We start from the raw sequence: 72089 nt of genomic DNA on the forward strand, positions 1-72089 counted from the left end.
AAGCCAGAACAGCTTAATAGAGCAAAACAAGAACAACCCATGTTTTCTCTTTAACACTGTAGCCAGGCTGACAAAGAGTCACAGCTCTGTTGAGTCTTGTATTCCTGCAGCTCTTAGTAGTGAAGACTTCATGAGTTTCTTCAACAATAAAATCACTAACATCAATAAAGATCTCCCCACAATAGCCAGCATAGTGCCAGAAACCTCTTTTAGTCCTACTCCATCTTTAGACAGCTTCCTGCCCATAGACCTCCCTGAGCTGACCTCCAGCATTAATAAATCTAACCCAACTACGTGTCTCTTAGACCCCATCCCAACTAAGCTCCTCAAGGACATCTTTCCCTTGACTGGCGGGGAAAGACGTCCTTCTCCATCTTAGATCAGATCAACTCGTTCTACCGGATTTCAGTGCTGCTTTTGACACTATAGATCACAGTATTTTATTACACAGATTAGAACATGAGACTAGGATCACAGGGACAGCACTAGGCTGGTTTAAATCATATTTATCAGATAGATTTCACTTTGTTCAGGTTAATAATGTTTCCTCTTCACATTTAAGGGTTAACCTCGGTGTTCCACAGTGTTCAGTGCTTGGGCCGATCCTGTTCACCTTATACATGCTCCCTCTAGGAAATATTATAATTAAAGCATCTAGAGACAATTTTGATTGTTTCCTTCTCCTCCCAGGGGTTCGGTGGCGTCCTCTTCATCAGGTCTGGCCAAGACAGGTAAGTTTCTATCCATGTTTTCTCTCCTTTTTTCTTCACTCTCTTCAGGTGACAGGATAGGATTTGGTAAATATTCCGGTAATTGCTCTTGGTGTACAAGAGATCTTTCCTCTGTTCTTTCAGCAGGTGTCCTTAGCCAGTATCCACAGTTACTATCATCATCATCTGAATCATTGTCAGTGTTGTCACTTATGTTTTCTTGTCTTTCCGTGTCTGACACTCTTTCCACTCTTTCTTGTTTTTGTCTGTTATTTGCTTTCTTTGGGGTAGGTCGTTCACCAGCAACAGGAGATTGCGATGCAACGTTCTGGTTTTCTGCAGGTCTCCGTGCTCAGGGTAGACACTGTATACTGGACTCTCAAGGAGTTGGCTTTTGACCACGTAGATAGCTTTCTCCCAGTAACTTGCATGGTCCTCCACGCTGACTGAAGTTTCTTACCAGGACTCTGTCTCCTGGCTGTAATGCGATTCTTTTTGTTTTCTTGTCGTAGGTCACTTTCCCCCTTGCACTGGATTTCATACTATTTTCACAAGCAATACGGTATTCCCTCAGGCCATTTCTCGGCATATCCCCTAGGTGAGTATGATTCCCTTTTCTCTGAGGCCATAGGGGACGAAAAAGGGTGAGTGGCCAGTCGATTCCTGTTTAGTACAGTTATAAACATGTACTACATACGGGAGGTGATCCTTCAACCACAGTTTCTCACTTTCAGTCAAGGTCCTCAACATCTGGAGTATGGTTCTATTGAACCTCTCAGCTGGGTTGCTCTGTGGATGGTAGGGTGATGTTCTAGAGTGGCCGATCCCAGACAGCTGTTGCAGTGTTTGGAACAGTTTGTTCTCAAATTCACTGGCCTGATCGTGATGCAATTTAGACATATGTCCGAACTTGGGTATAAAGTCATTAATGATGCGCTCTGCAGCTGTTTTTCCGCTCTTGTTCTTTGTGGGGTATGCCTGAGCGAATCTAGTGAAATGATCGATCACCACTAGAATATATTCATACCCCTCAATAACAATACACATGAGCTCTAAGGGGAAGTTAGAAGTGATGATGCCCATGGGAGCCCTTACATATGTGACAGGCTTTTTGGACTTACAGGGACATTTGCGGATCAATCTCTCTACCCTGCAAGGGTAGAATCTCTCCCTTGCAAGGTAGAGCACTCTTTCCATCCCAACATGACCCATCTCATCATGTAGATGTTTCAGGCCGAGTGTTCTGTATCTTACAGGGAGGACTAAGTGCCTGTTTTGATTGGTCTTTCTGTAAAGGAGGTCATTGTCCATGTATAGTCTGTTCCACTCATGAAGCAGCTTCCGGGTTGCTCCATTTGCAGTTTTCCGTACTTCATCTGTCAACTTTGTGTTTGACTCTTTCAATTCTATGATGGTATTTATGGCTTGATCCCCTCTTTGGGCTTTTACTAGCTCGTCGTGGCTAATGGTTTGCAGAGGGGGAAGAGACTGCTTGTTAGCGTCTGGGGAAGAGGCGTTAAGTGCAGCCACCCATGCCACATCTTTCCTATCTGCTGCCGGAGAACTCCTCTGTACAGGTCTTTTCATACTTCCATATCCTACTCCATATCCAGGGGGAGGCGAGATAGGGTGTCAGGGTCAATATTGGACTTTCCAGACCTGTATTTGACATTGAAACGGAAATCTGCCAAGTCCCCAACCCACCGATGACCTACGGCATTGAGCTTGGCTATACTCATGACATAGGTCAAGGTATTGTTGTCAGTGTATACAGTGAAGTGCGGTGCATAGTACAGGTAGTCACGGAACTTTTCACACACAGCCCATTTCAACGTGAGGAACTCCAATTTCCCACTGTGCAGGTGGTAATTGCATTTGGCTGGCGACAATGTCCTTGACCCATATCCAATGACTCTCAACTTTCCATTTTGGTACTGATACAGAACAGCTCCAAGGCCGTGGTCTGAGGCATCAGTATGCAGCCTAAAGGGTGGTTAAAATCAGGATACACCAAAACAGGGGGGTTTGTGAGGAGGCTGACCAGTTGTTCAAGGGCTCTTGAACTGCCGACACCAAACGACACATGTATCTGATTTCTGGTTTGAAGAGGTCACATTTCTCAGGTCTCAATTACACTCCGTGACATTGAAGGGCCTGGAGCACTTTACGGATGGTCTCGACATGTTCTTCAAACGTTTTTGCGTAACAGAGTACATTGTCAATATATGGGATGCAGCATCATTTCTGAGGTGGCCTATGCTAGGGGCATTTGAGAGTCCAAATGGGATACGGACTCACTCATAGAGACCCCATGGAGTAATGAAGGCAGTGACGGGGCGCAAAATTTCTGCGATGAAGCCCTGATGATAGCCTTTCCCTTGATCTAAAATACTGAACCAAATGTAGCCCCCAAGAGCGTCTGTCAGGTCTTATCCTAGACAACGGCTAACGGACAGTCTTTCTATTCAGGAGGTGATAGTCAATGCGCAGCTGCAGGCTGCCGTCCTTCCTGACGCAGACAAATTGGGCAGAATAGGGGGACTTGGACCTGACTATCCATCAATAGTTCCTGTATGTACTCCTTCACCTTCTTAAATAGTGGCTTTGGGACTGAGGAGTATGTTTTCTGGACAAGGATTGCATCCTGGAGGGTGATCATCATCTGAAGGCTCGGAATACAACCAATGTCATTACTGTCACGTGCAAAAGCCCCAGCCTCTTCACAGATCATCTTGTTGACAATTGCCTGCTGTTGCTCATCGAGGTGGCTGAGGTCGACAGGGGGTTGGAATGGAGTGGGACTGGGGTCAACAGACTTCGAAGCAGTACTGTTGAGGGACACTGTAGGCTTGGGGATTTCAGGTAAGTCTGTTGTAATTACCTTTTCAATACAGCGAATACTACCAAGGGCTGTCCTTCTTGGGAGGGTGACTGCATGTTTTGTGTTCAAGGATTCAAGGATTCAAGGATTCAAGGAGCTTTATTGTCATTTCACACACGTAGAACATGAGTGGAACGAAATTAGTTTCCCTGGTCCCAGTATAAGCCCTAATTGCCTAACAAATAAATATAAATATAAACAATGCTATGTAATATAAAAACAGTAGAATATAAAAAAATACAGTAGGTGATGTAAACATCAGTGTAAACAGTATAAGTAGTGCAAATGACTGACAGGGTAGTGCAAAAGACAGTAGTGCAATGAGAGAACATGAGTAGTTTAAGAGTTTGTGCAAATGGCTGCATTGTGCAATGTTCCGTGGGTGTTTGTTGGTGTGTGTGTGTGTGTGGGGGGGGGGGGGGGGGGGTTGGCAGCAGGGGCTACAGAAGGCCTCCAGAGTTCAACAGTCTCACAGCTTCTGGGAAGAAGCTGTTCCTCAGTCTGGTGGTCCTGCTCTTGATGCTCCGCAGCCTCCTGCCTGAGGGGAGAGGGGCAAACAGTTTGTGTGAGGGGTGGGTGGGGTCCTTCATGATGCAGGAGGCCCTTTTCCTGCACCTGGCGGTGTAAATGTCTGTGGTGGTGGATAGGCTGTGTCCCACAGTCTTCTGTGCAGCTTTCACCACCCTCTGCAGAGACTTTTTCTCTGCTGCAGAGCAGCTGCCGTGCCACACAGTGATGCAGGAGCACAGGACGCTCTCCACCACACATCTATAAAAAGATGTCAGGACTGAGCTCCCCAGTCCGGCACGCCTCAGCCTCCTGAGGAAGTAGAGGCGCTGGTGTGCCTTCCTGATGAGACAGGAAGTGTTGTTGCTCCAGGTGAGGTGGTCCGTTATGTGGACGCCCAGGTACCTGAAACTGGAGACCACTTCCACCGCTGTCCCTCCGATGTACAGGGGAGGAAGGGGGAGATGTCTGCCCCTTCTGAAGTCCACGATCATCTCCTTGGTCTTTTTCACGTTGATGCAGAGGTTGTTCTCTCTGCACCAACCCTCCAGGCGTTCCACCTCCTGCCTGTAGTCGGCCTCGTCACTGTTGGCGATGCGTCCAACCACAGCTGTATCATCCGCAAACTTCACGATGAAAAATTACAGCTCGGATGTTGCGCTGAGCAGTCGTGTGTTAGCAGGGTGAACAGGAGGGGGCTCAGCACACAGCCCTGGGGAGAGCCGGTGCTGAGGGTGATGGAGGAGGAGGAGATATCATGGATCTTCACTGTTTGCGGCCTGTCCGTCAGGAAGTCCAGGACCCAATTGCAGAGGGTGGAGCTCAAACCGAGAGCACTGAGCTTGTGGATCAGTGTTTGCGGAATGATTGTGTTAAACGCAGATGTGAAATCCACAAAGAGAAGGCGGGCATAGGAGTCTTTATTCTCTAGGTGGGTGAGAGTTGTGTGGACCACAGAAGATATGGCATCCTCTGTGGATCGGTTCTTCCTGTATGCATATTGGTGTGGGTCCACAGTGACGTCGATACAGTCTTTGATGCGGGCCATGACCAGTCTCTCAAAGCACTTCATGACTATCGGAGTGAGGGCTACTGGCCGATAGTCATTCAGGCTCGTCACTGTGGAGGTCTTGGGAATGGGGATGATTGTAGCGGTCTTCAGACAGGTGGGGACCGTCGCTTGTTGGAGAGAGGTGTTGAAGATGTCCGTCAGTACCTCTGTGAGCTGATGTGCACAGCCCTTCAGCACCCGCCCCGGGATATTATCGGGACCTGCAGCTTTGTGTGGGTTTATCCTCTGGAGGGTCCTCCTCACTTCTGCTGAGGTCACGCTGAGGGGCTCTTCACCAGGTGGGGGGGTGAGTCTGGTGCTGAGGGGGGTGTCCGGGTCCTCAAAGCGGGCAAAGAAGTTGTTGAGAGCTTAAGGCAGAGAGGGGTCCCTGGGGCATTGTGCATCTTTGGTGTTATAGTCTGTGATGCACTTAATGCCCCTCCACATGCTCCTTGGATCGTTGGATTCAAAGTGTCCCTGGATCCTCTGGGCGTATGCGGTTTTGGCCCTCTTCACTCCTGCCGTCAGCTCTCTTCTTGCCGCCCTGAGTGCCATTCTATCACCTGACCTAAACGCAGCATCCCTGGCTTTCAGCAGAGACCGGACCTCCGTGTTCAGCCAGGGTTTTTGGTTTGGGTAGGTTGTTACTGTCCTGGTACTGGTAACATCCTCTGCACACTTGTAGATGTAACTGAGGACAGCAGATGTGTAGTCCTCCAGGTCCACCTCTCCCTCACAGACAGCTGCTTCCCTGAAGACCTGCCAGTCTGTGCGCTGGAAACAGTCCTGTAGTGCAGGGACTGCATCGCTGGGCCACACGGTGATGGTCCTCTGTGTCGGTGTGTGGCGTCTCAGCAGCGGACGGTAGGCAGGAACTAGCACGATGGAGATGTGGTCGGAGAAGCCGAGGTGGGGGTGGGGGACAGCTCTGTATGCGTCTCGTTTGTTTGTGTAAACACGGTCTAGCGTGTTATTTCCCCGTGTCGGGATGGTGACATGCTGGTAGAACTTAGGCAGAGTGTCTGTCAGGTTTACGTGGTTGAAGTCTCCCGCAACCACGTAGAAAGCCTCCGGGTGCTTGTGCTGAAGCGAGCTGATGTTATTGTGTAGCTCCCTTAGCGCTTCGCTAGCATTAGCACCCGGCGCGATGTAAACAGCCATAACAAACACCGCCGTAAACTCCCGAGGCAGATAGTGTGGCCGACATTTCACAGTCATATACTCTATCGCCTCAGAGCAGTGGCTGTTAACTTTTGTACAGTTTGTACACCAACCTTTGTTAACGTAGACGCATAGTCCGCCCCCCCGAGCTTTCCCCTACAGCTGGTTGCGGTCCGCTCGGAAGAGAAGCCGGCCATCGATCTGGAAGGCTGGGTCAGGCATGTTCTCGTTTAGCCATGTTTCTGTCAGACAAAGCACTGCACAGTTCCTCATCTCACGTGAAACCCCCAGCCTCAGTCGAAGTAGGTCCATTTTGTTGTCCAGAGAACGAACATTGGACAGGAACAGGGACGGGATCGGTGGTCTCCCGGCGTTAGCCTTTAGCCTAGCTAACAGGCCGCCCCGTTTGCCCCTCTTCTGCTTCCTCGCACACCGCTTCCTCTTGCCCCCCATCCGGTGTAGCCTGCTACGCCAATCCGGTGTTCTTAGCAGCTGCAGTCTGCCCAGCGAAGCTCTGAGTTGATGTGAGGCCGTTGTTGTTGTTGTCGTAGTGGTCATGGTGTTCGAACCGTCCCTTATTTTAAAAAGTTCGGCTCGGCTGTACCTTATGCGTTTATTTAGACAACCGAAACAAGTAGAGTTAGCCTTTAGACCAACACAAAAACTACAAAAAAGGGCTTAAACCCGGGAGCGTGAGAAGCCGCTGCACTACTGTGCGCCGCCATCTTGTACCCCATAGTTAAAGCAAGGCATCTGGACTTGAAGATTTGACTTGAAGACGTTTCACTGCTCATCCAAGCAGCTTCATCAGTTCTGAAAAAACTGTCTGGTGGGGAACAAATATATACCTCAGTGGGTGTGACGAAGTGAAACTAAAACTAAAACAAAGGATCTGATAGTCCTGCAAATTTGTCTATGTAGTTTGACTGCCAGTGATGGCCCTCTGTGTCTAATGACTGGCTATCTGAGTCTAACAACTAGCTAATGGCTGTGAGAGTGTTAATGAGTTCGGATATGACCGGTTAACGACGATTGTTGAACGATTGTTCTTATGCCTTTCATGTGAATTGGAGTGAAACCTCCTGGGTATGGATGGGAGGACAGCATTGTAGGTGCAAGAGAGATGATGTCTAAGTCCACCAGCGACAAGTGACTCAGCGGTCCACTTACATCTTAAGGAAATGGGACATTCCTTTGATGACAACGACGTCCACATTCTTGACAGAAAGTGAATGAATGAATGAATATGACCTGGATGACTGAGAATCTCCACAGATTTGTTCCCCATAGGTACTGTTAAATAGGGCCTTCTGGAGTTTTGCAGCTTGTACAGACATTCTCCAATATCCAGTTCTGCCAGTGGTAGGCTGTTGTCATTGGGCTTGAACAGAACGACTGGGTCAGGCAGTTCCATATTGGGCAGGACTTGGCATTTGACCCAGGCCAGTTGACCTGCTGGAATAATAGTGCCTTGTCTTCTTGTTCGTAGGCAGCCACTTTGCCCAGGGGGTTTGTCAGCCTGGATGAAGTTCACCAGGAGCTCTGCTTTCTCTTTCCTTTGGTATCTGGTGTATTCCTTCGTAGTGACATGGACTGAACTTTTGTCTGTGTCTGGGGAGCATTTTGCGGGGTATGTGTGGGCATGTACTGCAAAATTTGTTTACCTAGATCCTCATAACTAGTGAGCATCTGTTGTAGTGTTGCATCAGGAGTGATCCCATTTTCTACAGCCATACTAACTTCGTCGACATCATTAATTAACTCAACATCGGCACCAACAACTCGACTTTTAGAAAATAATGAGAATATCAATCGCATCTTTCATCTGTAATAAATATCCCATTCCATCATCCTCCAACTCTAGTAAGGCCTTACCGTACATGCAATCGTTGATTTAATCGAAACACCCCTCCTCATCCAGTGAGATGAGGCAGACAAGACTGGTCCATCCCTGGCAATTGAATCAGTGCCTTTGCGACCTGAAACAGTTCAACAGCAGGAAGAGTGAGCAGGCTCTTTTTGATGGCCCACACCAAACTTTTCCTCTCACCGCCTTCCATGGCTGTTTTCCAAATCCTTGCACTTGGTAACACAGTTCAAGATCACTTAACAGTCTCTACCTATGATGGGTGGTTCTTTCTACACACTATACAGCACAGTCCTTACTCTTCATCAGACGTGGCAACTGGCACAACACAGTTCATCGTCTTCAGGGACAGCTTCTTCTCCAGAGCTGTAAAAGCAATAACCCCCCTGCAGTGAAACACTCACATCCCACCCCCCTACAGGACTTCTCACATACACCCTCCCCCATCTAGCCACATACACACACACAGCATACCATAGACTGGCACTAAGTGCACTTTATTTACCTCACTTGTATTTTGTATTTTATATTTTTCTTAAGTGTGCAATTTTAATTTTCTGCTGCTATTTATAAGTGTAAGTAATCCGAGAATCTGCACAAAATTTCATTATGATTGTGTGGCAGGACGCCATTGGTGGTCCTTATGAGTTTCAGCTGTGATGGGATCTTAGCCAATCACTGCGGGAGAATACCACATAAAAGCAGGTAGAGAGCACATGTCTTCGTTTTGGCTTGCCGGAGGCGGGGTCGCGGCATTTCCTGGCGTCCTCCAGTTCCGCCTCTGTGGTGGTAGAGACATTTTAGAGCATTGCAGACAAACCCTTGTCTCACACACACATATAGAGTTCCGCCACCACTAACCAAGAAAACAAAACAAACGAAAGGAAAAAAAGAAATTATATATATACACACACACACACACACACACACACACACACACACACACACAACAGAATAATCTCCCGCTACTCACTCTTCGCCATGCACACACACACGCACACATTAGTGCACGCAGACATATATGTGGCAGAGTTCAGGAGGGAAGTCAAAATAAATGACAGTTGCTGACAACGCCACCTGGAGGAGAGGTGCCTCAACCCCAGGAAATGCACACAGGTCCAGGTCACACACAGGGCAAGGGACGGGTAGAAAGAACAATTTTTATTAAATCACAAAAGAAAAAAAACAAGCACACAATAAAAGTTGATCATAAGCACTAACGTGTTGCCTATTACAAACAAGGTACGTTGGGGCCCTGCAGAATCAAACCCAAAAGCGAACAGGGCTGTGGTGTACTGAAGGTGGGAAGAAAAAAAGAAAAGGGAGCAACCTACACACCGTGACACTGCAATCTAATAAAATAAGGATGTGAAGACAAAACCCAGCACCAGGAAATGGGGACCACCGCCACCACCAGGCCACAGCTCCTGTACAGCAACACAAAAAGAAAGAAATTAATCACAGGGACCCAACAACATGGCAACTTAAAATACAGACACTCACACACTCCAACAAACAAAACGAGGAAGAAAAATAATAAAAGGAAAGGAAAAACTCAGTAACTACTAACTAAACTAATTAATTTTAACCCAAAAACAATACACAGAAATATAGATACACACATACAAAAGTTGAACCTAAATTTACACAATAAATCAAAATAATAATCCAGAGAAACAAAACCAAGAATAAAACACCAACCGCCACCAACGCATTCAATTCACTCTTTAAACAGTCCCTCGGAAGCAAACGCTCCGCGTCCCGAGCGACTTCGCGTCCAGAACAGCAGCGCAACCAGAACAGCAGCACCTACCCGGTGCACCGATAAAAAGGGGAGGGAAGGGAGGCCACGCTAACGGTGGGTGAGCCACTCCCGTCACAACCACCGCTGCAGATCAAAAAGAAAACAGCGTCACCACAGAGAGATCCAGCTAGCACAATATTGCAACAACCTACCGGACCCAGGCAACAGGACACGACAGCCCCACCGCCACAACGCACGCTGCAAAACTAATCACAGCCGCTATGACTGCAACGTACCTTGGCGCACAGACAGAACAGACAAAACACATACCTGGATACCAGAGCACCACGGCACCCATGTTCACCTCAGCTACTGTCAAAGTGGTCAATCTCTGTCACCAACAACGATCTCCGGTATGAAGCAGAGCAGTTAGTCGCTGTTACAGCCAACGATCTCCGGTATGAGCCAGAGCAGTTAGTCGCTGTTACAGCCAACGATCTCCGGTGTGAGGCAAAGCAGTTAGTAGCGGTTACAGCCAAACAATCTCCGGTATGAGGCAAAGCCGTTAGTCGCTGTTGCAGCCAAACAATTTCCGGTAGGAGGCAAAGCAGTTAGTAGCGGTTACAACCAACGATCTCCGGTACGAAGCAAAGCAGCAGTGATTTCCCTTGCTGATCGGCCGACACTGCGCAGCAGCTGGGTTATACTTCCCCCTACAATCATAATCATACAGCATAAACAACTCAGAAATGGCTGGAGGAGGGACCGAAAGCGCTAGCCTACATACCAATCAGGAAGTCCTGGACAACACAGCATGGAAGAGAGGAACAGACGCCACACAGAAACGACCTGCAAACAAATGCACAGGTTGCCACAAGTACAATGCCAAGTAGGAGGACACAGGAGAACAACACACCTACCCACAGCGAGCAACCCGTGGAGCATAGCACACCCTCAACGGCCTCTACCACCACGCCGGGACGGAACTGGGGGAATGCCAGGAAGTGCTACGACCCAGCCTCTGACAAGCCAAAAAGGAAGACAGGTGTTCTCTATCCGCTTTTAAGTGATCTCCTCCCACAATGATTGGCCAAAATCCCAACCCAGCTGAAACTGATCGGACCACCAATTACGTCCTGCCACACTTGCTCAAGGGGGAATGTTGGGCTCTCTGTATTACAAGAGTTTGGTCTAGACCTGCTCTAATTGGAAAGTGTCATGAGATAACTTTTGTTGTGAATGGGTGCTATATAAATAAACTGAATTGAATTTGTAAAAAGGATGGTGTAAATGGTATGGTTTTGGCTTCAGAGATGACTCCAAAAAGCAGATGACAGACTTAAGTAAAGGGTTAATAGACTTTAGTGGAGATATTCAGTAAAATAGTACAAAACACACAACAGAAATAGTTCACAAGAACAGGAAACGAAACAGGCAGATAACCAGGCAGCAGGTGAGGCAAACTCCAAAGAATATCCAGTCCAATCTGGAGACAGAGCTGAGCTGGGTAGACAGGAGCATGGATGTGAACCTGAACAAGGAGAGCAAAATTAGTCCTCTCAAAATGAGCAACAACCAAATTCAAAAAGTGACAAGATACCACCAGAGTAGACAGTATAATCTGGCAAGGTGGTGTGGGAGCCAGTCTTAAATATCCATAAGCAGTGATAAGTGATTGAAGGCAGATGAAGAACAGGTGTGTAAATGACACAGGAACAGTGCGAAACAACGGAGGCTTATGACTAGGATGTTTAAGCCGTGTCCCCCTCTATCATCACGGGAAATGTGAGGTCACTCGCGAATAAGATGGACGAACTGACGGCACTGTCGCAGAGTCAGAGGGAATACTGGGAGTGCAGTTTGATGTGCTTTACGGTGACATGGCTGCACCAGGACATACCCGATGACAATGTGACAGTAACGGGCTTCCATGCGGTCCGTGCGGACAGAGACTGCGCTGCTAGCGGTAAGCACAAAGGGGGAGGGCTTGCCGTGCTCGTTAACAACCGGTGGTGTAATCCAGCTCACATCACGGTGAAGGAGCGCATCAGCCCGGATTTGGAACTGTGCCGTTGGACTATGTCAATATTACTTGCACAGGGAGTTTTTGAATGTTGTCATGGTGACTGTTTATGTTCCCCAGCAGGACATGTGAAACTATTCAGACCTGCCAGAGAGGGAAGAACAATAGATCTGCTGTATGCTAATGCAAGGGATTGTTACAGCTCAGTGCAGTGCAGGCAAAGCTGCAGGCCCAGATGGTGTGAGCCCCAGGGTCCTGAAAGCCTGTGCCCCCCAGCTAAGCACTACTTCATCATGTCTTCAACCTGAGTCTTCAGAGAGTCCCCATGGTGTGGAAGACGCCATGCCTCGTTCCTGTCCCGAAGACGCTGCGTCCCAGCGATCAGCATCATGAAGACCCTAGAAAGACTCGTCCTGGAACAGCTCCGGCCCATGGTCCAACCACTTCAGAATCCCCTTTAGTTCGCCTACCAGCCCCGCCTTGGAGTGGACAATGCCATCATCTACCTGCTGAACAGAGTCTACACCCACCTGGACAAGCACTGTGAAAATCACGTTCTTTGATTTCTTGAATGCGTTTGACACCATCAGGCCGGCTCTGTTAGCGGAGAAGCTGACAGTGATGCAGGTGGATGCCCCACTGGTGTCCTGGATCGCAGACTATCTGACGGGCAGACCATATGTACGCCTGAAGTGCTGCCTGTCAGATGAAGTGATCAGCAACACCGGGGCTCCACAGGGGACTGTCCTCTCTCCCTTTCTCTTCACGATCTACACCACAGACTTTACGCACTGCACAGAGTCCTGCCATCTTCAGAAATTTTATGATGACTCTGCAGTGGTTGAGTGTATTACTGGGGGGGATGAGAGAGAGTACAGGACGGTAGTGGACAATTTTGTCCCATGGAGCGGGAAAAACCACCTGCAACTCAATGTGACAAAGACCAAGGAACTGGTGGTGGACCTGAGGTCTACAGAAAGGGCCAGAGCCGCCTCTACTTTCTGAGGCGGCTGAGGTCCTTCAACATCTGCAGGACGATGCTGAGGATGTTCTATGAGTCGGTGGTGTCCAGTGCTATCACATATGCTGTTGCCTGCTGGGGCAGCTGCCTGAGGGTGAGGGACACAAACAGACTCAATAGAATCATTAAGAACACCAGTGTTGAAGCACACTTGCTTCCCCGAGTAGGTTGATGTGAGAGAGTTAAAACAGAGTCGTTGAATAGCCTTAAAACAGAGTTATTTATTTAGAAACAAAGATCTTTGGAGATCCCACCTCAGAACACAAGTCTGCTTCAGCCAAATGCCAAGTGGGATCAAAAGCACTCAAGGAAGTACATCATTATATATACTTTAAGATAACACCGGTTGCTAGTCTCAACACCTTTCCACTCAAGCCAGAGGGGAGGGGTGGTGTATCAGTGTCCTCGCATGTCGGTCAGAGTGACTTGAGATATAGTGTCCTTCTCCTACTATGCATGATGCCTCTATCTCCCTCGGAGTGTGCAGTACTGAGACAAACAACCAGTTCTACATGATTATAACATTATGAATTATACCAAAGCATATAACAGAATAAGGCATGGTAAATATTTATTAATCCACACCAGCCATGTTGTGGGAGAGGAACTGGACTCTCTGACAGTGTCTGAGAGGAGGATGTTGTCCAAAATAAGTACGATACTGGACTTTCCCTCTCAACCGCTCCACAATGTGCTGATCAGCTACAGAAGCTCGTTCAGCGAAAGACTCTTACTCCCACGATGCACCACAGAGCGACACAGGAAATCATTTTTAAATTTGAACACATTGTAAATAAGTCAAGTCAAGTCAAGTCAACTTTATTTGTATAGCCCATTTTTACAAGCAGTTTGTCTCAAAGGGCTTAACATAACATCAGCAACATCCTCTGCCCTTCGACCCTCACATCGACTAAGGAAAAACTCCCAGAAAAACCTTTAACAGGAAAAAATGGAAGAAACCTCAGGGTGAGCAACAGAGGAGGGATCCCTCACCCAGGACGGGCAGACGTGCAATGGATGTTGTACAGGCAAGAAAGCAGTTTGCAACATGAGAAATGACATTACTAAAAAGATAAGCAAAACAAAATCTCAACTGTTTAGTTTCACTTTTTGCTACCACCTCAATATGATTTTAACATTTCACAAGTTATAAGAAAATTATAGTAATGAAAATTATAATGAACTGCTGTAACATTCATGTATTCTTTTTTTTTTTATGTGATGTTGAGAATCACTATCCTATCAGTTCGATTTCGGCCCGTAGGGAGAACCACCCTGCCCATAGTCGGTACATAGAGGAATGACAGGCAGATGTCAACAATACACATTGGGTTGGTCATAGAGCTGGCTACAGTTCAACTTGAAGATCTGGATGGAGAGATACCTGCAGAAAGATACAGAGAGAGAGAAAGAGAAAGGGAGGGAGAGACACAAGACTACGAGGAGCACTGGACACACAGTTAGTGACATAAAGGAGGATAGAAGAGGAAAAGGAGGAGGGGAAACTGCTTGGTGGATCATGTTTGTGTCCCCCGGCAGCATAGGCCTATAGCAGCTTAGCTATGATAGAGATTTAAAGATTAACAGTTAGTCAGACCTATTCTACCTGTGGCTATATATCATGAGGTGAGTGAAACTATGCCTACCAGCCCTACACACTTTATTTGGTGCTAACTATATGCTTTACTAAACAGAAAGGTTTTAAGTTTAGTCTTAAAAGTGGAGGTGGTGTCTGCCTGTCGAACCCAGATTGGCAACTGGTTCCACAGCAGGGGTGCCTGATAGCTAAAGGCTCGTCCTCCCGTTCTACTTTTATAAATTCTGGGAACTGTAAATAAATCTGCGCTCTGTGATCTGAGTGATCTATTGGGAATATATGGGACTTTGAGATTTTAGATTTGTGTAAATACCTGTACTTTTAGATTTTCAATTTACATTTATCCTGTTTTGTTTATCCTATTTTTATACTTTTCACTTTTCACCTTTCTTGGTCGGGAATACTGCAAGTGCAATGTCTGTAAGAAAAAGAATTTCCCTTCAGGGATAAATAAAGGAATTCTGATTCTGATTGAACAGCTCCATCCAACTCTGGACAGGCAACAGAAAAACCAACCAAACGAATCACAAGAAGACAGGAAACAAAGAGACAAAAACACCTCCAGATACTAATCCTAACCATAAATACTGTATAAGTACAGCACATTGATAACTTTATTAAGGTCAAGAAGTATATCTAAATAGCTGACAGCTTCATCAAATACAAAGACTGCCAGGAGAGTGTGACTTACATGACTTGGCTCAAGTTGCAATTTGAGGACTTGAGATTTCCTCGACTGACACCAATGAAAGACTTCACTTGGTATTCATGACTTGAGATTTGGAACAGATAATTTGAAAGAATTTTGAGTTTTTCATTAAATATCTACATTTGGAGGAGTAGTAAATTCTTAGGGCACCTGGACTTGTCAGGGTTCTTGAAGACATTTCGCCTCTCACCCAAGAACCTTCTTCAGTTCTAAATGGTGGGGAGTGCAGAGTATTTAATCTCTGTGGGAACTGAATGCCTAAACAAAAGTAAAATTCCATTCACCTGGGAAAGGTGGTGTCGAGGGTGGTTCAGGTGTCTGATGGGCCGTTGACCCCCTCATGTCGTTAACTGGGTTGTTGTGGCCAGAGTCATTATGGTGAAAAGGGTCATTTGGGCGGTGAATCTCCTGGGCAGAGATGCCAGGAGGGCCCTGCAAGTAGGGGACAGGTTGTAGCGAAGCCCACCTCCTCTGTTGAGTGAGGGCTCTTCCAGGTTGATGGAATGACCCCTAGTTTGTGCTCTAGAGGCTGTTGCGAATTGAAGAGGAGGTATTGGTCTGTGTGGGTGGGTTTCTGGTAGACTTCAATGTTGAGGTGTCTGTTCTTCTCAGTGTGGACTGTGCAGTCCAGGAAGGCCAAAGTGTGGTCTCTGATGTCCTCACGGGTGAATCTGATGTTATTGTCCACTGTGTTGATGTGGTCTGTGAAAGCCTTGTCTGTGTCTGTGAAATCCACATACCTGAACCTGTGGGTGGGTGCTGTTCTCATTAATGAGTGCAAAACTCTGTTCTCCACTTCTTCCATATAGAAGCAGTGAGGTGAGGTGAATGTAACGACCCACTTCAGGGATGAGCCTATAGGCTTACAGCCTTTTTGTTTAGGCATTCAGTTATCACAGAAGTTAAATACTTAAATACACAGAAGTTAAAGCACTCCCCACCAAAATCTAAAACTGAAGAAGTTTCTTGGATGAGAGGCGAAACGTCTTCAAGAACCCTAACAAGTCCAGCTGCCCTAAGAATTTACTACACAGACCATGACCTGGATGACTGAGAACCTTTACTGACATTTGGAGGAGGAAAAATAAAATCTGGATACAAGGATTATGTTCTACTCTTTAAGAAAATAAAATATGCATGGTCTGCAGCTAAAAAATCAGTGACTCAACGACACTGCAACATCCATCGCCATCTGTCATTGCAAAAACTGCAAAAAGTTACTTTAATGACTAATAGTCAGTCGACAGAGAAATTGTTAGCCATGTTGAGCTAAAAGCTGTATGCTCATCACCACAGGTGTAATGTGACTTATGCATGTTGCTTTGCTGCCAAAGTTATAACTGTGCAAAAAAATATATTCAAGACCAAGCATATGCTCATAAAGCAGTCTTATTACTGTTGTATTCTTGGACCTTCATATTCTTTGTTTTTCTTCACCATTCAGTTGTATTTGAGTTTGTGCAATATTTTTTGTGCACAGAACACTTAAGTAGGAAAACCCTGATGCTGTTATTGGAGAAGCCACGTAACTAAACTTAAGTTTTTATTTTTAAGCCTTTTAGAACAATGGCACTATACTATAAATTCAGATCATCATTATGCACTGTTGTTTATTTACAAGGTGTTCCCAATGAAAATGTCCAACAACATTAAGATTTATCATGTTAAAGCAGGCTGAAATTAGTTTTGGATATTAATTAAAATAAAGCACATTTTCAGGACCACTGCCTTTTAACTAGGGGTGTGACGAGATCTCGTGCGACGAGATCTCGCGAGATTAAAATCCACGAGATTGTGCGCACCATTGAAATTCTGTCTCGCGAGATTTGTTATCCAACAAGCAGCCGGAAAACACAGGCATAACAATTTGAGACGCCCCCGCCACCGTTTTCAAATTGTGAACCAACAAGCAGCACCAAATGACGTCGGAAAATACAGGTATTGAAATTGAAGATGCCCCCACCACTTTCAAATCGTTTGTTTGGCAGCATTTTGGGTTCCCGGCAGAAATGATAAATGGCAAGAGAGTAAGTGACAAGACACGGACAATATGCAGACACTGCAAGCAAACAATGCCGTACAGTGCGGCTAATACGAGCACAATGCACAGTGAGCGCATCTTTTCCACAGCTGGAGACATAGTCAATGCTCAAAGGTCCCAACTACTGCCAGAGAATGTGGACATGCTAATATTCTTAAAAAAGAACATGGACGTGTAGCTTTCAGTGTTATGGTTGATACATCTTTGTCTGTACTGACAGAGAGGAACTTCTTGTTTTGCACACGTTGTTTGCACTTGGAAAAAAGGAGAAATATATTGTTTTATTTATTTAATTTTAACTTTTATTACATTTTATTTTAGTTTGTAAAGGAAGAAGTGACATACTTGTGACATGCTTGGTCAGGATTTGTTTGCACTATTGCAGTCTGTATTGACATTGAACAACTTTTTTGTTTTTGCAGATAAAAGGAGAAAGAAAAAAGGAGATTATATATATATATTTAATTTTTTTGTATTCATTTTTTTATATTTTAACTTTTATAACATTTTATTTTAGTTTCAACTGTAGAGGAAGAAGTTAAATGAGAAGTTAATTAAAAGGAAGAAGTTCATTGATCCAAGGCTTACATAGTTTTAAATCCATGTGCAACTAAGTTAAATAAAAGTCTGTTGTCACGCATTCATATAATTTGTAATTTATTTTTCTTAAAATCTCGTCTCGTCTCGATCTCGTGAACCCAATCTCGTGTCTCGTCTCGTCTCGTGAGCTGAGTGTCTCGTCACACCCCTACTTTTAACTGATTTAAATGTGGATATATCATCAGAATTTATATCACTTGTGGTTTGACTGACCTGAGCAATGACAATGAGTCTGAAGAATAAGACTTGAGACTCGCACATAATGTAACCTACTCCAACCTCTAGAGTGCGGAAATGAAGGATGAGATCTAACTCAGTCCTCCCCAAAGGAAAGAAGCAGCCCAAATAAAGACTTAAATAAACACAAAAGATAATCTAAAATAAGTCCCCCCTCAAATTTAACAAAGACAGCCATGTTTCTTTAGCCTTAAACTTTTTTGGTAATAAAAGGGTAATGTGACTCATTACTTTTCTGCATATGACATGCCTTGGTAAAGACTGTACCATTAAGAGAAGGTAAGAAAAACAGGAGTCAGTTATCTTTTCACATCTTTTATTTTGTAAGATTAGCAAGGGACAGATTTACTATAAAATATAGTATTTAGTATTAAATATAAAGGACAAAACCAAATTGATAAAATCCATCCATTATCCATACCGTTTATCCGTCAGGGTCGCAGGGGGCTCAAACCTATCCTAGCTGACTACAAGTGAGAGGCGGGGAACACCCTGGACTGGTCACCAGTCAACAGTAGAACTGACACACAAAGACAGACAACCCCACACATACACACACACTAAGGGGCAATGTAAAGTAGCCATGTAGAGCAGTAACCTAATGTGCATGTTTTTGAGACTGTGGGAGGAAGCTGGAATACTCTGAGAAAACCCACACAGGCACAGGGAGAACATGCAAATTTCACACAGAAGAGAAGAGCCCAGAGCCAGACTCGAACCTGAAACCCTCTTGCTGTGAGGCAACAGTGCGAACCACTGTGCCAAAATTGATACATTTTTTTAACTCTTAATTTAATTAATTAATTAATTAAATTCAGTTCACTTTCAGTTAAAATGACCACACCCTTAAACTAACAGAGATTTGCTATACTTGTTTATTATGATTGTAAGCAAAATACTGTGACTGTTTACAATTCCATGTATACAGTCTCTGTAGGCAAACTAGTGCACTACTACAGAACAATAAAACTGTTTTTCCACTAATGGAAGATGAATGTTGTTAATATGTTGTTAATAAAGTAGTGTGCAGTCAGTGCAGTGCCTTTGTGTGGTTTAAGGGGTGAGTCTAAGGTTCAATTCATTCAATTCAATTATATTTAAATAACAAAGTTATCTCAAGACACTTTACATGTGTGTAAACAACACATTCAAAAAAAGAGAAAAGAATCAGAGATAAACAGGTCCCAGGGCAAAACCCCTGATGATTCTGATTGGTTGCTAAAACAGGATGTCCACAGCTTCAGGCCATAGGCAGCTCATGATAAGCTGCATATTGTCCAGTAACGTGATGGTAGATCTATGAAAACAAGGACAAAAACATACTTATATACTTAAATATGCAGAAAAGTAAGGTTTACAAAAAGCACCGCGATGAGTGCTCACCTGCCTCTCGATGTCAGCCAGCAGGCTGCTGGCTCCTAGACGGAAAAGGGGAGGGCAAAGCCAGTCACTGCCCAACTCCTCTTTGACCAGAGTGAGCCACAGCAGAGACTCCTGAGCTGTCCGGATCCCTCCTGCTGGCTTAAAGCCCACCTGAGGGAACACATACACCTCTGTCATCAGGGCATGCATTTAAGGCACAACTCTAGATATCAAGTGTTCAACTGCTGCTGCTGTAACAGCTTAACTGTTATGTAGAAAAAAATCATTAAATAAATGCCACAACTGCCCCCCACTTTCTCCCAGAATTCAATGACATCTCATTCTAAATACATAGAGATTTATATAAAGTTGGTCCTCCCTTTTCAGCTATCGCTGCTTCCACTCTTATGAGAAGGCTTTCCACAAGATTTTTGATTTTATTTTTGTTTCATAACATTCGAAAAGTCTCTCCTTCATTGTGAAAAACAATACCCCTTTTCTATGTGTCCTAATTTACAGACCACCTAAACTCATTTCTGGTTTAATTCTGGAATTTTCCGATTTTTTATCAATCATAACGGTAAGATACGACAGAGTCCTCATTCTGGGTGATTTTAACATTCACGTCTGTTGTCCTGCTTCCTCTCCACTTGCCTCCGATTTCATTAAACTGTTACAATCTTTCAGTCTAACCGAACATGCAAAGTTCCCCAGTCACTGCAAAGGTCACATTTTGGCTCTTGTGATCTCCAACTGTGTTAATGTAGATCAAGTGTCCTTGATAGTTTTTCCTGTCTCCAACCAGCGCAGTTCAGTTCCAGGTTCCAGGTTCCGGGTTCCACTCATTCTTCCTGACCCTACACCCACCAAAACAATCCACTCTCGCCCCCTGAGCTCACTCTCTGCCCCAATTTTCTGTCAAGCTTTTTCTGAAAATTGGAAATCGAAATGGCAGCACAGTAGATGTGCTGGTTAGTACATTTACCAGCACATGCACTTGCATTTTAGACTCCATAGCTCCATTCAGATGCAAAGTGTTAAAGCCTGCAGCCCTGCCCTGGTTTAATGACGTGTCAAGGAACATATTTGCAGGAAGGCTGAGAGGAAATGGAAGAAAGACACTTAAAAAAACTTGCCACATGCAAGTTTACATGCTACCCCCTCAGTCATATCCTGCGCAGTCACAATATTGATTTCCACTGTTATGCCAATGACATTCAACTTTATGTACCACTCACAACCAGCAGCTCTGATGTCACACATGTCCTATCCTGCTTAACAGAAATCAAAAACTGGATGTCCAGCAACTTTCTGCAGTTAAACAACACTAAATCAGAAATCATCATCATTACACCTCCCACCCCCAACTCCTGTAATGTCTTCCTGTCTTGGCACCTTGTCAAATAATGTATGTGTTGAGGGCCCCAAACCTTGGTATCATCTTCGACTCCAAGCTTTCCTTACATACACAAATAACCAAGTTTGTTCAATCCTGTTTCTCACAACTAAGACAATTAAGAATACTTTGACTGAGATCCTCTGGCAAGGCCCTCCTGTCAGTTCCCAAATCCTGGCTAGTCACTAAGGGTGACCACGCCTTCGCTGTCCATGCCCCCAAACCCTGGAACTCAAACTCGGTGCAATCTCTTCTTAAAACTCACTTTAATCGTTTGGCGTTTCCTAGGCATTGATCTTATTAAACTCAAATTGTTATTTCATTTTATCTTAATCCTGTTTTATTTTAATTTATTGAATTTTACTGCATTTTATCTAATTAGTCACTGATTGTCCTTTTTGGTTTGCAATTGTTTTATTGTGAAGCTCTTGGTGAGTTTTGAAAAGTGCTATATAAATAAATTTATTATTATTATTATTGTTATCTTAATTTATTCTCACCTGGAAAAGTCATTTTAACACTTCTCACGTGTGTTATCTTTATTTTGACAACATAATTACTCAAATACACATTGTATTTGCTGAGATTACTCATAGAAATACTGAGATACTCATTTTAAGTTGGGCATGTCATCTTCTAGCAGGAATCACAATGGGTCTTTATCTCCACAGACATTGGGGCATCCGATTTCTGAGTAGCTTTTAAGTTAAGGCTCTTCAAAATGTCTGGTTACTGAATGGAACTAACAAATCAGACAATTAAACTTTTATTAACCAGAAAACAATTATAACCTATAGAAAAGCAGAAGAAAGTACTGTACCTTGTAGCCTGTACACAAGAAGTAGTCACGGATGGCCCTCACCATCACTATGGCGACAGCGTAAGTAGCATTGACAGCCTCCTTTCCTGTGGAAGTCTTGATGAAGTCTGAACCTGTCAGGTTTAAAAAGGTGACATGTAGTCTTCAACACACCAACACAGAGTGAAGCACATAATACAGTCATGATGCTATCTAGCACATCTTCACTGACATCTTTAACATTTCCCTGAGCAGTGCTGTCGTTCCAACCTGCCTCAACTAATGTCCTCCCTGTGCCAAAGAAGTCTCCAGCGTCCTGCCTCAATGACTACCCTCTCGTTGCACTCACACCCATCATTAAATATTCGAAAGGGTCATCATGAGGCACATCATGACCATGCTGCTGCCCTCAGTGGACCCCCTGCAGTTCACAGACGACGCCATTGCCACCACCCTCCATCAGGCCCTTACCCACCTTTCAAATAAAAACACATACGTACATACGTTGTTCACAGACTTCAGCTGAGACCCAGAGTATGCTCGGCCTGAACACCTCACTCTGCAACTGGATCCTGGACAATCAATCAGGAGTAGCATCTCAGGCATCACTGCAGTATCTACTGGATCCCAACAGGGCTGTGTGCTCAGTCCACTGCTGTTCACTCTACTGACTCACGACTGTGCAGCAATACACAGCTTGAACCACATTATCAACTTTGATGATGACACAACAGTGGTGCGTCTCACCAGAAACAACAAGTCAGCATACAGAGAGGAGGTGAAACAACTAGCAGCCTGGAACAGAGCCAATAACCTGTGTCTGAACGTGGACAAGACAAAAGAGATGGCTGTTGATCTCAGGAAGGATTGGAGTGACCACACTCTGCTGACCATCAACAGATCCAGATCAAGACCACCATAGTCCTTGGTGGCCACCTTGCAGAGAACCTCACGTGGTCCCTCAACACCAGCTCCATCACCAAGAAAGTGGGTTGGAAATTGGACCACAACTCCCTGCAGCGGATAGCGAGGACAGCTGAGAGGATCAATGGAGTCCCTCTCCCATCCATCACAGACATTTACATCACACAGTGCATCCGCAAAGCAATCAGCATTGTAGGTGACACCACTCATTCCTCACACACGCTCTTCACCCTCTTGCCGTCTGGTAGGAGGCACCGGGGCATTCAGTCCACCACCACCAGACTCCAATAGTTTCTTTCCTCAAGCCATCAGACTCCTAAACTCCTAGGGACAGGACTGACATAGTCATAGACATACACAAACATATACTCCAGAAAAACACATGCACCCCCAAAATTTGCACACGTCTGCACTACACGCACTTTAACAACCATACCCCAATGTCCTATTGTGTCGTGTGCACGTTGTATCGTCTTGTCTGTCTTGTGTTTAACTGTGCACATGCTGTGAAAAACCGTGAATATTTATTTCCATTCTACATATTCTATTTTTATTTTCTTATTTTTATACGTTTTGTATTTTTATTTCTAATTCATTTTAATTATGTGTAGCATTCTGTGTAGCATCATGTAGCATCCTGGAGGAATGCTGTTTCATTGCTCTATGTACTGCACATACATAGCTATAATGACAAATAAAACTCCTTGAATCCTTGAATGTGCTCATTGTTCATCTGTCAGTATGTTTTCTATTCAGCTGCTCCATATCCAAAAGTGCACAGGAAGATTTAACATGCTGCTAAAATAGGAAAGCAAAGTGAGTGACACAGTGTTGTGTGTGAAGGGACAGAGAGAGGATGGACAGAGCATTACTCTGACAGTCTGGCCTGGCCAGACAAGAACATATGCTGATGCTGATGGCTAACAGAAGGCAGCTGCACGCTCATCAATTAAATCCTTCATTTTTCCTTCCCTTCCTTCACAGCCAATTATGTTTTATCAGCTTTCCTGATAAAAATAGAAGATGAAATGACGCTCTTTAATAGATTATCCACAAACTGTGGGCCGCAGGAATGAAAAAAACATCAACCCTTCTGACTCCGTGGTGTATAATGACTGTTCATTACTGAACCGCGCAAGATGAACATTTTCTAGTTCATTAAAGACACGTTCTATGTATTTTTTCAGTCTTTCTTCCTCTCCCCTTGTGCTCAAATTGGCATAATCCTTAAGATTCGCTATGGGGAGTCTTAATTACTAGATAATGGATAACGGTTATTAAATGCGGGTGGCAGTAATGAAGCTCTATTCATTTGAGCGGGCAGGGGGATACTGGCGGAGAACAGCAGAGCGAAATAGCCTCCATCAGAGATTAATAGGTGAAATTATCATTCAATTTCAGGAATCTCATACGCAATTCATAGGAACAAGGAGAGATTAAGGAGTGAGTGTGGTGACAAAAGCAATGCATTTCAACAATGATCTCTATCAGAGCCCCTGACAATTTGGTTCTGTAATCTGCTTATTATGTGACTGCTAGTTAAACATACTGCCCGTGTGTGCATATGTTGATATGTGGGTATAAGAGAGGGAGAGCTCCACTGATCAGGTTTGGCTTTTCAAAAGGCAAGAGAAAAGACTAATCAGCAACGCCACAAGCTGGATGACGGCTGGAATTACACCAAGACTTCAACATTTACTGACTTCTGCTTTTTTAAATGTACTGAATGTAGGTCATCACTCAGAGTTCAATACGCAATTAATGTAGTTATGCGTGTAAAACAGGAAAATAATGACTTAAGTATACAATAGAATTACAACGGAGCATATCCCAGCTGACAACGGGCAAGACGCAGGGTACACCTTGCACTGGTCACGAGTCAATTGCAGGGCTGACAAGACAGACAATCACACACTCACACCTTTGGGCAATGTAAGATAAGATAAGCCTTTATTAGTCCCACAGAGGGGAAATTCTGAGTAGAGTAGCCAATTAACCTAATGAGCATGCTTTTGGGACTGTAGGAGGAAATCAGAGTATCTGGAGAAAACCCGCACAGGGAGAATGCAAATGCCGCACAAAAGGGCCTAGACCGGGATTCGAACCTAAAACTCTCTTACTCTGAGGAAACTCACAGCAAAAAACTTCGAGTTGTTGCTGTGTATGTATGTATGCCAATTAACGTTGTTGTTGGCTACACACATATTATATTACTATTATGATATTACTCTTGGATTAAAATATGATTACAGAATTGTTTTTTTTATAACTTTGATATTTTCAGTACTATTAAATGTGAATATTATATTGTTTAAAATGTGTGACATTGAAAAAGATTGTTTATCTGATGGATGAAGGAGTGCTGATAATACAACACGTGCTTGTGACCAAAGACTTGAGACTTGAGATTGGATTTGCAAAGAAAAAAAAAATATGTGACATAATCTCTGGTAGATAATAACTGAATTTTCATTTTTGAGCAAACTGTTTCTTTCACTAAATGTTAATTGAAACAAGTGACAACTATTCCTTAAATTAAAATTTTCTTCATGAAGAACAGACATAAAAGACACACTGAAACATGTCAGAGCAGGTTGTCGATCTGTGGTATAACTGACCAGCCATCATGGCAACAAGGCTGGCTTTGTAGACGTTGGTGAAGGTGCCCAGCTCTCCAACAGCCAAGATTGTCTTCATGTGGGCATCACCACAAGCCTCCCGAAACTGACAGATCTCATGATACATGGCTGTAAAGGACAGGAAGAAACAACTAATATTTTACCCATGATTAAGACATGAACAAATGAACAAAAGGTCAGACAGTCACCAAAAGAACACAGAATTGAACCTGCTCAGTTACCTAAAATTAATCGCAAGTACAGTATATCAGTACATGAACAAGTAAAAAAAGAATATAGTAACTCTTCATTTATTATATTAATCACTTAAAGAAATTATATGCAGGACAGTTCAATTGCTGTTTATAAGTTTGAAAACAAGAGTGAGTGGAGAATGAACAGAAACTTTTACCTTTGAACCATCATGAATGAGAAGTACTAAACGTGATCAGCATAACCAAAGTTTCAAAATCAACTGGGCAAAGGAACTTGCTGAAATAGATTTCAGTTCTTGTGAACCTAAAGACCACAGTCAGTGAGACCTGTCCTAAAATTACATTGTGTCTTTCTTGTCACATGTTCACAGGATACCTTCCCACTGTCCTGTGAGGGCAAGGGTCCTGTTGATTACTATGTCAATCTCAGTGGCACCATCAGCCACAGCCATGCGGACTTCCTGCAGGCGGGTTTCCAGTGGTGTCTGGCCTGCGGGGAAACCAGTGGCCACTGGAGAAGAAGGTGGGCACACAAAGACAGACAATCACACATGCTTAAACACACACCCTAAGGGGCAATGTAGAGTAGCCAATTAATCGAATGTGCATATTTTTGAGACTGTGGGAGAAAGCAGTGTACCTGTAGAAAACCCACACAAGCACAGGGAGAATATGCAAATTCTGCACAGAAGGGCCCAGAGCCAGACTTGAACCTAGAACTCTCTTGCTGTGAGGCGACAGTGCTAACCACTGCCCCACTGTGACTGAAGTGCAAGGTTTATTCATTTTTATTATTTACATTACAGACACAATCACACACACTCAGCTCAAAAATTCATTCCTGCAGTAAAAGATTCCTGGATTCAATTTTAGATGACTTACCAGAGGCAATAGGCAGGCTGGAGTTGGCTGCTTTTAATGATATGACAGCATCAGCCACACGGGATGGATATACACACACTGCTGCCGTGGTCACTCCTGATGCACAATACGACAGAAGCAGCAAAGAAGAGAAGAGGAAACATGCTCATTAACTGGTGTGTGTTGCCCTCTGCAGGTTGAATTCAGGTCTGTTGGCTCCAAAACTGCTGAAGGTGAAAGTTACTCTTCAACTTTATTTTGTTCAAACGTTTGACTAACTAGTAACTGCCACAACTTGTCTGACTGATTAAATTTCGGGATCTGCCTGACTTCGTTTTTGTGATTTCACCATGTTCTCAGCTCTCTGGTACAATGCTATTGTTACAGATAAAAATAAACAAAACAATGAAAGCTGTATAAACTTGTAAGAGTGAAAGTGTAAAAGACACTGAAGGATGCAAAACAGACTATAAGCTGGTAGCAAAATTGTATTGCGTGACTAATGGCAGTGAGTTCAACTGAAATGCTGGCTTGAATTTGTGTAGCTGTCAGTAGCTGAAGGACATGAAAAGTTGGAAAAGTGGGGAAGGGCTGAAAAAAATCTCATAATGATCAAACATAATCAAATATGTGGAACATTTTAACATAATGGAGCTTCTGACATAGAACGAGAATGAGAGCTTAAAAGGAATATGAATACTTCCAAAATGAAAATTAAAGTGTAAGCTGTGGGATCTTTTTGTCTTTGTATCTGTATTTGTATGAATATGAAGCTGAATAGTTAGAAAAGTCAGAAAGACTCTACCTGGTGTGAATGTGACTGAAAATTCATTAAATAAATTCTTCAACTGAGTTTGTATCGTATAGTATGAATTGCCTGATAATACTGAAAGTGATGATGTCTGAGTCACACTTGCACATGTGAGAGAGAGGAATTATTAATTATTTTTAATGATATCATTACTATTATTATCCACCAAGGCCAGTGAACCACTCTATTATGATATGCAAATCTACCAGCGGAATCTCTATATAAAGGATAGGTTTTGAAAACTGATGGTTTGTCCTCTTCCTCCTCGTCATCATTGCCAGGATTCTGCTGCTGAAGTATTCATTTAGCTGTTCATCTCTGGGGGCCATCTTCCTGATGTGTTCTTCGATCCTCCGCCTCGGCCTCCCTTGTTCCACTGGGTGCCTAGTCTCAGGGCGCTAGACTTGGAGTGAAACCCTCCATGCATTATGAGAAGCTCCCTTGTTTTGATGTCAATTATCTGATGGTCGGAAGGTCGTACGTATTGATGGCTCAGACCTTGTTCTTCCCATTCAGCTGACTTCACTAGACCTGCCTCACACAGTTGGGGCCTCTTTATGGTTTCCATTTGCCTGCAGAATCCCGAGGTATTTGTAGCGGTAGCTACATATCTAGTAACATATCTAGTCAGAATGATATTCGGATATCATTGCTGTAGCTCCTGGTGATGACGATCAGCAAGTCAGTGTCTCACTCATTCTTGGTGCACAGCTTGATGTCATCCATGAAGAGGAGCTGGCTGATGGTTGCTCCACTTCAGAATAAGTATTCATAGCCACTCTTTGTGATGATTTGGCTGAGGGGGTTCAGGCCTGTGCAAAACAGCAGTGGGCACAGTGCCTTGCAAAAGGCACTCCTAAAAAAAAAAATAATCAAAAACTCAAAATTGGCATGTGCATATGTATTCACCCACTTTGCTATGAAGCCCCTGAAAAGTTCCAGTGCAACCAATTACCTTCAGAAGTCACATAATTAGTGAAATAAAGTCCATCTGTGTGCAATCTAGGCATCACATTATCTGTCAGTATATGTACACTTTTTCTGAAAGGCCTCAGAGGCTGCAACACCATGAGGACCAAGGAGCTCTCCAAACAAGTTGTGGAGAAGTACAAGTCAGGGTTGGGTTATAAAGTAAATATCCAAAACTTTGATGATCCCCCAGGGCACCAACAAATCCATCATCATCATCAAATGGAAAGAACATAGTATCACAACAAACCTGCCAAAAGAAAGGGCCAACTCACGGACCAGGCAAGGAGGGCATTAATCAGAGGGGCAATACAGAGACCAAAGGTAACCCTGAAGGAGCTGCAGAGTTCCGCAGCAGAGACTGGAGTATCTGTCCATAGGACCATAATAAGCCGCACACTTCACAGAGCTGGGCTTTATGGAAAAGTGGCCAGAAAAAAGCCATTAACTTAAAGAGATGAGACTAAAACTGAACTTTTTGGTCACCAAGAAAAACGCTTTGCCTGATGCAAACCCAACACATCTTATCACCCCAAGAACACTATCCCACAGGGAAACATGATAGTGGCAGCATCATGTGTGGGGATGTTTTTCAGCAGCAGGGACTGGGAAACTGGTCAGAATTGAGGGAAAGATTGGTGGTGCTATATAACAGGGATATTCTTGAGCAAAACCCGCATCAGTCTGCCAGTGATTTTAGACTGGAAAGGAGGCTCACCTTCCAGCAGGACAACCCTAAGCATACTGCTAAAGCAACACTGAAGTGGTTTAAGGAGAAACATTTAAATGTATTGGAACAGCCTAGTCAAAGCCCAGACCTCAATCCAATTGAGAATCTGTGGTCAGACTTGAAGACTGCTGTTCACCAGCGGAACCCATCCAACTTGAAGGAGCTGGAGCAGTGTTGCCTTATAGAATGGGCAAAAATCCCAGTGGCTAGATGTGGCAAGCTCATACAGACTTACCCAACGCAACGTGCAGCTATAATTGCCACAAAGGTGGTTCTACAAACTACTGACTTTAGTTGGGTGGGGTTATTTTGTCCTATTTGTTATTTTCTTCACAATAAAAAATATCACATCTTCAAAGTTGTAGGCATATTCTATAAATGAAATGATGCACCAACAAACAATCCATTTTAATTCCAGGTTGTGAGGCAACAAAATACGAAAAATGCAAAGGAGGGTGAATATTTTTGCAAGGCACTGTACTTGCCACACTTGGTGGTAACTTGATGCAATTGGCTTTGAGTTGACTTCTAGAGTTGTCTTCTACAGCCCCACTGAATTCTTTATAAAGAAAGTTGGGGTCTTGGTGAGGTTGTACATTTCCAGGCATTCCAGTATTTGTGTGTGGCATTGAGTCGTAGGCTGTCTTGTAGTCAGTCCAGTCGGTGTACAGGTTGGTCTGCCTGATCTTGAGGTACCTGACTCTCTTGGCCGGAGAGAGACCCACCATACCCGAGGAGCTTAAGAGGAGACGGCGAGGCTGCAGAGCAGGGCTTAAATAGAGGATGAAGAAGAGAAAGTTCTACATCTCTGCAGTCATCACTGGAAACGTGAGGTCATTGGCAAATAAAGTGGATGAACTGGAAGCGCTTGTCAGGACACAGAGGGAGTACAGAGACTCCAGTATCATGTGTTTCACGGAGACGTGGCTGCACGAGCAGATACCAGACTCTAACATCACCATTCCCGGGTTCCAGACAGTTCGAGCCGACAGAGACTCCATGACCGGCAAGAAGAAAGGAGGGGGCATCGCCATGCTTGTGAAGAACAGGTGGTGCCATCCCGGGCACATCTCTGTTAGTCTGCAGCTCGGACATCGAGCTTGTCACCGTCGGACTTCGTCCATATTATTTGCCGAGGGAGTTTACCAGTGTTATCACTGTCACTGTTACATTCCTCCATCTGGAAACGCAGAAACGGCGTATGACGCCATCTACACTGTGACTGCGGGATTACAAACAAAACACCCTGGGGCGTTCATCATAATCACAGGTGACTTCAACCATGTCACCCTCCCTCTCATCCACTTTCCCAACCTTCTACCAGTTTGTAACATGCGGCACCCGTGAAAATAAGACTTTGGACCTGCTGGACGCAAATGTTAGGGATGCATACAGCTCCACTGCCCTGCCACCACTGGGCAGGTCAGACCACAACCTAGTCCTGCTCTCATCATTATACAAGCTTGTGGTTCAGAAGCACCCAGTCACAGTGAGGACAGTGGGAAAATGGTCTCCTGAGGCCATGGAAACACTGCGTGGCGCGCTCGAGGCCACAGACTGGGATGCTCTGTATGAGGCACATGGTGAGGACATTGATGGCCTGACTGACTGTGTCTCTGAGTACACTGGGTTCTACATTGACCATACCATCCCCACTAAAGAGGTCCGCTGCTACCCAAACAACAAACCATGGGTAACCAGCTACCTGAAGGCCCTTCTCAATCAGAAGAAGAGGGCCTTTAGATCAGGGGACCGTGCAGAACTCAAGCAGGTACAAAGGGAGCTCAAATGCGGCATCAGGGAGAGCAGGAACAAATACTGAAGGAGAAATACTGGAACACAAACTGGAGGAGAACAATACCGGGGATGTCGCCGGCTTTCAGAGGAGAGGCGGAGGTGCAGCTGTGGGGAATGAACAACATGCTAACGAGTTGAACATGTTCTTCAATAGGTTCAACTCCAAACCCTCCACGCCCAGCAGCCCCTCCACTGCTTCTACTGCTTTTCCAAACAACAAACTGTCACCTCCCCCACCACCTCCTGTCCCACACCATTCCAGTCAGTGGGATCAGCTGAATCCCAGAGAGCCTGAAAAGACAGTCTATTGGCATACAAAAAGGCCCTTCGTGAAGCCAGAACTGCCTATTATTCAACATTAATAGAGAAAAACAAGAACAACCCACGTTTTCTCTTGAACACTGTAGCCAGGCTGACAAAGAGTCACAGCTCTGTTGAGCCTTGTATTCCTGCAGCTCTTAGTAGTGAAGACTTCATGAGTTTCTTCACCAATAAAATCAATAACATTAGAGAAAAAATCAATAAAGATCTCCCCAGAATAGCCGATATAGTGTCATCAATAGAAATCTCTTTTAATCCTACTCCATCTCTGGACAGGTTCCTGCCCATAGACCTCCCCGTGCTGACTTCCAGCATTAACAAATCTAACCCAACTACATGTCTCTTAGACCCCATCCCAACAAAGCTCCTCAAGGACGTCTTTCCCTTGATTGGCGTTTCCTTCTTAGATCAGATCAACTTATCCTTAACAACAGGTTATGTACCACAGGTGTTTAAAACCGCTGTCATGAGACCTTTACTTAAAAAACCTTCACTTGACCCAGACATCTTAGCAAACTATAGGCCGATATCCAACCTCCCGTTTTTATCTAAAACACAAGAGTGGTTGCAAATCAGTTAATTGATCACCTACACAGGAACAGTCTCTTTGAAATGTTTCAGTCTGGTTTCAGAGCCCATCACAGCACAGAAACAGCATTGGTTAAAGTCACAAATGACCTCCTCATGGTGTCAGACCACGGGCTTGTCTCCATACTTGTTTTACTGGATCTCAGTGCTGCTTTCGACACTGTAGATCACAGCATTTTATTACACAGATTAGAACATGAGACTAGGATCACAGGGACTGCGCTACGCTGGTTCAAATCATATTTAACAGATAGATTTCACTTTGCTCACGTTAATAATGTTTTCTCTTCATATATAAGGGTTAGCCTCGGTGTTCCACAAGGTTCAGTGCTTGGGCCGATCCTGTTCACTTTATACATGCTCCCTCTAGGAAATATTACTCAGAAACATGGCATAAACTTTCATTGTTATGCTGATGACACTCAGCTGTACTTATCCTTAAAGCCTGAAGAAACAGAGCCGTTAGCCAGACTCCAGGCATGTCTTGAGGACATAAAGGACTGGATGACCTCCAATTTTTTATTATTAAATTCAGACAAAACTGAGATCATTGTTCTAGGCCCCAAATACCTTAGAAATAGAATAGCTGATAATATTGTCTCTCTGGACTATAATACGTTGGCCCCCAGTACGACTGCGAGGAATCTCGGCGTTATCTTCGATCAGGACGTGTCATTTATCCATCACATTAAACAGACCTCTAAGACCGCCTTCTTTCACCTCCGTAATATTGCTAAGATTAGGAGCGTCCTCTCTCAGAGTGATGCTGAAAAACTTGTCCATGCTTTCGTTACTTTTAGGCTGGACAACTGCAACTCACTATTGTCAGGATGTCCAAATTACTCTGTTAATAACCTGCAGCTGATCCAGAATGCAGCAGCTAGAGTTTTAACAGGAATCAGTAAAAGGGATCACATCTCCCCCATCTTAGCTTCTCTCCACTGGCTTTCGGTAAAATTCAGAACAGACTTTAAAATTCTCCTACTTACATATAAGACCCTAAATGGACTAGCCCCATCATACCTGCAGGATCTAATAGGCCCATATATTCCCAATAGATCACTCAGATCACAGAGTGCAGGTTTACCTGCAGTTCACAGAATTCATAAAAGTAGAACGGGAGGACGAGCCTTTAGCTATCAGGCACCCCTACTGTGGAACCAGCTGCCAATCTGAGTTCGACAGGCAGATACCACCTCCACTTTTAAGACTAAACTTAAAAACTTTCTGTTTAGTAAAGCATATACAGTGGCTTGCGAAACTATTTGGCCCCCTTGAACTTTGTGACCTTTTTCCACATTTCAGGCTTCAAACATAAAGATATAAAACTGTAATTTCTTGTGAAGAATCAACAACAAGTGGGACACAATCATGAAGTGGAACACACTTTATTGGATATTTTAAACTTTTTTAACAAATAAAAAAACGAAAAATTGGGCGTGCAAAATTATTCAGCCCCTTTACTTTCAGTGCAGCAAACTCTGTCCAGAAGTTCAGTGAGGATCTCTGAATGATTCAATGTTGACCTAAATGACTAACGATGATAAATGGAATCCACCTGTGTGTAATCAAGTCTCTGTATAAATGCACCTGCACTGTGATAGTCTCAGAGGTCTGTTTAAAGCGCAGAGAGCATCATGAAGAACAAGGAACACACCAGGCAGGTCCGAGATACTGTTGTGGAGAAGTTTAAAGCTGGATTTGGATACAAAAAGATTTCCCAAGCTTAAAACATCCCAAGGAGCACTGTGCAAGCAATAATATTGAAATGGAAGGAGTATCAGACCACTGCAAATCTACCAAGATCTGGACGTCCCCCTAAACTTTCAGCTCATACAAGGAGAAGACTGATCAGAGATGCAGCCAAGAGGCCCATGATCACTCTGGATGAACTGCAGAGGTCTACAGCTGAGGTGGGAGAATCTGTCCATAGGACAACAATCAGTCGTATACTGCACAAATCTGGCCTTTATGGAAGAGTGGCAAGAAGGAAGCCATTTCTTAAAGATATCCATAAAAAGTGTCGTTTAAAGTTTGCCACAAGCCACCTGGGAGACACACCAAACATGTGGAAGAAGGTGCTCTGGTCAGATGAGACCAAAATCGAACTTTTTGGCAACAATGCAAGACGTTATGTTTGGCGTAAAAGCAGCACAGCTCATCACCCTCAACACACCATCCCCACTGTCAAACATGGTGGTGGCAGCATCATGGTTTGGGCCTGCTTTTCTTCAGCAGGGACAGGGAAGATGGTTAAAATTGATGGGAAGATGGATGGAGCCAAATACAGGACCATTCTGGAAGAAAACCTGATGGAGTCCGCAAAAGACCTGAGACTGGGACGGAGATTTGTCTTCCAACAAGACAATGATCCAAAACATAAAGCAAAAGCTACAATGGAATGGTTCACCAAAAAACATATCAAGGTGTTAGAATGGCCAAGTCAAAGTCCAGACCTCAATCCAATTGAGAATCTGTGGAAAGAACTGAAAACTGCTGTTCACAAACGCTCTCCATCCAACCTCACTGAGCTCGAGCTGTTTTGCAAGGAGGAATGGGCAAAAATATCAGTTTCTCGATGTGCAAAACTGATAGAGACATACCCCAAGCGACTTGCAGCTGTAATCGCAGCAAAAGGTGGCGCTACAAAGTATTAACTCAATGGGGCTGAATGATTTTGCACACCCAATTTTTCATTTTTTATTTGTTAAAAAAGTTAAAAATATCCAATAAATTTTGTTCCACTTCATGATTGTGTCCCACTTGTTGTTGTTTCTTCACAAAAAATTACAGTTTTATATCTTTATGTTTGAAGCCTGAAATGTGTCAAAAGGTCACAAAGTTCAAGGGGGCCAAATAGTTTCGCAAGCCACTGTAGTTAGCCGCAAATAAAGTGTGTAGGGCTGGTAGGCATAGTTACACTCACCTCATGATATATAGCCATAGGTAGAATAGGTCTGACTAACTGTTAATCTTTAAATCTCTATCATAGCTAAGCTGCTATAGGCCTATGCTGCCGGGGGACACAAACATGATCCACCAAGCAGTTTCCACCAAGCAGTTTCCCCTCCTCCTTCCTCTTCTATCCTCTCCCCTCGTCAGATTAACATACAATTCATTATTTTATGTCACCAACTGTGTGTCCAGTTCTCCTCGTAGTCTTGTGTCTCTCCCTCTCTCTCTCTCTCTCTGTATCTTTCTGCAGGTCTCTCTCCATCCAGATCTTCAAGTTGAACTGTAGCCGGCTCTATGACCAACTCAATGTCTACTGTTGACATCTGCCTGTCATTCTTCTGTGCACTGACTATCGGCGGGGTGGTTCTCCCTACGGGCCGAAATTGAACTGATAGGATAGTGATTTTCAACAGCACATAAAAAATACATGAATGTTACAGCAGTTCATTATAATTTCATTATTATAATTTCAGTCTTGTGAAATGTTAAAATCATACTAAGGTGGTAGTAAAAGTGAAACAAAACAGTTGAGATTTTGTTTTACTTGTCTTTTTAGTAATGTCATTCTAATGTTGTTAACTGCTTTCCTGCCTGTACAACATCCATTGCACGTCTGCCCGTCCTGGGTGAGGGATCCCTCCTCTGTTGCTCACCCTGAGGTTTCTTCCATTTTTTCCTGTTAAAGGTTTTTCTGGGAGTTTTTCCTTAGTCGATGTGAGGGTCGAAGGGCAGAGGATGTTGCTGATGTTATGTTAAGCCCTTTGAGACAAACTGCTTGTAAAAATGGGCTATACAAATAAAGTTGACTTGACTTCACATAGCAGCCCCATATTGGGGTTGCTGACTGCTGAAGGCCAAACTAGAGAACATGAAGGTGAGCCTCCCATCATCACTTGGGTTGATGACTATCTGACGGGCAGACCGCAGTTTGTGAGATTACAGAACTGTGTGTCTGATCGTCTGATTAGTAACACTGGGGCCCCCCAGGGAACTGTGCTGTCTCCCTGCCTCTTCACCACATACACATCAGACTTTGAGTACTGCACTGAGTCGTGTCTTCTGCAGAAATTCTCTGATGACACGGTCATTGTAGGGTGTGTGGAGGGAGGGAGGGAGGCTGAGTACAGGGACCTGGTCGACCATTTTGTGAAGTGGTGTGGGGAGAACCTCCTGCAGCTGAACGTGACAAAGATGAAGGAGCCGGCTTTACTTCCTGAGGAGGCTCAGGTCCTTTCATGTTTGCAACAAGATGCTGCAGATGTTTTATCAGTCTGTTGTGGCGAGCACCATCTTCTTTGCTGCGGTGTCCTGGAGTGCGGGCATCAAGGCAAAGGACACCAACAGACTGAACAAACTGATCAGGAAGGCAGAGTCTGTTGTTGGCTGTAAACTTGGCACTCTGGAGGACGTGGTGGAGGAGAAGATGCTGGCAAAGCTGCTGGCAATCATGGACAACCCCTCTCATCCCCTCCACAAAGCACTGGACAAGCTAAAGAGCAGCTTCAGCAACAGGCTCATTCAGCCCCGCTGCTCTACGGAACGATACAGGAAATCGTTCCTACCTACTGCCATCAGACTTTACAACTCATCTACCTCTGTCATAGCCACGATTACATGCCTGGACTAAAGCTACCTGTCACCTTTTGCACTCCGAAAAAATTTTATATACTGATTACTGTTATACTATTATTTATTTTTACACAAGTGTCCTTTAGTGTATTTTATTCTATTTCTCTATTCTATTTTTACACTCAGTATTTCATGTCATTGTGTGTTTTATTGTATTCAAAGATACTGCACTGCTATGACAACCTAATTTCCCCTTGGGGATGAATGAAGTCATCTATCTATCTATGTGACTACTGTCCTAACCTGCTAATGATGTCTGACAGGAACTTCCATGTTGTGCAGCTTATTGGCTGGAAGTTGGATGGAACTGCTCCCCTCTGAGGATCTTGCAGAATCCTGATATATATATATAAGCCGCCTTCTCTACATGGATAATCATGTCAGCACAAGAACAGGCACTTAAGTACAAGCACAAGATCAATCGAGGCTGGGGTATACCACATTAGACAGGAACTCAGGTGCAGGCTGTGCAAAGATGCCCCTGAGACAATCCAGTACGTAACAGCAGGGTGTAAGATGATGGCAGGAACAGTGTACAAGGAACGCCATAACCAAGTGGCTGGCACAGTATACAGGAACATCTGCAGTGAGTATGGGCTGGAAGTCCCAAAGTCAGGGTGGAAGATGCCTGACCACGCAAGATCCTGTGGGACTTCCAGATCCAGATGGACAAAATGGTGATGGCAAACCAGTCAGACATTGTGGTGGTGTGTGACAGTCTTCCTCAAGCCACTGGGAGTACACTTTGGATGGTTCAGTGGAGAACATCCTGTTTATTCTCCTAGCTTCTGCTTCTCGCATGTATCTCTTAAAGCAGGCAGTCAGAGTTGTGAGTCTTTATTAGGCAGTCTCCAGTGCCTCAGATGTAGATTTCATTGGTAGTCCTTTCTTCATCACACCTCTCTGTAGTTCTGAGAGCTGACTGACTCTCCGTTTCGCCCTGATCTTGGCCTCCAGCCTCATCTTCCATGGGGGACAGTGCTAACCTTGTATCAAAGCATCTCAAGGATTACTGTCGCTGTGGTGTACTCAGCTCATTGTCTCGGTTAACGACTTAGCAGGGATAGTCTGCAGTGCTCCATTCACATCTTCTAGCAAATATAAAGGAACTGTCACTTAGCCATGGTAACTGACCACAGGGGTACCAGGTATCCAGCTTTGTCATTATCTTCATTCTAAGGTCAGCTGCCCTCGTGTTCAGGAACACTGTATTTGTTATTGGGGCTTGGCATCCTTACGCAGACCTTGTTCACCCAGGCAACGGGTCTCAGATAGGCGGATAGCATTAAGGACTTTAAGGACTGCCTAAGGGTCCACACTGGATACATGGCCCTGCTCTGACCAGAGTTTGTTTTTATATAAATATATGTAATGCATTTCTCAGCATTAATCCTGACCAAATCTCCAACCCCATTTGCAGAAATGCAGCCCCAAACTTGCAAGGAACCATGCTTCACTGCTGCCTGCAGATACTCATTATTGTATTATTGTATTGTACCACTCTCCAGCTTTTCTGTGAATAAACTGCCTTCTGCCATAGCCAAATATTTCAAATTTTGACTCATCAGTCCCGAGCACCTGCTGTCATTTTTCTGCCCCGTTTCTGTGTTTTCATGCATAGTTGAGTTGCTTGGCCTTGTTTCCACGTTGGAGGTATGGCTTTTTGGCTGCAACTCTTCCATGAAGACCACTTCTGGCCAGACTTTTCTGGACAGCAGATTGGTGTACCTGTGTCCCACTGGTTTCTGCGAGTTCTGAGCTGATTGCACTGCTGGACATTTTCCAATTTCGAAGGGAAATAAGCTTGATGTGTTTTGCATCTGCTGCACTCAGTTTCCTTGACCAACCACTGCATCTACGATCCTCAACGTTGACCGTTTCTTTGTGCTTCTTTAAAAGAGCTTGAACAGCACATCTTGAAAGCCCAGTCTGCTGTGAAATCTTTGTTTAGGAGAGACCTTACTGATGCACTACCTTGAGTCCTGTTGCTGTGCTCAATGTTGCCAATGGTGTATGACGTATAACAACAAACCACTGGTAGCAGAGTTTGGCTGTTCCTCACCCAGTTTCAAGCCTCCTACTCAGCTGTTTCTGTTTGAGTTGAACGACTGGGTTTCAACCCACATGTGAAATTGATGATCATTAGCACCTGTTTGGTATAACTGGTTGATCATACACTTGACCATAATCCTATAAAAATCCTAATAACAGGCCATGGGTAACACCAGAAGTCAAATTTGTCCTCAAGGATTGATGCTGTTTTGAAGCCGAAGGGTAGTCACACCAAATATTAATTTGCGCAAATCAGGCCTTCATGGTAAAACAGACCACGAAGCCCATTTTGTTTACTACATAATTCATATGTGTTCATTCATAGCTTTTCAGTGAGAATCAGATAGATTTCTGTTCTGTTCTTTCACTGCATTTTGTTAATTGATAAAAATAAACTACTAACACTGCCATTTTAAAAGCATTCTTAGTTAGCATTTAGCATTTTTCACACCTGCCTCAAACATTTCCACAGTACTGTAATGTGTAATATGTGTGTGTCCCAAAATTTTACAAGTATTTAATTTACAAATCTAGTAATCCCTACATTGAATATTTTGGGGGGTTTGGACTGTTGGTAGGACGAAATGAGATATTTCAGAAAAAATGAATCTATTAATCAATAATGAAAACAACTGTGAGGGTGACTAGCTGGCCTACTATACAGTGTTTGACTACACCATTCTCCCTTTGTTGTGCATAATAATTACAGATAATGAGGTAATAGATAATGTAATAGATAACAGATAATGATTTTATGGGGTTTTGTGCAGAGCTGTGTGAGAGAAAGAGTTCTCCCAGTTGGTGAAGCTGTTTTCTTTCAAGTTTACAATGATTATGTTTCTGGCAACAGAAAACCTTTGTTGTCCATATCCATCTTCCTGAGCAGGTCACGTCGGACTGGATGGATGGCTTTTAGACACAGTCGATGGACATTGGATGAAGTATCATCTCCACCCAGAGTTGTCAAATCAATACATGTAATAGCCTTCAGCAGCCAGGCAGCCTGCAGGACAAACAGAAATAGCAGTAAACATCATAGTAAACAGTTTTACTTTGCTTCCATCTCCATTAGAGCTAAATCTCAATGCTGTCAGATGTTTCGTCAGAGTGGATATTAGTGAGACTTCTTCTTCTCAGACCATCTACAGAGTTGCCGCCAATAGCAAAATGACTTCAGTGCTGGACTGGGTAACAGCAAGAGGGTTCCATGTTTGAATCCCGGTCTGGGCCCTTCTGTGCCAAATATTCTCCTTGTGCCTGCGTGGGTTTTCTCCAGGTACTCTGATTTCCTCCCACAGTCCCACAAACATGCTCACTGGGTTAACTGGCTACTCTACATTGTCCCAAGGTGTGAATGTGTGATTGTGTGCGATTGTCTGTCTTTGTGCATCAGCCCTGCAATTGACAGGCAACCAGTCCAGGGTGTACCCCGACTCTCATCCGCTGTCAGCTGGGATAGGCTCCAGTCCCCCGCGACCCTTACAGATAAGCAGTATAGAAATGGATCATTAATGATATTAATAGTTAAAGCTGCAAGCAGCATAGGTATGTGGGGCAGAAGGTATTTGTGATCCGTTGCCAGCAGGTGGCAGTATGAGTATAAATGAATATTGTCTCATAGGTTTTTTCAAACTGGCACTCTTATCCAACACCCCAAGCTTGGTGCAGATTGGACAATGTATGTTTGAGTCACAAGAACTTACTGTTTCTTGCCGAAGCTTCAGAATTTGCTGCAGCACCATTCCATGACAAGTCATTAAGAAGCTTTTTAGGATTTCCTGATTGCTCGTGAGTTGTGTATCTGGTCATTTAGAGGCAGCAGTACACATTGTAAAAAAAATATATAGTTAAATAGTTAAATATAGTGTTGCCAGCAGGTGGCACTATGAGAATTACTGAATATTTACATCTAAGCGTCTTCAGGATTAAACTCTTATCCACCAAGTTAAGTTTGTTAAAGACTGGTTAAGACACACCTGTTTTCAAGGCAAAACATCAAACTTTACTGCATCACAACAGCCACGCCTTTGAAAATCTTTGGTAACTTTTCATAAGGTGACCAAGTTTGAAGTCATTTCGATGAAACCCCTATGACAAGTTTGTTAAAATATGACCTCTGCAAATGGTCTTAAAAACATACAAGCTAGGTGAAACACACAGTGAGGGCTACTTTGTTGAAATGTTGTAGGGGGTGCTGTGGAGTCATTTTGCCACAGCCAATGCAGGATACAATATCAAGTAATAACATTCACCCCCTGGGACAAATGTGCCATGTATCATGAGTTTAATGGCAGAACTTCTAACTCCGCTGCACTGGTAGAGTCACACCTTTTAAGTTTTGTGGAAACCTTTGATAACGTTTCAGGACCACTGAGTCTTAAGTCAATCAGATTAAACCCCTAGGACGAGTTCGTTAAAATATGACCCCTGTAATGGCACAAAAACCATAAAAATGTAAACATTAATTCAAAATAGCTGACTTCTTGTTGGATTTAGGTCATAGCACAAGAGACTTTTTTATACTTCCTGTTACCAGTAGGTGGTGCTACGACTGATCCTGAACATCCACATGTACATGCATTCAGGCAACCACTGTCCTCAAACATGTAAAGTTTGGGGCAAACTGCACAAAGAACATGTCAGTTATAACAATGTCCTGTTTTCTGGCATCAAACATCAGCAACATCAAAATTCACCATGCCACCACAGGAAGTGTGTTCACCCAAGGTACTGTAGGGGGGATGAGATACATACCAAATTTCATGAATGTCAATGGTAGAGTCTGGCCATGCAAGCACCCCACCCTCAACCACACCATGTGTATATTTTGTTTTTACTGTATTGTTTTGTTTTTAGTATTTAATACTAAGACTTTCCACAAATCACACAGGGTCCGACAGCCAGATCTAACTTCTGGATTGACAAGAGTTGTAGACAAATGTTTTCATGTTTCCACATGGTATCAGTAGGGTAGGGTGATACAATAACTGAGACAATATAAAATTGTCAACAGGTTTTGTCAAACTGTTGGTATTGTAGTATCCCCTTTATATCATGCAATTGTGGACAATGTTTCAAACTTTATTTTTGACCGATTATTATGTTTCTAAACTGATTTTCTAGAAAGCTTATTATGTAACCTAATACAATACTGTAACATAATTTGCAAAATTGCACAGGATAAAAAAAAACAAAACAAAACATTGACATGCATACAGGCAAAGACATTTAATGGCATGCTAATTATCTGTTAAAGTCATCATGTTATCTTGTCATAATGTCAAGTATCTACAGTGTAACACACTGAATGCTGGTGAAATGAAAGCTCTACCTGCCACTGTTTTGTGGGCATCTTTAGTCCTTGAATGCGCTGAGCTCTCTTCAGGACAGCCTGTCTGTTGACTCTCACTTTTGATATCCACTCCAGGTCTGACATCCATGAGAAAGGAATGAAGGAGGAAAAGAAGGACAGATGGTATCATACACTGTACTGATTTTCAAGCCCAATGAGGATTTTGGGCAAAATAAAGTAAAATAAAATTGACCTGAACTGAGTATATAGCACGATCTGTATTGTCATAGTCAAAGAACCAAGTGACATCCCATGCGCAACCTGAGCAACGGGGTCCTTGTAGGATTAGGTAAAGACTTTGAGGAAATACACACACACAAACACACACACACACATATATATATATAAAAGTATAAAAGTTAAGTATATATATATATATATAAAGTATATATATATATACAAGTATAAAAGTTTGGACACACCTTCTCATTCAGTTTTTTCTTTATTTTTACTACTTTCTACATTGTAGATATATACTGAAGACATCAAATATATGAAGTAGGATATACGGAATTATGTAGCAAAGATAAAAATGTTAAATAACTATGTTTTAAATTTTAGATTACTCAAAGTAGCCACCATTTGCTGCGTTGACAGCACTGCAAACCCTTGGCCTTCTCTTAATGAGCTTCATGATGTAGTCACCTGAAATGGTTTTCACTTCACAGGTGTGCCGTGTCAGGGTTAAGCCTCAGATATCGCAAGCTAACAGCACCTCAGATTAGAGCAGCCCAGATAAATGCCACCCAGAGTTCTAGTGGCAGACACATCTCTACATCAACTGTTCAAAGGAGAGTGCGCAAATCAGGCCTTCATGGTCAAACAGACCACGAAGGCCATTTTGTTTACTACATAATTCATATGTGTTCATTCATAGCTTTTCAGTGAGAATCTGCAATGTAGTCATGAAAATAAAGAACAACCATTAAATGAAAAGGTGTGTCCAAACTTTTGGCTGGTAGTGTGTGTGTGTGTGTGTGTGTGTAGGCCTATTTTTATGTATGCTGTGGATTCTGTGGAGAAAATAACAATAAAAAAGTTTATCCATGATCAGCAACCACAGATAACAGTATATGACAGTATATATGCTTTCACTGTTGTTATGTCATTAATGTACAAGAAGTATGCAACAAATTAAAGTTTGCTCCTGGTTTGTAAAAGGGTTAGGTCTTGGGGGTATTGGATTTTATTTTTTACCAGGCTTCTGGTTTTTGGTGCACTGGCACAGGGGCCAGGGCAAGACTGCTACTCCCACACTCACATACAACCCCCCTGGTACCTTTGGCAGAATGGATCTGGTCAGGTCCTTTTAATAGGTAAGTATGAGTAGAAGCAGGTCTCATGGTAAGTGCTAGTAATAATAATAAATAGCAGAATAAATAATTTGATAAATAACGATACATGAATAAAAAGAATAAAAGATTAAAAGATACATAAAAAGGGATCAAGTACACAGAAAATCATGCAGTACATTAAAAAAGTGCTATATGTTGTAAATAGTATACACACCAAGTCAAATGCATGCTGCATTGATTTATTTGAACACACAATTAATAAAGAGCACATCTATATATATAAATATGTACACACACACATATAACCACATACATATATCCATATATATATATATATATACATATATATATATATATATATATACACATACACACACATGTGTATATGTCTTGTATAGTCTGTAAATCATGCAGTGAGGCACTGGATTAATTAAAAAGGAGTTAAAATTAAATAGAGGCATAATACATGTGTTAGAGAGACCATTGCATATTCCTTAATATCTCTACTCATACTACGCTAAGGTTCCTAACTTGAGTAATTAATATTTTAATAAAACTATCCATAGTCACCCATATTTGGGGGGATGGCCCATTATAAAGGTTTGCATGACATAATTATTTTTTTCAGATATTTCTAAAGGTGTCATAAATAGTGTCGCCTCCTTGCCCCTCCAGCTCTCTCTCCCCGGAGGGGGGGAGAAAAAGAAAAAAGGAGGAACACTCCTTAGTGGACATTAAGGCCCGAGGGGATCCGAGTCTTCAGTCTGTCGATCCAGCATCCCTCCCTCCACCTTCTCTGACCGCCCGTCCACGCCGCGCAGGCCTCAAGACCCATAACGTTCAACTGTTGCGTGGGGTGGGACCGGAAATGATTAACTAATGGGGTTTGTAGTTTATCATTCCTAGGTCTAGGTTAGGTCCCAGGCCTACTAGTAGACCTGTTCATGTTTGTGACTGGGAATGTGCTGTGTTCGTGGAAACATCGGGTAATCCTAGGTTGACTTATGGAGTTGATAACAAAGTTCGTGTGACCGCTTAACATGACTGGGATTGAGTGAAACCAGACAATAAAAAGATATCCTTTCACAGCTCAGGCCTCAAGTCACATGAGAAAAAATAGCCTAAAAAGTGCGTTGGAGTTGTTGTAAGTTATATTCTTTTCAAATTTCATGCAGCTGCTTCCACTTTTGCACTAAATTTGGTCAAACATGTTCCAGATCTATAATTCTACTGGCTGCACAAAAACCTGAATAATTCAATGTGACTGAAACATGTGACTGTGGGAAAGTCAAAGGCAAACAAGAGGATTTTCCAAATGGTGACAAGTTTGTACTGGCCGTAGTAAGTGTGCACAGACATTAAAATCTTACACTTGGATTTGGGGAATTATGATCACAGCTGCCATCTGGTGTACAGCAAAGATATTTAGGTATTTAATGTTTAATATCCAGCAACCATCTTAGTGTCGATTATAAACAAGTCAATTACTTACTTACTTGAAAATGAGGCAACAAAACTATGTTAAATCAGTGTAATGCAATCTGCTTCTGACAAGTGTAAACCACCTCTTATTTCATATGAGCACGTCAAGGCCCCAGTGTACTATGAGCTGAGGTGTAGTTGGGTTTAAATAGTCAGCTGAGCAGAGATAGTCTGTCACGAGGTCTAAATTATACCGTCACTGTCTGACTAGTTACAGCAGCTCCATCAGAATATATTTAACAGTATGTTGCCCGTGTCAGTAAAAATGTAATTATAATTATTTTAAAATAGACGTCTTAGAAACACACACGCAGACCCGGTGTAATTTCAATGTTTGAAATTACATAGCGTTACATTTCACTTACTAACTTGATTTTACTGTTATAGCTACATACGGCCACGTGTTAAGGTATTAATGTTAGAGATGGTTACACAGTAACATTTCGATGCTCAGCAGGCCAGTGACCTCAACAATGTTACTTGTTTAAACAAATGTATGCGTCGAGAGATGAGGCTATGACGAATTTTCTTGACTACTGGAAACACACAAGCAGAAAACGCAAACACGGAATAAAACGTCTCATATTCTGGTAAGATGAAAAGTGTCAACTCACCGCAAAACGGCGATGACCACACGTGTAAAGTACTGACATTATTATTATTATTATTGCAGTTAAACTGAGACTAAATTTGGATTTAGCTTTCAACTTGTACTCACCGAGTTTCGTCCCTGGATTCCTGGCCGACATACTGAAGGACAAATAATTTTTAATAATGTGCAGAAGCTGAAATTAAAAGCAGTACCAACTTCTTCTCGGACTGAATATTTCTACAAAACTGTCGTCACCCTACGTCCTGCTTCTTCTTCTTTGTTTTTCTGTTTTATGGCGGTGGAAACCATCCTTAAAATAGATTACCGCCACCTAGCCTACTATGTTAGAGTGTGTGTGTATACATACACCTCTATGGAGCCAAATCAGGGACAAAAGCTTCACTAATTTTAAAAAAGATTTCAAACTGACAGTTGAAATTTCAATTTTGAAATCTAACTAAAAATAAGAGCAATTTGTATGTAATTTTTATTCAGTTCCGAAATTCTTTTGAATAAATTATCTTATTTTCAATTTTTACTTTCATATATTTCAGTATTTGATGTCTTTTTTGCGGTTGCCAATTTAATATTTTCAGATTCACATCTTTTTTTTTAGAATGTTATGTTTTATGTTTCTTTTTTATTAAGCCCTGCTTTTATTTATTATTATTATTATTGCTTTCAGGTCTTTTTTTCAGTTTCAGGTCTCATTTTTTCAGTTTCAGACTTTGGCCCATATCTGACGTGGGGTGTGTGGCATCAGCTAGAGGGGTGTGGAATCATGAGTGACAGCATAACAAGGAAGGCTGAGGATCTTCCTCTGACATGTTGCCTTCAGGGAACATAGGTACTGTGAGAAATATGACTCCACACTCCACACACCATATTCACATTATGGGCAGTGAAGAAACTGACGCCACTGATAAGGTTCTGTTTAGCAAGCCTTTTTAAACCAAACTCAGCACCAATCACAGTATAAGAGCAATTAACTATGTCACATTGTGCACTGCAATTTTAACGTTTCATGTTTCCCATTTTCACATGAAAAAAACTTTTCATATTTTTTAGTTCAAGTACAATCTTGTATTTTTCAAAGTTCAAAATCGAAATTTCTAATCTCTTTTTCAAATTAAGGAAACTTTTGGCCCTGATTTGGCTTCATATATTACATGCATAAAAGTATTGGGACAAAGCTCTTTATTATTGAAATTAGGTGTGTCATGGGGCTGTTTTTTAGGGGTTGGCTCCCTCAGGGAACATTCCCTCACCGTAACTTTGGAAAGTTTTCTTAACGTTCTGTGAATGGTAATTTTCCAATGTTTGACGATCGTTGGCAGAACATTCCTAAACATTGTTTTTCTACCATTCCCCGTACATTACATATACAATAAATTTTGAATAAAAATTAACATTCTGCAAACATTCTCCGAATAAGACATTGTTTTCACAAATCAAATCTTAGTGGCTTTGTCGATGACAAATGTGTACTCTGACCCCAGCTACCCATCTGTTACTTATCTTCTTCCACCCACTGTCTGTCCAGGTGGAAGCCCAGCCATCTGGCCAAACAAAGTTTCACTGTGAACTTTCAGCTCACTGGGACGGTTGGCGGGGCAACCTCCGTGCAGAGATGTGCTGCTTTTCATGCTTTTCAGCAATCACGCTTTTCAGTCAATAAGCCAACACTGTACTGCAATGATTGTTACTTTTCATGCACCTTAATAGATATCAGATATGTGCAATCAGTTCATATATGAATGATGGCCTACGTGGCATCAATGCTTAAACCTGTCCACTGATGCCGAGATTGTGCTTTAAAAATGTACAACGCAATCTAAGTATATGACACAATGGCAACACCGGCTGTTAAGACTCACTGAAGTGAACCCTCTACTTTATCAAAATAGAGGAAAAAACCTCTGTGTTTACTTTCACTCAATACATCTGCTATATGATGTTCGATAGCCTCCTCAATAGCACTGTTCCTCATCTCTGTGGAAACAAGCTTTCAGCTGGGCAAGCGTGCCTGCCCATTTTCCTCGCTTTTGTTTTCGGGCACATCGTTTCCTCTTGCCGGCCGCTCCCCGTACACTGCTGCGCCAGTTCGTTGTCCTCAGAAGCCCCTGTCTTCCAAGTGCAGATTTCAGCTTCGGTGAGATCATAATAACCAAACTATTTCTGATGAGCATAAATTCGGTTGGGCTGTACTTCACACGTGGATTTAGCTCTGAACTAGTGCTAAAAACAGCCTCTGAGTAGCTAAAATAGGGCTTAGTCCCGGGAGCTTGAGAAGCCACTGCTCTACTGTGCGTCGCCATCTTGTTCGACAACAAGGAACAAGGACCTAGAGTTTGTTGTTGTTGTTAGCTAACCGTCACCAATAGCAGAGCTAGTTGGTTAACATTTAAGTCTTAAATAAAATATGAATGTGTCACACCGCGGTGAGGTATTGTAACAGTTAGCCAAACCATTCAGGTCTAGTGCTCTGGATGGTAAAGGACTTTTTACGATTACGCACCGGACTGAGTCACCTGAACAATTTATCAAAGAACATAAGGAAGTTATGAACATTTATGTGTCGAGTCACCTTCTGAGGCTCTAGTCCTGGGGCACCCCTGGTTGAAAAAACACAATCCTCACATAGATTGGGTGTTAAAATGCCCAAAATGAAATCTCAAACAGCTGCACAGGCGAGTGATATTCGCAGATTCTTGCAAGAGCGGAGGGAGCTGTCAAAGGCTGTGGAAATGCTTCAGTGCTGCTTCGGGTTCATGGAACTCTGGTCACAGCTCTTCTTATATTTGTGTTTCTTTGACACCAGTCTTTTTGTTAATATGGCAGGATTCAAGTTGTTAACAGGTAGCTATTTGAGGTAGTGTGCTCTCATCACTGTTCAAGAGCCATCTTTACAAAATAGTTGCTTCCGTACTTTATAACATAAGGATCAAGGATCAAGGAAGGAACTTTTATTGTCATACCAGCTCACATTTACATGCTTATGGTACGAAAATAGGACTCAGGTCCCGGGAGCAATAGGTAGGGTATAAAAAATAAAATATGAAATGAAAAGTTGAATAAAAAAATAGAAATATAAGCTAAGTAAAAATAGAATATATAGGCTAAGAGACAAATACAATATAAAAAATAATAATAATAATAAATAAATAAGAAGCCAGTTTAGCATGTGCAGTATAAATATGCATGTACAAGTGTGTGCTAGGGTGAGGTAGTCCAGGAAAGTAGTCCGTATTGCGCTTGTAAGTCCAATTGCATTTGTAGTTGTAGTATTGCATTTGTAGTTGTAGTATTGCACTTGTGCTTGCAGTATTGAACTTGTGGGTGTGAAGTGTTTTTAGTGCAGGTCTGTGTTGACAAGAGTGGGGGGGTCAGGAGTGTGTGTGTGTGTGTGTGTGCGTGTGTGCGTGTGTGTGTATGGGAGGTGGGGGAGGGGGACTACAGGGCATGGCTAAAGTTCAGCAGTCTGACAGCTTTGGGGAAGAAGCTGTTTCTGAGCCTGGTGGTCTTGCTGAGGATGCTCCTCCACCGCGCAGTGGTAGAAGCTCCTCAGGACTGGGCTCCCCAGGGAAAGAGGAAGTAGAGACGCTGGTGGGCCTTCCTGACCAGCCGGGAAGTGTTGGTGTTCCAGGTGAACTCCCGAGGCAGATAGTGTGGCTGACATTTCACTGTCAAAAGTTCTATCGCCTCAGAGCAGTAGGTTTTTACCAGTCCACAATTTGTCCACCAATCTTCATTCACGTACACACAGAGTCCTCCTCCTCGTGACTTCCCCGACCGGTGGTCGCAGTCTGCCCTGAGCTGCAGGCCGTCGATCTGGAACGCTGAGTCCGGCATGTTGTGATTTAGCCAGGTTTCTGTGAGGCAAAGGAGGTAATGAGGGCTTAGCTTGTGATTCTGTGCAGGCCGCAAGATTAATAGCAGCAACGTAAGCAACGTCATGTCTCCTAGCAGCGTCTCTTCCCAGCGCAAATGGCGTCTCTGTTGAGCTCCTCTGTGTAATTTTCAACATAAATGTCCATGTCAAGTGGGAGATGAGAAAGTGTGTCAGCGTCCACATTGACATCCTCGGGCTGTACTTAATAGTGAACCTGAAGTCGGCAAGCTCCCCAACCCATCTGATTCCCGCTGCGTTCAGTTTTGCAGTACTCATGATGTACATCAGTGGATTATTATCTGTGTATATTGTGAAGTGTGAGGCATAAAAAAGGTAATCCCTGAATTTGACACACACAGCCCAATATAATCCTAAAAATTCAAATTTCCCAGAGTGAAGGTTATAGTTCTTTTCAGCGGGGGACAACGTTGGTGAGCCATAAGCAATGATCTTTAGTTTTGCCGCCCTGTCGCTGATTAAGGACTGCACTGAGCCCCTTCTGACTGGCATCTGTGTGGAGAATGAAAGGTATGTCAAAATCAGGATAGACCAGTACTGGGGAATGGGAAAGAATGTCAACAAGTTGTTCAAGTATGGCTTGATGATCAGAAGTCCACTGAATGGGACACCTGGAGGGCTACTGCATTCCTCTCCCTCTCTTTCCCATCTTCTGGGCAGAATCAGGATTCCCTTTGGCTTGTACTAGCTCATACAGTGGTTTGGCAATATGAGAGAAGTCCTGTACGTACATCCTGTAATAGCTGAGGAACCCTAGCAGCTGGCAGACTTCCCCGACTGTGGTGGGTCTTTTCTCTTTCAGCGATGCTACAGCCTGAATATCTTTTGGGTCTATTCTGACGCCGTTAGCTGAGACCAGCCTTCCCACATAGCTGACCTTGTGCTTGAACAGCTCACATTTTGTGGGGCGCAGCTTAACGCCATGGTGTTGCAGGGCTCTCAAAACATTTCGTACTGCATTAACATGGTCAGTGAATGACTTGGAGTAACAGAGAATGTCATCAAGATAGGAATACAACAGTCATCGCACAAGGAAGCAAGTGTAGCAATACAATATGAATTTTAAATTAGCTAGTTTTGATTTCCTATATTCTGGTGTATTTGGTGGCCTATCTGGTGCCATGTAGTATTCATTCAATTAGGTCCAACTCATGAACAAAATCCAAGAAAATCCAAGGTAAGAAATCAATGTATTCATTTATTATATGTAGCATAAGCATATAGATGCTTTCTATCTACCACATGTTAACACTTTCTACATGTTATTGTCCATCATATGTACTGTTGAAACTAAATCTCTTGAGTTCTGAGCTCTTGTTTGAGATAGACTTTAAGTGAAATTGTAACATACTTATTTAACATAAAGGTGCTTTCTGCAGTAAAAAGAAAATACATGTATACAGGACTCATACATATACCACATGTTAACACTTTCTACATGTTGAGATATTGTGCATCATATGTACTGTACAAACTACATCTCTTGAGTTCTGAGCTCTTGTTTGAGATAGACTTTTAGTGGAATTGTAACATTTATTTAACATAAAGGTGCTTTCTGCAGTAAAAAGAAAATACATGTATACTGAACTCATACATATACCACATGTTTCTACATTTATACTGAACTCATACATATACAGTACCACATCTTTCTACATGTTGAGATGTTTTACATTACATGTACAGTACAAACTACATCTCTGAGTTACAAGCTATTGTTTGGGATATTTTAACACTGGAAGTCCCAGGATTTTTCTGCCTACCTTAAAGTCCCAGAGACTAGTCATTTGGCGCAACTGCTTTCCCACACTACTCTAATCACCCTTTTTGTTATGGTAATGAGGTTATAATGCCTTGACACCTACATCTATTCTTACTGCTGGGTGAGGGGATCACACCTTCCAATGGTCAAGTCATATTGGCTACTTCTTTGATGACCGAGACACCCGCACAGAGCTTGCTGCAATTTCAGACATGTGGGGATGGTTTGTCAGCAACTGCATCACATCCTACATCCCTGGTCGACACATCACCATCGACGAACAACTTTTCCCATCCAAGACTCACTGCTGTTTCCTACAGTACATTGCATCTAAACCAGACAAGTTTGGGATCAAGTTTTGGGTGGCATGTGACTTGAAAACCAAATACGTCTGCAACATCCTCCCATATCTTGGCAAGGACCCCACTCGGCCTCGTGGGGAGAGAGTGTCTGAGAGTGTAGTCATGAGGCTGATATAATATAAATGCAAAAACACATGCATGCACACACACATACAAATCCACTGTATGTGCATAAACCCGCCATATGGACACACACAAACAAATGCAAAAACACAGACACACAGACACACAGACAGACACACACAACTTATCTCAGAACTAAAGGATTGCTCTCCTGAGCTGTGAGGTGTGTCCCCTCCCCCACACAGGTTGAAGTGCCTCCAGCCGTGAGCTGCTACTAGCCACATTTCCATAACAAAAGGGAATATCCACGGGGGGGCCTTTAGTCATTTGGCTTTCTTGTGGGCATTTTAGGTAGAAAAACCAAATGGCTCTTCTCTGGGACTTCTAGTGCTAAGAGAGTCCATGAGAGGTGGTGTGTGTGTGTGTGTGTGTGTGAGTCAGAGAGAGTGAGTGAGTGAGAATATGTTGCAAGTAGGTGAGGTGTAGTACATGAGTTGTGTATGTGAGACAGATGATGTGTGTTGCATATATATGTATATATTTAAAGTTGTATTCTGCGGCTGGTGTGAGAAAAATGATTCACAAACTCATCCAAGTTTAGGGAGTTTGATCGTCTAGACTCCACATTGAGTACACCCAAGTTATTCAATCTTTGGTCACCCATCGTTGACCTCAAGTATGTTTTAATGAGTTTAAGTGCAGAAAAACTTCTTTCACAAGAAGCTGTGCTCACTGGGAGGGTGACTGCAATTTTGTACAACCTAAATAGTTCATGAAAAATTTCGCTATTAGGCTCCAGCAATTTCGTCATATCAAGTATGCTTGAAGGCATTTCAATGCCTGCTTAGACTTTTCTGTCCAGTATGCGCTTAAACTGACGTAGTTCATGTGTCAAATCTTCTGCATTGCAGCCATAAAGTGCTGCAAATGGAAGCAGTGCTTCTTCATCAAAGAAGTGATTACTTTTGGGGTTTAAGGCTTCAATTCCATGCATTACAGTACAACTTGGCTTTGAAAACCTCCGCTCAATCTCATTTAGCATTACATCTATTATTTGGTAAAAGATGCCAATTCTGAAAGTGTCCTTGTTTTTCTCAGAACGCCCACCGACAGTGGACATTACATGTGCATGGTCCAGCCTTTGACTAAGCAGAGTTCTTCTCTTCATGGGTTCTATGTCAATGTTGCATGCTTGTGCCGTAGCAATCACAGTTCTCCATAACCCCTCAAAGTATTCTTCACTTCTAAAGCTTTTAAGGGTGTCTACTAGTGCCTCCACCAGAGAGACTGCTGCACCGAGATCAAGGTTTTTGCACTGAAGTGCATCCGAAAGGCATTTCGCCTCTCCAAAAAGTTTGCAAATTGTTACCAGAAGCGCTACAATCTGTATATCTATCAAGGCCAGGAGACTACGCGCCTCAATAGATCGGTCCCCAACTTTCACTGGCTTCTAGTTCTTCAAGAATGCAGATAATGGCTGGGAGCCTATCAAGAATAGTTTGGCACGCTTTTTGTCTACAGGCCCAGCGTGTGTCACTCAATTTTTGCAATTCCCTTGGTGGCGTCCCTTCAAACATCGTTTCTGCATATTCAGCCACTTTGGGTGAACGTATGACCCTGACATGAAGTTATACAATTTTTGCACGACAGTAAAGAAATTGTCAACTTCCGGAATAATTTTAACAGTGTCCACAAGCACTAGGTTTAAACAATGGGCGTTACAATGGACATAAAAGGCTTTATTTGCCAACTCCTTCAGCCGAGCCTGAACACCACTGTTTTTGCCACGCATAACCGACACACCATCATACGCCTGCCCAACCAAATTTTCTCTGTATTCCAGGCCGTAGCGCTCAAATATACTGACTATCCTTTTGGTCAATTCAGCAGCATCAAGCTGTTCCAAAGCTTCAAAATGCAAAAAGCTTTCTTTTATCTCCCCATTATAATAGTAGCGTAGTACAATTGACATCTGTTCTTTCTTTGCGATGTCTTTGGTCTCATCTGCTAAAAGGGCAAAAAACTGACTGTCCTTCACTTCCTTTATAATTGAGGAGCGCACCATTTCTGCTAATATATCTAGCACTTCATTTTGTATCTGATGTGGGGTGTATTTGGCATTGTGCATCCCACTCAGTTTCTTCTCAACTACTGGGTCATGGTTTGCAAGAAGCTGCAAAATGGCCAAAAAGTTTCCTTGGTTATTATCCTCATCACTCTCTCTATGTCCTTGTTGAGCAATATTTTGCGTGGCAGTTAACAATAACACTTCAGCAACACTTTTTATATAATGACGATTTTCCTTTACTAACTCTCCGACACAGTGTGATAGTGTATTTATCAGAGTTTCCTCCGGACCTTTTGTCTGGTAGTTACACCAAGCTAACATTGCATTAATATGCAACTGAGATTTGGCATGTGTAGCAAAGCCACTATCAGAGTACATTGCTTTCTTCCAATTTTTATAGCCTGTGTCTGTTAAAGTAGTGTCTACGTTGGGAAGGCTAAAGTGCCCACAGGTGTAACAATAAACAGCGTCCTTGGACTGGGAGTATTCAATCCATGTGTACAGACCATACCACGAAGGACTGAAATTTCTTTGTCTTGCACCGAAGGCTGTTCTTGGGTACTCTTTCAGCTGGGGTTGGGTAGGTGGGTCTGATCTTGATCTGGATATGTCTAAAACAAGAAAAATAACCATAACCCATCATCTCACATGTCACCAAACATTTCCATATACATTATGTATTCTTGCACAGACATGAATGTGATTTATACCTGCAGGGGGCCCACTGAACCCAGGGTTGGTGTTCGGCTGCCTCGTCTGTTGGGATCGTCTGTTGGCACCTGTCAGTTTAACCACACAACATAAAATAATATTGGAACTTAGTGATGTCAAGTTTGTATAATACTCCTAGCAATGCTGCATGGAATCTGATCACTGATTGTAATGCTAAACAGTAATCAACAGTGGTGGTGGGGATACTGCTTACCTTGCGAAGTGCCTTGAGTGGGTTGTGTTACTGGATCAATGACTGAAATGCAACAGTTTACAGAAACAGAAAGTTTTAGTGATACAGTACACAGGTACATCAGATACACTGTGCATCATAACATAATGATGTCTGTAAAAAACATAAATCTACACACAATGTACAATGATGACCGTAAGTGTGTGGTACCTTGGGATCCATTTCCAGATGAAATCCTGCTGCTGTCTGACTTATCCTGCTCTGTTATCTCATCCTGCATATCCTCAACACTGTCCCCTTTGTCTCTGCTGGATGTCTGTCTGTCTGAATCTGTCTTCTCTGTATGACATGGGTACATCATATACACTATAACAGGTGAGGCCTGTAAAAAGCATAACTCTACACACAATATACGATGATAGCAGTGCTAGTGTGTGTGGTACCTTGGGATCCATTTCCAGATGAAATCCTGCTGCTGTCTGACTTATCCTGCTCTATTATCTCATCCTGCACATCCTCAACACTGTCCCCTCTGTCTTTGATGCATGTCTGTTTATTACTAGTACACTGGCTGAAATAGTGTGTAATTTTTCTTTTCATGTTGCCTGACAGAAAAGAACATAAATGCATCAACCACATTGCTGCATAAGAGTTTAGCAAAAGGGATAACGTGTTGGTTGTATCTGACCATTCAATAAAAAAAAATTGCTCTGAGAGTTGTTTAGCCTAATGGCTGAGTGAGTACTGATGTGACATCTCGTCTCAAGTTAGACCAATGACTGAAAGTGACAACGTTCAAATTAAGCACACTGAGACGTTTGGGCACACCAGCACTTTTGGGCTGGATACATTCATTCAAAACAGGGAGAACGGTCAAACTCGAGATGCTATCGCTAGTAACTTATGTGCAAGCTAACGTTACCGACGATTGTTAGCAGAAATACAACAATGGATCAATCAAAAATGGTTGTAACGTTATGCACAGTAGACTACAATTAATTTGTGAGCCTTTACCTACCCTAATCTACTAGCTAGATGTTTTTGACTGAGTTAGTTGTGAAAGGACTTTGTGAAAGCCACAGTTAGCAAAATGAGAAAATTTCATGTCCAAAAACATGGAGAAATAACTTACCTCCAAATCTCACGGCCCTGGTTCATGGGTAGGTTGTGTTGTCGGACTTGGACATGACTTCGACTGACTCCTCCACCAGTTGCTGCTACACGAGGCACGTTCGTTTCAGAGAGGTTGAGAAAACAGCTTGTGGGTGTTACAGCAAAATGGGTCCCACCGGGAAACAAATCGGGGGGTCAGGGGTGGCCAGGGCCACCCCTGGTCCCCCGTAACTCCGCCCATGGCTTCGCTTACTCTTGGTGGCTGCTTTGTATGTGACTGATTTGTTGCCGTGCTGCATGAATTCTAGCCGCTGTGCCTGCGGTCTTCTAGCTTGTTGCTTTCCGCTCTGCTTGTCGTCTCTGCTTCGCCGCTACTGAGACTGTTTTCTTTACGTTATTGTTCGGGCTACGGTCGTCGGCTTCGTGCCTTAGCGGCCGGTTTCAGCGGTGGTGGCTCAGTTCGGATTGTGTGTGTGTGTGTGTGTGCCTGTGTGTGTAGCATGGGGATCCGGTAATTATGTTTTGGATGTATTGGATTCTTTTTATGAATTGGTTATGTACTAGGGGCGGCATGGTGGTGCAGTGGTTAGCACTGAGGGTTCCAGGTTCAAATCCCGGTCTGGGCCCTTCTATGTGGAGTTTGCATGTTCTCCCTGTGCCTGCGTGGGTTTTCTCCGGGTACTCCGGCTTCCTCCCACAATACCAAAAACATGCACATTAGGTTAATTGGCTACTCTAAATTGCCCCTAGGTGTGAGTGTGAGAGTGTGTGGTTGTCTGTCTTTGTGTGTTGGCCCTGCGATTGACTGGCGACCAGTCCAGGGTGTATCCCGCCTCTCACCCGTAGTCAGCTGGGATAGGCTCCAGCTCCCCCGTGACCCTGACGGATAAGCGGTATAGAAAATGGATGGATGGTTATGTACTATTTCATGTCTTGCGTTAATTAAACAACTTTGTTAAATTGTGAATTTAATAACTCTGGCCAGAGGTTTTTCCTTTTTTTTAAGTTGCTGGGGTGTATTGATTTAGTGACTTTTGTCCTACAATCCTTGCTAAACACCCATCCTGGGCTGTTTTCATTTTTTTTATTGTTGTGCTTATATATCTTTTCATGGCTTAGTGGTGGTAATTATTGGGTTGTTTAATTGTGTTCTCCCTCTCTTGGATTCCTTCACTCCATATTCCCCTCACCGTTGGTAAGCCTCAGTCACGGGAGTAGTCTTTTTATTTCTGGGTCTTATGCTTTTATAACCTGACTTTTGCCTCATGACACCACAGTGACATAAACTACGTTGCTACGTTGAACCATGTCTCTTGCCCTTCTTTGTAATGCTTACCTGTGTGCCTTACAATTACAATGTTGTTTTCCTAAACTTCCCGTGGTGAAATTCCCCGGGTGGCATTGTCGGTTTTCCTTCCGGGTTTCATGAGTATAAATTGCTACAATAAATTGTTGCCCTCCCTTGTACTGCCACACAAGCATCTATTCCATGCTGCGCTGAAAAGCAGCTGGTGCATTACATAGACCAAAGGGGATCCGTACAAACTCATACAGCCCCCATGGGGTTATGAATGCTGTCATGTGGCGGGAGCCTTCAGCCATGTAGCCTTGGTGCTAGGCCTTGCCTTGGTCGAGGATGCTGAACCAGCTGTGACTGCCCAGCGTGTCAAAGAGATCCTGAATGTTAGGCAGTGGGTGGCGGTCAGGTACGGTCTTCTGATTTAACAGTCTGTAATTGATGCACAGTCTGAAGGTTCCATCCCGTTTCTGAACACAGACAACAGGTGCTGCAAAGGGTGACTTTGATTTTACAATCCAACCTCTGGCAAGTAACTCCTCGACATATTGCTTGACCTCTTGATAGAGTGGTTTTGGGATTGAGACACATCTTTCTGACTCAGAATGTGTCTAATTTTTGCAATATTGCAGATGTGAAAGAATGCAGTCTTTGAAATGAGTGTTATGTGTGAGTTAAAGGATATGTCCTGATAAAAAATAACTCCTTACAGTGGAGCTTGAGGCCAAGGCAAAGCCATCTAGTGTTGCTGTATCATTGGATAATTTGTTTCTAAGGTGTTTAGGGCCCAGAACTTCACTTGATAAACTTCAGTTTTGTCCGAATTTAGAAGTAGAAAATTGCAAGTCATCCAGGTTTTTATGGGTTTTTTTTTTTTGATGTCTGAAGTTTGGCTAGCTGATTTATTTCATCTGGTTTCATTGACAATTGTGTGTCATCTGCATAACAATGAAAATGTATGGAGTGTTTCCTAATATCACTGATGGGGAGCATCGGTGGTAGGGTGAATAGTGTAACGTGCGGGTTCGTTGGTGGTTGCAGCTTCTCTCTTTAAAAATATGAGACAGCAGACAGAGACGGATATGAGACAGCAGACAGAGACGGATAACTTTATACTACTTATACTACTACTTACTAGAGTTTTACAGGTGTTAACATCAACGGAAACTCTTTTCCACACAAAACCTCAACTTCCTTAAAATATTTGTCACATGCCTGAAACAAACAAATCGAGAACCAGCAGGACCCAAGTAAGACAAACTTAAATTAAAATCAGCAGATTCAACATCTGATAAACTGTACTTACAAATCAAATACAAATAAACAAATATGTAAATAATGAATTATATTAAATTAGTCCTGCACATAAACATAAATGAAAAATAAACTGAAATTCTAACTCTTACAATAGTATTGGCCCGGGCACAGAACCTTGGGGAACTCTTAATGCCAGTTAGGTGTTCCAATCTGTGTAATAAGATAGAATGGTCAATGGTGTCAAATCAGCTCTAAGGTCTAACTGTACAAGGACAGAGTTAAGTCTCTCGTCTGATGCCAACAGATCATTTGTGACTTTGACTAATGTTTGTCGTCTCTGTGCTATGATGAGCTCTAAAGCCAGACTGAAAATCCTCAAATAAGCTATTACTATGAAGAAAGTCACGTAGCAACTGTCCTCTCAAGGATCTTGGAGAGAAATGGTAGGTTAGATATTGGTCTATATGTGGCCAAATGGGGAGGCAGGAGGAAAGTTGCCCGACAACGCCACCTGGGGAATTGCACCCCAGGAAGTAAACTTCAGTCAGTACGTCTATTACAATAAGGTAATGAAAGTTTATGCCATGTTTCTGAATAATATTCACATCTCCCCTTCCTCCCATACATCTGCTCTTCCCTCTCCTCCCCTTCCACGTCGTTCCATTTCCCCTCCATCGTGTCAGGGAAGAGCGCGGGAGGGGAAAGCATCTTCAGTTGAAACATCTATGACTCTGAACCAATCAAGCTCAGGGGGGGAAGATTGCCAGGCCCCGAACACCAGGGAAACCTTGGAAGATAAGCAGCAACAGAAACAGAAGAGTATACATTAATGCTCGTTCCAAACAGAAACTAGATAGTCAGTCTGGAAATCACCCATCAGCGAAAATGTCTATTTTGGGTCTATATCTAATGTAGCCATCTTACAGGAAGATTTATGCATTTTAACACTAACTACTGCCTCACCTGCTCCTCCCACAGAAATCCCAGTAATAACGGGACCAGACCTGGACCCCCAGCTGGAGAGTGTGGCGACTACACCTATTCAAATAGAGCATGTGGAGAAACAAATGATGAGATGTGGGTGTGACAAGCAAAACAATGCTGACGACCCCAACAGAAATATTCTCTCTGATCCCCCCACTCTAAAGAATACGCTCACCTCCGGCGAGCGGGGTCCACAAAGCCACTCGGTGCTGATACACAGAAATCCAGAGGGAGACAGAAATATAGGTCAGGTGAATCAATATTTGGAACAAAAAACCTCACCAAAACATCATAAAGCTAGACCTGGACTTAAAATAATGGACTGGAACCTTCATGGCACAAGACCTGTCTGGTTCATCGGTGATTCCAACTTGAACTGCATTCCAGCTTTTAACAGCAATCAAATACAGATAGACAGTTACCCGGAAGCATCAACTTACCATCTTTGGAAGCTCCTGGAGAAGACTGCTCCTCACCCTCACGTGAAGGTGGTTGTGCTTTTGTACAAAAGAGCCCAAATCACATTTCCCAATGCTAGTATTTTTTTTCCATGCATTTTTTACTCATCCCTCCTTCCACAGGAACAGAGAGATAATTTGGCGGCCATTAATGTCTGTATTTCCACTCACCTCCCTTCACCACCTCACCTGTCCAATTCCAGACAGCCAATTTACTACAGCTTCGGACAACATCCACTGGACAGTAGTGACAGCCGGAAATATATTCAGACATTGGTGCTCGGAACTGAAACTAAATTTTTAAATTTATCACACCCGATACAGGTATCCGGTGGAGGAAATAATCTTTTTTTCTCTGCCGGGACGCCGCTTCTCTCCTCATCCCCCTCCCCTGGTGACGCAGCAAACAGAGCGGACCCGCAACCACTCACGCTGAATCGAATTGCCAATATGGCTGCCAGCAACTCTGTCCCCCGGAGCCCAGATCTCACCTGGGGTTCAGAATTAAACATTTTAAATTTATCCACTGTTCCGACCCACCCACGCCCAAATTAACGTATTGGAAAAAGGCCTTACGTACATTCCGGCTCCATCTTCATTTGATGTAGACGAACTCCGCAGAGACCTTTATCAATATCATAGGAAAATTCAATTACTTGATTATTTTCAAAATCAAAAATCGAAGAAAAACCCTTTACACTCACCTCCAATTGAGAACATCTGGACGATCGTATCAAGAAACTAATCCGTCGGGATGTGCGTGCTTTAAACTCATATATCCCGGTGCGTACTACAAATGACAATAACTCAGTCAATTATATGGAACGGGAAATAATCAGAACTCTCCAAAATAACCCAAATATTGTAATTAAACCAGCTGATAAAGGATCGAAAATAGTGATAATGGATAAACAACAATATGCATTGGAGGCCAATAGGCAATTAAATAATACAAAATATTATAAGCCAATTAGAGCGGGCCTCCAACAGCCAACACAAGTCAAAATCCGCCTAATTATCCAAAACTTGTACCATAAAAAATTTATTTCAGCTAAACAAAGGGGCTTCCTATTTGGGCCAGATAACCCCCGGGAACGCCGCTTTTATCTATTACCTAAAATACATAAAGAACCACTCACCGGGACGGTCCCGCACGTTGTACCGCCTGGCAGACCCATTGTGTCTGACTGCAATTATATGACATATAACCTGTCACAATACATCGATTCTTTTTTAGGTCTGCTCTCCACCAAACATCCTAGTTACCTCAAAGATACTTACGACTTTATAGAAAAAATTCGTCCTCTGAGCCTGCCAACAAACGCAATCCTCTTTACAATAGACATAGATAGTCTGTACACAAATATCGACACCAGAGTAGGATTGCAGACAATACGGACGATCTTCAATAAATACCCGGACAAAGACAGACCTGATGATGAAATCCTACAATTATTGGAAATCTGCTTAACATGCAATGATTTTTTATTTGATAAACAACATTACTTACAAATCCATGGCACTGCTATGGGACACAGGTATGCTCCATCATATGCTAACCTCTATATGAGCGAATGGGAGAGAGGTGCGCTGCTGAAATGTCCCTTACAGCCGCTGTTTTACTTCCGTTTTTTGGATGATAATATTGGAGCATGGGTGCATGGTGAGGACAAATTTCTTGAATTTGTTAACATATTAAATAATCATCATTCATCTATAAAAACACACTCTGGGTGTCGAAGAAATTAATTTTCTAGACACAACCGTTTTTTTTGAGACAATTGACAATAACAATAAGAAACTACTCACCAGGGTCTACTTTAAGCCAACTGACACCCATGCCCTCCTCCACAAAACTAGCTATCACCCAAAACATACGTTCAAAGGCATAATTAAGTCACAAATCATTAGATTTTACCGCATATCTTCACGTAAGACCGACTTTGATAATGCTACTTCAATTTTATTCACCAACCTCAGACGTAGGGGATATTCCAGGCGCTTCCTCCACACCATCAAGAGCTCCACGCTGAAAGATCTTTGTCCTCCAACAGGTGCAGATAATCCGCAAAATCAGCGGCAGAATGGAGACTGCTTAATTGGCATGGATGACGTAATCATCCCTCTGATCACCACCTTTTCAAAACAATATACCGGACTACAAAACATCCTAAAAAATAATTTTCAGACTACCATGGAAAATCATCCAATTCTTCAACATCATAAAATAATTTCGGCATTTAGGAAAAATAAAAACCTTAAGGATATGTTAGTTCAAGCTTCCTTTCACAGGAATACAATTACACAAAATAAAAAACATCTAAATTGGACATTTACACATAGGAAATTTTTATTTAACCCACACAGTGGGAGGGGCATTTCAGTAAACAATCACTTCTCTCCCCAGGATAGGAATGCAGTTTATTGCATTCAGTGTCAACAGTGTAACCTGTTATACATAGGTGAAACAGTCAACAGCATCCAGGAGAGAATTAAGCAGCACCTTTATAACATCAGGCAGGGTAAACTACAGACTCCGCTGGTGATTCACTTTCGTTCCCACCCGACCCAACAACTGACCGTAATGGGTCTTGAGACCTGTACCACATGGACGGGGGGCCAGCGGAGATGGAGGGAGGGATGGTGGATTGATTGGCTAAAAACCAGGGCCCCCTTAAGCCTCAATGTTAGGTAATGGGAGGTGGGAGGCGGCGGGCATCATCATTCACACCACCTGAGAGAACAATATCAATAAAAATTAAAAAGTATTCTTAACAAAAAGGGACTGTGTTGTGTTGATTTATTGTCTGTGTTACCTGCTGAAACCAAAACAATGTAAACTTGCACCTTATTTGTGTACGGCTGTTACTAACATGGCTACTGTCCCCTCGCCCTTGGTTTTATGGTATAATAACTTGTATTCTTATTATTATTTTAACCCTTGTACAGTTTATACCAATACGAGCTAAGCACTTTATGGTCCCCACCCAAGTTCTTATTTTTATTGCATGGTTTTATTTATTTTATTGTGATATATGATCTTGTTTTTAACATAGCACTTACCTTTATATTCTATGTGTGCACTAACATGAATAGCACTTATTTACTGTGTGATTTATCTTATTCTATGTTTTGCCATCTTTTAGCACTTTAGGTGGGAACCAAACCTGGCTCTGATACTTATACTCACCACTAGGGTTCACTGTGGGCCCATCTCTTTAGGGACAGCACCATCAGGAATGGTAACCAGCCAGAGCAGACACAATGGATGAATGTGGAGACGGCCAGGCCGGGACCCCTGTGCCAGTGCACCAGTAACCACAACTGTGGATAAACAAAAAATTATTACTCTTACAACCCTAACACCAAAATCTCTGAGGTAGACCAGCTGGCCTACCTGCAGAGGGTTTGCCCGAACATGCTGATCGTGCCGCTCCTTCCGTCAACCTGCAGCCGCCAACAATCTCTCCCTAGCATTCTCAAAGGCCACCTTGAGCTTCGCCTGATGCTCAGCCACCCAATCCTGGACTTCCCCGGGCTCGGGATCCTGGACCCAGCCCAAAAGCAAATCCACGGGGAGCCTAGGCTCTCGACCAAACATGAAAAAGTAGGCAGACTCTCCTGTACTTTGATGTGGCGTGGTGTTGTAACAAAACAACACCTGCGGGAGACAAGACACCCAATCATTATTCCGGGAAGCTGGCAAGGTCCGCAATAGGTCATGAAGAGTTCTATTGAATCGCTCACACTGCCCATTGCCAGTCGGATGGTAAAGAGTGGTTCTCAATTTGGTTACCTCGTACAGGCAACAAAGCTGTTGAATCAAGGTGCTCTCGAAGCTTCAACCTTGATCTGAACGGATACAACTTGGAATACCAAACTTGAAGAACCATTCGTTCAGCAAGATCCGAGCCACTGTTGCTGCCTGTTGATCCCGAGTGGGGACCGCCACCGTGTATTTGCTAAACACGTCAGTCATTACCAGAACATTCTCCAACCCGTTCCGTGAGGGTTCCAACAATGTAAAGTCAATAGCGACAATCTCATTTGGCTGAAACGCCAGTATGTGGCCCATAAACTATGGGGCACTGACCCCGAAGCCTTGGCCACCTGGCAACGGTCGCACCCCTGAACCCACTGCTTGATGTCAGTGGACATCCCTGGCCAGTAACATCGCTGCCGCACCAACTCAGTGGTGCGCTCGATACCTTGGTGACCATGGTCTTGGTGCAGCTGGGTCAGAGTCTCTTCCTTAAGGTCTGATGGAGACTGACCCCGGAAGGCAGACATAATCAACTGAACCGCAGGCACCCCCAGAGCTGAGCTCGAAGCTTGCTGGAGGGGCAGTGGGACTGAAGTGCCAGGTAGCGCCTGCTCAGCCAGGCTGGCCCCTGACAAATACTGCCGGGAGAGAGCATCAGCATTCCTGTTGACACGGCCAGAGCGATACTTGATCTCAAAATCAAACACAGCTAGTTGAGATGCCCACCGCTGTTCAGTGGCCCCCAACTTGGCTGAATTAAGGTAGCTCAATGGGTTGTTATCTGTGAAAACCACACATTTGTGCCCCAACAAATACTCCCGGAACTTTTCTCCCATTGCCCACTTAAGTGCCAGAAACTCTAGCTTCAACGAACTATAGTTGTCCATGTTGCGCTCCGTGGGTCAAAGACCCCTGCTGGCATACACTACTGGCCCATTATCTGTCTCCTGCAAAAGGACGGCCCCCAGACTGCTGTGACTGGCATCAATCTCCAAGATAAACGGGCGTGAAAAATCTGCATAGGCCAACACCGGTGCCGAAACCAACTTAGCCTTTAAGGCCTCAAAGCTTTGCTCACACTGGGGTGTCCATGCAGAACTAAGGTCCCGCCCTGAGCCTCTCCTGGACCGGGAGCAAGGTCTGCCACCAGTTTATGCAGGAGGCCTGCCATCTTAGCAAAACCCTTAACAAACCGTCTGTAATAGCTGGCAAACCCCAAGGAGGAGCGCAGCTCTGACACATGGCAGGGCGCTGCCATTTTGCCACTGCCTCAATCTTGGCAGGGTCAGTAGCAACCCCTTGACTAGAGATAATATGGCCCAGATAACAAACCTCCTTCTGAAAGAAGGCGCATTTTCCAAGTTTGACCTTCAGGCCTTCCCGCTGTAACCGACTGAGAACCACCTCCAGTCGCTGCAGGTGCTGAGAAACAGAGGACGAGAATACAACAATGTCATCAAGATACAAAAGCAGCGACTGGCCCTGTTGATCCCCAAACATCCTTTGCATCAGCCTCTGGAACGTACTTGGGGCATTGCATAAACCAAAGGGCATACGATTCCACTCAAAGAGGCCGAAAGGTGTGCAAAAGGCTGTCTTGGGTTTGTCCTGCTCTGTGACCGGGACCTGATTATACCCGCTCGCTAAATCCAGTGTGGTGAACCAGCACGCTCCTGCAAGGGCATCAAGGCTTTCCTCAATACGGGTCTTGGTATTCAAATAACCAATATATGGAATACCGAGACCATTGGCTGCCCGCAGCTGCAGCCAATTACAAGATCGAAGGTGCTCTTGGCCCCATGGCGCATAATGTTTTACAAAGAAACTCTCAATGATCGTAGACACCATGGACCCACTGTCTAACAAGCATGGGACGGTAACCCCACCCATCACAACATCAATATGTGGACAGTGCGCCATTAATCGATCAATAAGGTCTTGTTGTGAGCCTCCAACCCCCCCATCTGAGCTTTGGCTCTGCAGCTCAGCGGGCTTCAGTTTTCCGGCTGGAGTGTGGAGCAGGAAGACCCAGCCACATGAGAAGACCGACCAGTGGCAGAGCCAGCACGGGGACGGGAAGGAACTCGCTCCTCGTCACATTCGCTGGCATAATGGCCTGGCTGTTGACACCTTCGGCAAATCAAAAGCCCCGTGCGAGGAGGCCGAGAGGGAAAAGGACGAGCCTGCAAAGAAGCCATAGTCTGGGTGAGCATATCGAGATGTTCCTGCTGACGCTTTAACAGTGCCTTCACCTCATCCAATTCTGACTCATGAGGTGAGACAAGAGGGGTGGGGCGCGAACCACCTTGTACTACATACTGTAGGCCATAGGTTGAGGGAAGAGAGTGACTACGTCCCCTAACACCCCTTGGGGACCCTTCCCTCTCCCATCTCATGGCTTCACCACGTACTTCAAGCAGAGACACGGAAGGGTGCGGGCGAACCAACTGCTTCAATTCTCTACGAAGGGCGCCATCCAACACATGCTCCACAAACTGATCGCGAAGAAGTATTTCCGCGTTAGGTAGGCCATCAGGGGCCGACTGCTTGACACGCTACATAAGGGCCATCAACGCCAGAGAGAACTCTAACAATGTCTCCCCTTCCTGCTGCTTCCTGGAAAAGAAAGACTGCTGCAGGGTGACATATGACTGAACACAGCCATAAAGCTCAGTCAAAATAGCCAAAATCTGGGCTGGGTCCTCTCTCTCCACCCGAGAACGATATTTGATCTCTCTAGCTTCCCCTTCCAGATGGTCAAAAATGAAGAAAGCCTGGTCACGAAGGGACAGATGACGGGCCCGCATACATGCCTGTACTTCTTCTTTCCACTCGACTAGACAGATACCGGTTCTGCCGTTAAACACAGGACACCTGCGGTCTCTTGGTATGACAATCAGCTGTTCAGTGACCGTGGCACTAGCACCTGCAGCAGAAGGAATGTCACCTGAAGTGATAGACATGGGATCAGCTTGGCTAGAGCTGGCCTGGGAAACATCCCTCACTCCAGACAACCGCTCATTATCGGCTCTAAGTTGTGCCACCAGCTCTCTGAGCTGCTGCAGTTCCTCCTCCATAGTGAACCACAGAAACAACACCCCACCACCTTCCAAATGGAAATCTGACGCCACCAACTGGCAAGGAAAACAACCAAATGCTACCACTCCGTCTCCACTGCCGCCTCCACACACCACCACAAAACCTAACACTATACAATAATCAAAAAGAACAAAACGAAAAACCCAAAATAATACACAGAGAAAAAAAAGAAAAATTGGAAGTCACGTCTTTGTCCTTTAACAGTGAATCCTGCCAACAACGCCAAGTTGTGGCCAAATGGGGAGGCAGGAGGAAAGTTGCCCGACAACGCCACCTGGGGAATTGCACCCCAGGAAGCAAACTTCAGTCAGTACGTCTATTACAATAAGGTCACACAGGTTTGTCACACTGGAAGGACATACGATGGACATCCAAATGAAAAAAAACAATATTTATTTGATAATAACAACAATGTATAAAATCATACAAAACTGTACCCTTCGTAGCCTGAGTGTCAAAATAATAACCAAAGCTGAATGCGGCAACAAAATACAAGCAAAACGACAGGGACAGGGCTAGTGCCGGTTTTGCAGACAGATGAAGGCAAAGGGAAAAGGGGGACCAAACCAAAAGAAAACCCACTACAAACCAAATCACCACGTGCCACGCCAGAAGATAAGGAGTGAAGAGAAAACCACCACCAGGGACGTCTGCCGCTCCGCTCCTGCCCTGAAAAAGAAACAAACCAAATTATAACACCGCATATGAGAAAGAGGGGACACTCAGGCGGACAGAAAAATACAAAAGGCCATTATTAAAACATAACACACACACACGCACACAACACTCACACACCCAAACCAGACCACAAAATAAGAAGAACCCCATTGACCAACTAAATCATTAATTAGAACAAAATAAACAAATATACAAACAAACAAACCAAAAAAGAACAAACAGAGAATAACACAGGCTTAACCCCCCCCCAACTAAATAAACAACCATTGTGGAAACAATTTGCAATCAACAAATCCAACATAAGGGGAGAACGATGAACTAAATAAAAAAAAACAAAATCAATCAGAACGGGAGTGGTAGTGGAGTGAGGGACCCGAAACTGCATCACATCACGGCATCGACCAGTCCCCGGAGACGGTGTAGAGACGGAGTAGAGACGGAGCGACTGCACCGGGGCTGGAGACGGCGAGTCGCCGTCTTACAGAATGCTCAGCTGGTGGACCATGTCGCTGGCGGAGCATGCAACCACCGCGGAGTGCCAGAGGAGAAGGAAAGGCGCTAACTATGGCCTCAGTGCCGGGTGAAGAAGACTCACGCACACCCTGCGCACTATGCAGGCACGTCCGACGGCGAGGGCAGAAAGCGCACACCACCAAACGATCCTCAGGGGGGACCACACACAACACAGCAGACACCGCGTGTGGATCACCATTTGGTGCCGACCGCCTCAGTACCAGATGAGAACCTCCGGCCGCGAACGCCGAACAACAATATGTGTGCGCCGGTGTGAGCGCCAATTAACAGGTAACGCCCCCTGCGCAATCAGAGTCAGGTGGGACAATTGGAAGTGGAGGTGGAGCAACACTCCACCTGCCACATATAGATTAGTACCAGCTGAAGTCAGTCAGTAGATGTTGAATTTTGTCTCTAATGTTTAAAATTTTGTCATTAAAAAAGGTCATAAAGTCATTGCTGCTGAGGGTAGCAAGGATACAAGGCTCGATAGCACTATGGCTCTTTGTCAGCCTGGCTACAGTGCTGAACAGAAACCTGGGGTTATGCTTGTTATCCTCAATCCCAATCAAATACAATCTAAGGCTGTCTTGCCAGCGTTGCACCCCCACACCCCCCCCTGGTGGCAGGGGCGTGGGAGCATAATTTAAGATGTTAAGTTAAAAGGAATGAGGTGATGAGACCATGTTGCCCCTTCGGCACAGCTTAAGCTCTAAGCTTTTATTAACATGGCTCGCAATTACATCATTTGTGTTTTCTTCCTGACCCAGCATTCACCAATTCATATCAGCACACAACATAATTATGAATATCACAAAAAAAAGACAATTGACAGTAAGAGCAACCTAACAACCATAAACATCTCTAGATGAGTGCAAAAGGATATGTATGCGTAACTGAATGTATGCGTGCACACACGTGTGTGTCAGCGCAAGCATACCATTCACATGACGGCCAACAATACACAATATTAAACATAAACACATTCATGGGGAAAACTGGGTGCCCAGCGCAGCATGATGTGTCCAATGCCAGAGTCACCGAGTTCTAACGCTAGCTGTGTTAGCTGTAACATGCGAATTCTCACGCTAAACAAACAGACTTTCCAGTCGTATTTAAACTTTTGGTTCAAACAAAAACAGATTACTGATTCCACAGACATGCTACCTGACATTTTCCAATACTGTCACATCATCCACTCACCTGTAGGACAGGTAAAAGAAAAGTTAAAAGGAATGAGGCAATGAGACCATGTTGCCCCTTTGGCGCACCTCCAGCTCTGAGACCAGGTGGCGCACCACAGTGCTTCCTGTCTCTCGGAAGCACCACACGGTGCTCACCGCCACCCACACATGAGGGCCAGAACAGCAGGTATTATTTAATACATCACCATTAGAGATTTAGAAAATGATGACAGATTAACACTGAACATGCATTGTTCCCGTGCAAATTGTCACAATCAGAGTCACGCATTTTCTGCGGATTGGACACCTACAAGAGAAGATGGAATCTCCAAGTGGCTGGGATCCCTGAACGACCAGGAGAAGACATCAAGAGGATAATCATCGATCTTTTCAGACAGGTCTCCCCGGCATTGCCGACCAACTGAACCTCTCTGTGGACATCGCTCAACGACAACGACATCTCTGGGGAGATGAGGTCCAGCCGCCGTATCGTTGTGATGTTCCTGTCGCGGTCTCACAAAGACAAGATCTAGAAAGATGCAAAAACATCTGCCCTGCTCAAAGAAAGAAAGATCAGAATAACGGAAGGCCTGACCCAAGAAGTCAAAGGTCGCTGGGAACAAACTGTGTCCATTAGTCACGCAGGCGAGGAAGGAGGGGGAGAGAGCAGGCTTCAGAGGTCCAGATGTTTACATCGATGGAAAAAAAAGTGACAGTGAACAACAGGTAGGTAATAAAACATTTGTTGTATCAGGTTGTTGTTGTATGGGGGCAGTCGTGGATCAGCGGTTAGGGTGTTGGACCCGTAACCGGTGGATCGCTGGTTCGATTCCCCGTCCCGGTGTCCATGGCTGAGGTACCCTTGAGCAAGGTACCTAACCCCCACTGCTCCCCGGGCGCTGCACATGGTCGCCCACTGCCCCGGGTTTGCTGTGTGTGTGTGCACGTCACTTGGGTGGGTTAAATGCAGAGAACAAATTTCGTTGGAGTGAGTTCCCTCCAATGACAAGATATGTCACTTTCCTTTCCTTTCCTTTCCTTTTGTTCCTTCTGAATCATCTCTTCTTTGTTGGCTTAATAGGAAATTGGCTTTAAAGTGAATATGGTTTAGAAGCATTTTCTGAATAAAGAGATATGTTTTCTGTTATGATAATAACTAGTGTTTCTTGTGATGATATCTGGCAAAACCTGGGTAGTCCAGCCAACATCATTTATTTAAATCAGTCCCTTCAGGATTTCGCATGCTTTTTTTTGTGATTGTTGCAGCCCAAAATGCCTGATTTCGTGGCAATATTCGAAATAAATTGCAGTGCACAGTGAAAACTGCAAAAAGAAGTTGCAGTTTTGTTCTGAATAATTAATTAAAAATCAAAGGAAAATTGTTCCAGGGAAAACAAAACTGCATTCTGCTTTGTTCCAAGTAACCTTGCCAAACAGGCTCAGGATTACATAAGTTCTTAGAAAATATGTTTTATTTTTGGAATAACAAAAAAAAAACACTTTCTGGAACTCAAAATCAGTCAAAAAAGAAGGCACAGATGACTGAAAGTTGCTTGGAAGAGGTCTCCTGGCTGAGCTGATATATTAGCTAATATATTTCTGTAAACACTACGACTGTCTCGAATAAGTGACAGATTACATTTACGGCTTCAACTCGGTGGTGAAATGAGTGGCTCTAAATCTAAGGCGAGTATTACACCGAGCTGCCCAGTCACTTGCGGCGTGGCCGCTACTGTAGCTGGCAAACTTGCTAAGATGGTGGCCGTGAGCTTGGATGCTAGTAACACACCTGGTTTCGTCAAATACTCACCAGACACTTGTCAACGAGCCAACTAGTTTCTGAACTGGAGAAACAACGAGCCTTGCTTGTGCCTTGTGGAGCACTGGTTTCTTACAGCACGCTGACGGTTGGGTAACATATTGCTTATTACGTCATTTCCTGTTTCTGCTCTGCTCTCTCCTACTCATACACTTGCCTGCGTTTGGTGCTCGGTGTTGTGGATTTACTTCAATCAACGTACTTTGTGTTAGCTTTCACTGTGGTTGGTTTTGACAAATAAGTACACAAGCACTTACTTAGAACCAAAAAATAGGATAGTCAGATGTGGATTATTAAATATACGATCCCTCCACTCTAAATCCCTCCTAGTCAATGATCTAATAATTGATCATCAGTCTGATATCTTCTGTCTCACTGAGACTTGGTTACGGGATGAAGAGTATGTTAGTTTAAACGAATCAATTCCGTCTGGTTATATTAACTATCATGTTCCTCGAGGCACAGCCCCAGAAGGAGGAGTGGCAGCAATCTATCACTCCAGTCTTCAGATTAACCCCAAACCTAAATCTATCTATAGTTCATTTGAGAGTCTCATTCTCAGCCTGTCTCACCAAAACTGGAAGTCAGAAAAGCCAGTTTTATTGTTGTGTATCACCCACCCACTGCTGCTTACTCAGTTCCTGTTCCTGAGTTTTCAGACTTCTTATCTAGTTTAGTGCTGAGTACAGATAAATTCATTAAGGTGGGTGACTGACATTCATATGGATGTTTACTCTGACAGTCTTAAGTCAGCCTTTAACTCACTTCAATAGGTTTCCTTCAGACAGTAAACGAACCAACACACTGTCATAATCACACCCTTGATCTGGTTCTCACCTATGGCCCAGAAACTAAGAACCTGTTAGTTGTCCCTCAAAACCCTCTCCTTTCAGACCATTCCCTTCTAACTTTTGAGCTAACTCTAACAGACTTTACAGCACACAACAAAAAGGTCTACTATACCAGATGCCTCTCTGAGAATACTGTAGACAGATTTAGGGATACAACCCCATCACAGCTCCCTTCAGCACCATATACCAATACAACAGAGCGTACTGATTTAAATATTACTCCTGCATAAATTGTAAAACACAGTTTTAGATTTAGGTTGCCCCACTGAGAAAGAAGGTTAAAAATCATAGGAGGCTAGCTCCTTGGTATAATTCAAATATACGAACACTGAAACAAACATCAAGATGAATGGTCGATGGAAGTGTTACTACTCCAAATCAGTTGAATCCCAGAGGGCCTGGAAAGATCTATTTTATATATTTATATTTTATATGTCTATTGACATATAAAAAGGCCCTTCATAAAGCCAGAACAGCATATTATTCATCATTAATAGAGCAAAACAAGAACAACCCACGTTTTCTCTTTAATACTGTAGAAAGGCTGACAAAGAGTCACAGCTCTGTTGAGCCTTGTATTCCTGCAGCTCTTAGTAGTGAAGACTTCATGAGTTTCTTCACCAATAAAATCACTAACATTAGAGAAAAAATCAATAAAGATCTCCCCAAAATAGCCAATATACTGCCAGAAATCTTTTTTAGTCCTACTCCATCTCTGGATAGGTTCCTGCCCATAGACCTCCCTGAGCTGACCTCCAGCATTAACAAATCTAACCCAACTACATGTCTCTTAGACCCCATCCCAACTAAGCTCCTCAAGGACGTCTTTCTGTTGATTGGGGTTTCCTTCTTAGATCAGATCAACTTGTTTTTAACAACAGTTTATGTACCACAGGCGTTTAAGACTGCTGTTATCAGACCTTTGCTTAAAAAACCTTCACTTGACCCAGACATCTTAGCAAACTACAGGCCGATATCCAGCCTCCCATTTTTGTCTAAAATACTTGAAAGAGTGGTTGCAAATCAGTTAACTGATCACCTACACAGGAGCAGTCTGTTTGAAGTGTTTCAGTCTGGTTTCAGAGCCCATCACAGCACAGAAATAGC

General features: G+C 43.5%; 1 protein-coding gene and 1 long non-coding RNA gene across 5 annotated transcripts; both read right to left on the reverse strand.

Moving 5' to 3' along the window:
• Positions 1–9325: 9325 nt before the first annotated feature.
• On the reverse strand, positions 9326–10971 carry LOC124053427. Of its 2 annotated transcripts, XR_006842149.1 has the most exons (5): positions 10842–10965; positions 10709–10770; positions 10252–10634; positions 9991–10065; positions 9326–9604 (listed from the first exon to the last, which is right to left on the reverse strand). It is a non-coding gene; the product is annotated as an uncharacterized LOC124053427 (long non-coding RNA). The 2 variants fall into 2 exon arrangements; XR_006842148.1 differs by having other exon boundaries at positions 9991–10634; positions 10842–10971.
• Positions 10972–18451: 7480 nt separating this feature from the next.
• dera (deoxyribose-phosphate aldolase (putative)) lies at positions 18452–45181 on the reverse strand. Of its 3 annotated transcripts, none has more exons than XM_046378547.1 (9): positions 45024–45181; positions 41508–41605; positions 39032–39179; positions 26346–26441; positions 25840–25974; positions 25249–25377; positions 21728–21840; positions 19537–19682; positions 18452–19446 (listed from the first exon to the last, which is right to left on the reverse strand). In XM_046378547.1, exons 1-9 carry the CDS (start codon positions 45052–45054, stop codon positions 19368–19370), a joined length of 975 nt encoding a protein of 324 aa, XP_046234503.1. In that variant the 5' UTR covers positions 45055–45181; the 3' UTR covers positions 18452–19367. The 3 variants fall into 3 exon arrangements, with proteins under 3 accessions (XP_046234503.1, XP_046234504.1, XP_046234505.1); XM_046378548.1 differs by having other exon boundaries at positions 19533–19682; positions 45024–45180; XM_046378549.1 differs by lacking the exon at positions 25840–25974.
• Between the last annotated feature and the right edge of the window lie 26908 nt (positions 45182–72089).

Source organism: Scatophagus argus, chromosome 22, assembly GCF_020382885.2.
Source record: "Scatophagus argus isolate fScaArg1 chromosome 22, fScaArg1.pri, whole genome shotgun sequence".
Classification (NCBI taxonomy): Eukaryota; Metazoa; Chordata; class Actinopteri; family Scatophagidae; genus Scatophagus; species Scatophagus argus.

Bases quoted from the DNA above. Each gene is read 5' to 3' on its own strand.
- dera (XM_046378547.1), bottom strand. From the start codon at position 45,054: ATGTCGGCCAGGAATCCAGGGACGAAACTCG. The intron at 25,378-25,839 runs GTATCCTGTGAA...TGTCCTTTACAG, and splicing joins CCTCACAGGACAGTGGGAAG to CCATGTATCATGAGATCTGT. The intron at 21,841-25,248 runs GTCAGTTATACC...TAAACCTGACAG, and splicing joins CCTTGTTGCCATGATGGCTG to GTTCAGACTTCATCAAGACT.